A 72,089-nucleotide genomic window follows, 5' to 3' on the forward strand; every position below is an offset into this window, starting at 1 on the left:
GCTATTAAATGATCAGTGTTCAAATGCTGTGAAATCATTGAACTTGACGAGACCCTTCAAGAGTCTTTCTGCAAAAACACAAACACCTTTTAAAGAAGAAATAATCATCCACTGACTTTCAAAGCTGCGACAGAAACGACTTTCGACTTCGAGGACCTTGATAGAAATGTAGTGGAGTAAAAAGTACGATAGTCTTTCAAATGTAGTGAAGTTAAAGTCATAAGTTTCCAGAAAAAATAATACTCCAGGTAAAGTACAGATACTCAAAAAGTGTACTTAAGTACAGCACTCGAGTAAATTCGCTTAGTTAATGTCCAACTCGGCATACACCCGTACATCAATTCAATACATTCTATGTACTTATTTTTCATTTTGCACTAGTGATGTTCGATTCTTGAACGAACCATTCTTTTGAGATGGTTCATTTGAAGTAAGTGGAAAACCAGGTTCAGTAATCGAGTTCTAGGTTCAAGATGCACAGGCGAAGTAGCACGTCCATCTCAAACAGAATCAAATGAGCCGGTTCAACCAACTGTTGAAGTTTGCAGAGGATTCTGATGAGAGAGTTGCAAGCCTGAGGCACGTACTGGAAATATGCTTATTATATCTACTGTTAATAAAAAACATTTTATTAAAAACCTGCAAAAAAAAACATGTCTGTCAAGAGATGTATATACATTTTTCTATAGTTTTATGTGCATGCAAATTATATTTTAAATTTTTAAGCAAAATCAAGGAGTCTATAAGGCTTAGTCTTCACTTTAGATACACTATATTGGCAAATTTTTGGGATGCCTTCCTTTACATGCACATGATCTTTAATGCCATCCCATTCTTAATCCGTAGGGTTTAATCTCAAGTCAGCCCACCCTTTACAGCTCTAACAGCTTCAGCTCTTCTGGGAAGGCTTTCCTCAAGGTTTAGGAGTGTGTTTATGGGGATTTTTGACTGTTCTTCTAGAAGCGCATTTGTGAGGTCAGGCACTGATGTTGGAACGAGAAGGCCTGGCTCTCAGTCTCCGCTCTAATTCATCCCAAAGGTGATCTATCGGGTTGAGTTCAGGACTCTGTGCAGGCCAGTCAAGTTCCTCCACACCAAACTCGCTCATCCATGTGTTTATGGACCGACGCTTTGTGCACCGGAGCGCAGTCATGTTGGGACAGGAAGGGGCCGTCCCCGAAATGTTCCCACAAAGTTGGGAGCATGAAATTGCCCAAAATGTGTTGGTATGCTGAAGCATTAACAGTTGATTTTACTGGATCTAAGGGGCCAAGCCCAACCTCTGAAAAACAACCCCACACCATAATACCCCCACCGCAAAACTTTACACTTGGCACAATGCAGTCAGGAAAGTACCGTTCTCCTGGCAACCGCCAAACCCAGACTCATCCATAGGATTGTCAGACAGAGAAGCGTGATAGGTCACTCCAGAGAACAGCATTAGTAGATTAATTCTTGAAAAAAAACAACAGATATATATTTTTGGTCCTCGATTGCTTGTTCGACCACAGGAGTTGTGGCCAATGGATCCAGCTGATGTAGGTGTAATGGCTTCTTGTGACACAGAAGTGAAAAAGAGTGTTCTGGTAATACTGGCCAAGGATCTACATATTTCAGATTTAATTCTGAAGCAAATTCATCATGACATTGGAGATTACAGACAAAACGATATGCTGGTGTAGCAAGGTTTAAAGGCTCAGGAAAGAGGGAGGCGGGAACCGACGAATGTTCAACAAACTTTAATTCCAAAATAAACACTGAAATGTAAGTAAAGCGGCAGGTTTAAACTAAAACACCAATATAAAGTCTAGGCCGGGTCCTCTCTAGTCCTTCACTGTCATCACTCCTTTTATTCTGGTATGGTGCGCAGGTGACACTCATTAATACTCACGCCACCACGTGACTACTACACACCATGCACCCTACTTGCCACATACCACAATGCCCTTTGTAGGCCAGGGGGCACCCACAAGACCATTCCCCTCCCTCCTCCGGGATGAGGCGAGACAAAATGAGACAGAAGGATGAGGAGGGACAAAAAAAAAAAATCTTGGTCCTCCACCAGACTCTTTGATAGTGTGTTTCTCTTTCCTCCCGGGTTTCAGCATCAATCCTCCTTTCATCCTTCTGGAGCTCGTCCGTGAGACTGGTGTGAGGCGCAGGTGATGCTCATTAACACTCGATCCGTTCCCAAGGCTATTGGCCACGCCCTGCTTGCCACAATCACTGAGTATGATTTATAAGCTGTTTTCATGATGGGAACCAAAAGATGTCCCCACAAAGGTTAAGGATTTAAGGGACATTTTGTCCCCATAATGTAGGGTTTACCAGGACCACACACACACACACACACACACACACACACACACACACACACACACACACACACACACACACACACACCTATCTTTGTCTTCGTGGGAAAGAGTTTTTGTCTTTGTCTTTTTTTTTTACTGTACAAATTTTATATTATATCCCCTTACACTAACCCTACCCCTAAAACTATCTATCACATAAAACTTTCTGCATTTTTACATTTTCAAAAAACTCATTCTGTATGATTTATAAGGACCTCAATTTAGGTCCCTACGGTGACACTGTCTCCATGAGTCAGTGTGCATTCAGGCTGAAGTCAGAAATACGCACACACACACACGCACACACACACACAAACACAAACACTGGTGAAACAACCACTTATGTCTATTGTGTTACCAATATTTGAAGTTAAATTTTTTTTGTTTTTGTTTAAAAATGAGCAGGGATATGCAAATTTAGGTAATAAATAAATAAATAACTTTAAGGACTCGGTTTCATTGATAATTTAAATTTCTTTTTTTTAAAAGAATTTTTTAATTGTTCATCTTGGCCCCTATTTTTGCCAAAGAATAATTGTTTCTTCTTTTTTCTTTTTTTTGGATATAGGCTACATACAAAAAACGCAGGACAAATGGTCTGTGCTATCTTTTTCTTAAATATTAAAACCACTTTACAAGATTATATGGCTCTGAAGGAAAGAAATGTCAGATAGGCCTACATTTTGAATTAACACCACAGACGTAATAATGCATAAAAGGTTTGGAGTTACTATAGAGTCTGTGTTACCAGGAAAGACAGTAACACCACAGACAAATTTTAGCCTGAATCAAGACTTTTCTAAAAAATGGAGGCTGCCTTCATGATGATTTCAAGATCAGGGGACATTTTGGAAATAGTATATACGTATCAAAATTTTGTTTAAAAAAATTCAAATCTGCAAGTTATCAACTAATTAAAAATTACCTCACGTTAGCATCAGCTAGCTAGTTAGCATCAGCTAACAATATTTTACAAATAGGCTTTTTTTCAGCATGGTTCATTAACAATAAATAATCATATTTATCCACTGTTGTTTTAGCTTGTCTTAATTTTAAGACTCTGATTTTGGTGTCAAATGCAAATTGCTTTGTCAGAGTGACAGAGGCGCATTTTACCCCACCCTGGGCGAAAACTTCAAAGTAGCAACATTTTTGTTAAAATGTAGCCTAATAACATTAAAAACTCTTCTCACGCTTGGTTTATAATTTATGTCATTGAAACTAGGATAACTTTTAGACAGAGCACATCTTCAAATGCAATATTATAGCTATAAATGCGTAGCCTATTTGTTATTGTTTTACAAACACCATAGCGAATATATATATATATATATATATATATATATATATATATATATATATATATATATATATATATATATATATATATACATGTATGTATATATATTTAATCCGTAGGCCTATGGCTGTTGTAAATAAGCTAATTTCCTTTCTTCCAATCGTATTGTGACAATAACAATAATAAAGGATTCAAAAATATATCAACGAAAATATTCAGTGTTGAAGACCTCTTTCACTCTTGTGGGAATATGTATTTACTGGCTATATTCTGATCAAGAAGAACATATTTACTTAATTTAATTATATTATTAACCAAATTTCACATTCATAAGTCTAATTAGGCTACCAATAAAAACCCACATTTTATGATTTTGTTGACTGAAATATGTCTATTGGCAGTATCAGAGACTCTTTGAATTAAAGCTTTAAGAACTTTGAAAGCTTTATAATAGGCTACATCTATGGATGCATGTTTTTGTATTTATTTTCTGTTTTTGCAATGAATCTTTACATTTACTTCCCCCTGGCAACTATTTTATTTATTGAAAATTTGTATCTTTTTATACTGTTTCTTACACTATGTTATTGTTCTTTGAATAAACGATAAATAAATAAAAATAGACCATAAAAGGATGTCATAAGCAGAAAGTTGTTCGTGTTCAGGGCTCACGCTAGTATTTCTGCTTTTCCATGAGCGCCACCTACCGTCAGAGACTGATGTGTATTTCCTCCATTCACTACTGCAATACAGATGAAGTGTGAAGCCACGTGTTATGTGAAGTTTGTGACAGATGATATCCTTTATTTCCTCCAGTGAGGATAGCTGGATGTAGAAGGTCAAGCCTCTGAATAATAAAGCCATGAGGATATGATGCCTGAACAGAAATAGCCCACAGAAGAGAGAAACTGAGGAAATAAATTGGGCTGAATGGCTTTGCAAGGTGGCTAAACTTTGTCTCCTCACAGAATTATGTCACCGTGTCAGTGGATCATTCGTTCTCAAACAATAATCAAGTGCGATACACTGCTGGATAGCATGACGTTTCTCTGAGGTGTTATCCGAGGTTTCTGAGAAAACCGGACACCACAAACAAACAAAATAATCATAGAAAAATCATAAAGGGCCTCAAAACAGTATCCATATTTTCCCCCTTTTTTTTATTAAGAAAAACAGAAAATATGGTTCATACATTTACACCAATGAATGTGAAACTTGTCTAATATATTAATGACAATGGTATATACAGATCAAACAGAGACAGAGAAATCAGCAATTAGTAAAATTATAAAATTAATAATAATAACATTCAAATTATTTATTTATTATTGCGGAGCACATGAACAGTACATTCTAAAAAACAAATGCTGGGTTAAAATCAGCCCAAGTTGGGTTGAAAATGGACAAACCCTGCGGTTTGGGTTAGTTTTATTTAACTATATTTTTATTAGGTTTTTTTTATTCGTTTTTTATTAGTTTTATTTAACTATTGTCTTAAAATTACTGTATTGCTTGCTTAAAATGAACCCAAAATATGTTGGGAATTAACATTTATTAATATAATTAATACATTAACATTTATACAAATAAAAAAGTTTAAAGAAAAATAATTAAACATAAAACATTAAATTGCTTATTAATAAATATTCACGTTTCGATTATTATTGTTGCCTCTAGGAATGATGTGTAAGTATCTGATTTTTAATTTCCAACCTATTCGCCAGCCATATATTAATTTTTGAACATAAGTTGTGTTAAATAAAACTGACCAGCACATTGTGCAAACATTTTTAACCCAACTTGGGTTGTTTTTAACCCAGCATTTAGTACAGTGGTACAACCATAAAGAACAATACAAAATATCACATAAAAACTATAATATATATATATATATATATATATATATATATATATATATATATATATATATATATATATATATATATATAAAAGAAAGGGGCAATATATTACAAATTTTACACGAAGAGGCCAAATTTGCAACGGAAATTAATTCAATTATATTTATTTTTTTGTGTATAAATAAAAACACCAAAATACAATATTTGACAGATGTATCGAGAAGCATGGCAGAATGTTATAATAATAATAATAATAATAATAATAATAATAATAATAATAATAATAATAATAATAATAATTAAATAATAATAACAATAATAATTTAATTGAAGTAATGAGAATGATGTAATGACTACGAAAGATTGTGGTTTGGGTTTGACCTTCAGGATTGCAGCTTTTGATGTCCACGTATGTGCCTTGTGTAGTTTGCCATTCAATACTTATTTAATCGTATTTTTGGCTGGGATTAATATAATTTCCGACGACAGTAGCATATAACACACGTCGGATAATCGCATTAAACAAAAGTGTTATTTTAGCTGGAAGCCCAATGTCGCATTCTGCTCAGGCGCTCTGTGGCCAGCTATGAGGTCCTCCTGATCGCCATGTGGTGTTGGATAATTCTAGAAGAACGTCAGTGAGACTTCACCAGAAGCGTTACAGAAGCACAGGGCCTGAGAGTGACCCACCGGAGCGCGTTTACCTGACACTCACCAGCTTCACAAACACCTGTCACTCTACGTTCATTTATATTAGCTATCAAACACGTCAAAGATGTTGTCTGCGGCGAGAACAGCGGCGAAAAGTGTGTCGTGCTCTCAGAAAACCTCCAGTAGTGTGTCCGGTCTCATCAAGAAGGTGAGTGACTTCTGCACTACTACCGAGTGCCCTTAAAAGTGCTGTCAGTCAGCCTCATTTCTCCGAGTGTGTTTGATAGTCTTTATATATCGAGCCGACATGTTTGTTAGCGGGCAGTTTGCCTTGTAGTTTGCGGTGAAGTGATTTCGGTAACCGATCTGGTGACATTTGCCTGAAGTCATTGGTTATAGCAATAGGCGTCATATAAAATCTGACAAAATCACAAAACACTAGGAAAAGAAAAGCTTTATGCTAATAATTTGCCCCTAGCACTTAGCAAAACCCGAATGTCCACGTGACTAGCCTGCTTTCTACTGTGTAACCGCATTATGTAAGTGCTGTGTTTAAGATACATTATTTATATTATTATTAATAATAAATACAATCTAGACATTGTATGGTTTGTAAACAGCACTGGAGGTCATTTATTTGGTGTGTGTGGAGTTGAGTAAGCGGTAATGACCTTCATGAAGTGTCCCTGAAGCATCTCCAGCTTGCCTCCATCTAGTTAGCTGATCATAAATGATATGCAGTGGCAAGGATAAGTTAGTGAACCCCTTGCAGAAAATGTGAAAATAAGGGATTGTACAAAATAATCCATGCTGTGTTCTTTATTTAGTGCTGTCCTGAATAAGATATTTTACATAAATTATATTTACATTTAGTCCACAAGACAAAAAAAGCTGAATTAAGTTTATGAATCATTGATTGTTAATAATTTGTTGTTCCCTGGTGATCAAAGGCTGTGTGTGTGTGTGTGTGTGTGTGTGTGTTTTGTGATGGGAGTCTCTTGTTTGTCCTGATCAGTTAAACTGACCAAAGTTCTTCAGAAAAATCCTCAAACTCTTCCAGCATCTTTTTTTTTTAGCCCTCCAGCAGTGGCTGTATGATTTTCAGAGCCATCTTTTCTCACTGAGGACGATTGAGGGACTCAACCACAACTATTACAAAAGCTTTAAACATTCCCTGATGCTTCAGAAAAAAACACGACGCATTAAGAGCCGGCGTGAAAACGTACTTAATTTGTCTTCCCCAAAACTTGTAAGCATTGTCTTTTGCTTCCAAAGAGCAGGACTAAATTAAAAGTTCTTATATTTAAACAAAATAAGAAACATTTGGACATAATCCTGTTCAAAAGTTTTCATCCCTGCCCCGGCTCTTAACGCGTCGTGTTTTCTTCTGGAGCATCAGTGAATGTTTAAAGCTTTTGTAATAGTTGTGTTTGAGTCCCTCAATCGTCCTCAGTGTGAAAAGATGGATCTGAAAATCATACAGCCACTGCTGGAGAGGGTTCAACTTCAAATACGCTGAAGATGCTGGAAAACTCAAGAGTTTGAAGATTTTTCTGAAGAACATTTGTGAGTTTAACTGATCGGGACAAACAAGAGACCCATCACAAAACACACACACACACACTAGGCTTGGGCGGTATCCAAATTTTGATACCGTCAAACCTCCTCCCTATTTTACCTCGGTATACGGTATTACCGTGAATAATTAAAATATTTTGATTTAAGGCTCAGACAGTGTCAACAAACTGTTGGCTTGTGCCAAAACCGTTCAGAAACTGAATACCAAAAATGAATACTGAAACAATCACAAAATAACATGCACAACAATATTAACAACTGTTATTAGCAACAAATAACAGTTTAAAAAAAGTGCAATACAACAGTCAAACATAATTAAATTAACATAAACATCCAGAACAGGTTTAGCGCAGAGCACTCAAATGAATTAAATCAAATCACACTGCCTGGAACAACTTTAAAGAGCAGCTTATAAAAAAAAGTGTAAATAGACCCACAACAGTCAACCAGAGTTGAATTAACATTTAACATCCATATTATAAAAATGATTGCAAAGCAATAGGCCTAAATAAAAATAACTTCTTTCCAGTCTTCTGAACAATATTGTTTTTAACGAAAACCAAATAAAATAGGCTACCTGAATCAATTGATTAACGAATTAATTAATTAAATAAATAACAATAAATGAAATGGGGGAGAAAACGAAAGAAAAAAGAAACGAATGGCAAGTGGCATCAAATCTAGTCAAGATTTTTTGCTAGAAAAACCAACGTTTACTTTGTCTGGCTTTAACAGGGCACGTCGTGGACTGACAACTTTACCTGCGGGGCTGAAAACCGTTGTGCTTGTGGCACAGACGCACAGTTGGCTTTCGTGCCACCTGGGGAAAACGCCCGGTAGCATTTTTCCACCAGAGAAGTGGGTCCTCGAGTAAATGGCTCCAAACAGTGGGCTGTCATTTCAGCTCCGACTCGGTCCTGTGCCGATGCCGCGGGACCCGTGATTGCATCGGCTTGTTTTTTGTTTTTTGCCGATATTTATTTAGGCTTATTCATTCGTTCTTTTAACGAATGAATGAGTTAACTGGCCTAAATAAACGAAAGAACGAATGAATAGGCCTAAACGAATGAATGCATAAAAAATAAGCCCATTAATGTTATTCCATTTGTTAAAATTTGCATTCAGATTTTTAAGTTCCTTATGTGAGTCAAGTCTGCATATATTTGATAAAAAATACAGAAAAAAAGGTTTTCTATTTTAACATAGCCTACTTTTTAATATAATTTATTTATGTGATGCAAAGTATGTGTGTATATATATATAGTACTTTTATTTTTTTTACATTTGAGCCCCTGCCCCTGAGGAACTCTGCACGTTTTATGCTTACCGTTATGAGGCAATTGTCAGACAATTGACATTTGTTTTGTGAGTCCCATGTCCACTTGATTCTTGTGGAGTTCATGCTTATTGCTTACATTGCAAGCTGTGTGACAAAAGGCTTCGGCAATATTACAGCGTCCGAGGGTGCGCTTGGTTTTTCATTCACGCAGCAGTGAGTATATGCGCCCTTAGGTTCAAGATATTTCCATCTCTCGCGGTCATCTTTTTGTTGCACAATTTGCAAATTGCCTCGTCTGTATTTACCGCCTCTCCCTTCTCGTTCGATCAAAACCCCAAATACTTCCAAACTGCAGATGTTGTGTTCTTTTTCGAGACCGAATAACTCAGTGCACGACTCGCCGTCTTTTCCCCTCTCTCTCTCTCTCATCCACGCTGTCACGACAAAAGCGCATACACATATTTAGGCATTAAATAAATAAATCATATTTAATATGTAAATAGTTCAATTAGTTCAACTTATTAAATATTAAATATTTAATAATTCATACGTTGATCAGGAATATGTAAGTTGATATGTTTTTGTTTTTTTTGACGGTTTGACGGTATTGAAACTGATACCGTTGCTATTTTTAGATCCCGCGGTATACCATTTTACCGTATTACCGCCCAAGCCTAACACACACACACACACACACACACACACACACACACACACACACACACACACACACACACACACACACACACACACACACACACACACACACACACACACACAGGTTTAACCCAACCCCTATCCCTAAACCTACCCATCACAGAAACATGTGCAGAACAACAGATTGTAATAAAAACATGTTTTGGCCAATTTATAAGCCTTTTTAACTAGTGAGGTAGCCTGACAAGCCAGTCCCACATCAAGATGTTTGGTCTGGAAACTCACCATTGACGGCTCAATCCGAGGGGCGGATAAACGGTTGTCTGTCAAACTCCCTCTGCTCGCGATAGGATAGCGCTACACCAACCAGAGCAACGAAGGTGAAACAGAGCTCGCTGACTGATTAAACATTCGCCGTATCCGGTCGGCTAAACTCTGAACACATCTTCCCTTCTTAAGAAAGACTTCAGTGCCGTTCTTTGTTCTTTTCTCAGAGAAAAGCTTAACTCCAAGTTTTCCAGAGTCGCGGTCAAAGCTGATTCGAAAAACCGCCGCCGTTCGCCAGTTTCTGTGTTTACTAGAAGCGCGCAAACGCAACTCGGCCGTCGTCATTATGGCCCCGCCCACCGACTCTATACACGATGTGATTGGCCCGTCCAGATTCTGAGGAATACAGCTCAGAAGGGTATTGAGAGTTCCTAGACGACACTCGTGGGCAGATTAGATATTTTCATATTTTACTATACAAGCGAGGACATTTGTCCTCACAAGTATTACCAAACAAGGAACACAAGTGTTAAAAATCAATATTTCATCAACTATTCTCATTTTAATAAATTCTTTAATGTAAACACATTTTTTTGTAAAATATCTTATTCAGGTCCATATTAAATAAATGGATTTTGTATGAGATCTCTATTTTGTTAAAATTATTCAGAGATTCTGCCAGTGTTCACTAACTTTTTTCCCCACTGTATGCTGACCACATGATCAGACCTTTCAAATAATCTAGTAATTCTGTATGTCTTTGAGCAGCACTAACTCTGCACACTGTACAGCATCTCATTTAGTCGAGCCCCCCCCCCCCCCCCCCCCCCCTTCTGTTTTGTATTTTTATATAAGTAAAACTTGTTGTGTTTTTTGTTTCGTTAGGCTTGTTGGAATGGATTGGCTCAACAAACTCTCCAGACTGCAGCCAGACGCCAATATGCGTGAGTATCTTCTGAGCTGTTTTGTCATAGACGATGAAGGTCCATGAGTGAGTGTCTGATATGCCGGATGTTCTTCAGGTCTGAGGCGATCCGAGGCGCTGTCATCGGTATTGACCTGGGAACCACAAACTCCTGCGTGGCTGTAATGGAGGGAAAACAAGCAAAGGTAAGATATAACCAATGCCCCCGGTTTTACAGACAGCACTTAAGCAACTTGTACGGGCATATCTTAAAATGTAAGTGGCAATGTTTTGCCTGAAGAAGCACTCCAGTAATGCTTTATTTCTAATGCACCATAATGTTTTAATTTGACTAAGGCTTAATATAAGCCCTGTCTGTGAAACTGAGCCACGAGGTGTTAATTTAGTGTGTTAAAGATTAGACCTATTAGGTTAAATTATCACCTTTGTGCCCAGATGCTTAATGTTAACCTCAATAAAATGAATAACTTGATCACTGGCATCTGAACATGTTGAAAAGATTAATCAGATTAATTCCCTAATGCATTAACTTTGATCCTTGAGTCATGTGACAATACAAGATGAGGGATTCTCAAAATGCACAAAGCTTATAAAATACATCTGCCCCAAAAATTGCCATTGGGCAAAAAATAATAATGACATTAAGACAAGTTTTTGAATCAATATTTGAAGCGTTTCGGTGTATGCGACCCTACTGTATGAATGAATACTTTTCTGACAGCATTATGGGGTGTGGAAGAAAGATTCCAATGAAGTGGTCTTAAAAATGTCCTAAATTTATCCTTACATAAATTATGACCATAAAAGAGGCATAAATTAGAGCAGAAAGTCTTAAATTCATAATCGTGGCATTAAATGTTGCATGCTTTGCAAAAAAACGTCTTCCTCAGTACTGTCTTGTTTTCCAATTCAAATATCTAAACCTTTGAGATGCAAATTGAAAGTCTTAATTTTACAAAATGAAATGAGTTTATGCTTTAAACAACAACAAATCTTTCAATGAGTTATGAACAAATCAACTTGCCAGTTTCTGAGCCGTTTGTCAGATATACAAAAAACTGAGGAAGAGGCTCCAGCAAATTTGATGTATATCAGAATCTGTGTTTTTGTCAATGCTTTATGGCTTTAAATTTTTGCTCAAAAAAAGAAGAATAAAGCAATGGATTCAGTGATCTTCTGTGCACGAGGTGAATTGTGAGGAGTTTTGCTTGTGAATGCATTTGAGATCATGGGTTGTTTGTTCGGCTGTGGGTGTTGGAACCTGCACGTCTGGTCAAATGGCTCTGCAGATTTGGGGTTTACTACAGCATTTCACCTCAGAATTACAAATCAGGCTTATAGCTTTGTTCTTGTTTACAATTTTTTTTGTCATCGTGCTTGCGAAATCTAAAACGCTTCTGTACCTCTGACTTTTTATGTGACAGTTGTTAACGTTGAGAACGCACCTGAAGCCGCCATTTTAAGCATGAATGAATGACGGCTGTCTGTTAACATCGCACAAGGCAAATAAGGGTGTGATATCTAGTGAATTAGGCTAGTAATAAGATTTTGTTAAATGTTTGCAGAAATAGATATGGAAAATAGATTTGTGTCTTTGAGAATCGAAATTGAATCGACCACATCTAAAAAAATGATTTACCTCAAATGTATCTTGCTCACTGCAGTGTGCAACAAGTCTCAGAGTCGCTGCTGAGCGAACGCAGAGCGAAAAATTACATATTGTGACTGCAAATCTTAATTTTACCTTCATAAAACTAGCAGAAAAATTTGCGTTTTGATGAATCGTGTAAAGTGGGGCTGCACGATTATGACAAATCATAATTGTTAATTCTCTTGACATTGTAATTGCGATTATTAAATATGATTATCACAATTTACATTGAATGATGTTTTTAATAGCTTTATGTATCAGATAAAGCCATTGTGTCTCTTCAGAAGACTTGGACTTGGATTAGACACTCAATTAGTTATTTTTACAATGCTTTTATGACATTTATCGGATCTTTTTGATCCAAAGTTTGAGAGGAATGGACAGTCCCGCCTCTGGTCTGCTTGATGCCCAATACTTTATGAGGCCCACGGCACTGGAAATGGACTTATATGGAGGGACAGATAGCGCAGGTTTTATAACAAACATCTTCATTTGTGTTTAGAAGCTTAACGAAACAATATATAGGCTGTGTGCACGGCTTCTGTGTTATTTCGCGTGCATTCGACCAGTCCGCATACTTCAGTCACAGCGCAACATGCTATCTAAGCACGCAGAATAATATACTTCTTCCTTTTTTTTGTTTTTTTTTGGTAATCGCGGCTTTGAACTATAGGGCTGCACGATTAATCGAAATCGAACCGCAATCACGATTTGGTTTGTGTGCGATTATGAAAGCTCAAAGGCTGCGATTTTAAATGAAATAAGTGCCCAGTGTGTTAGCGAAGAGCGGCTCTGTGATAAACGCTGCTCCGTCTGAAAGACTGCGAGTTTGAGTCGCTTAACGTTAACGTGTGTTTGAAAAAGCAACACGAGTCAAACATCTTTACAAACTTGTGAAGCATAAACCTGTTCAACAAAAGACAACGTTTAATTACATGTTTAACCTCCTCACTTCATATCGACAGTCGAGTGTGTGTGAGATGATGTGGCTTCTCATCACAGAGTGAGGCAGACGATGCGTTATGTTATAGTATTCATACAGTGATGAAGTCTATCTCAATCAGCACTGCATTATAATATACTTTATTATTATGAAAATACACTTGACGGCTTGAAGTCAAATCATCACCATATTTTGCTGCAGTCGTGTTTATTGTCATGTTAAATCAAAGGGTTTCTTTCCGCTCAAGGGCGCCCTCTGGCCTTCAGTATGAATTAAACTTTAGGTAATAAATAATAAGAAAATAATACTCAATACATTTTAAAACTTAAAAAATTATAAATTTATAGGACAGTCAATATACAGGAGTTTTTCCCCCACAGTGGATGCACAAGAGGTTCATATTTCATATTAAAGACTTTAAGAAATTGATATCACAGATAAACAACACAGATTTTTATAATATTTTTATTTTATAATATTTTTCTTACAATAACTCCTCAGGCTTAGACCTTTCTAATATTTTTTTAGTCATAGGCTGTCTGCATATTAATAGGTAACCCAGCAGTTTTTTTTATTGTTGTAAAATAAGTTCTGTAAAATATTACAAAAATAATACTAATAATAATTAGTATTATTATATTGTTATATTTATTCTGACATACTCCATTTTTTAAATTTGTAATTATGGAAATGTTATGGGAATATTTCTTATTTGTAAGAATATTTTTAACAGTAATTATAATAATAATAATAATAATTATTATTATTAGTCCTATTAATATATAAACACAATGTTATATACACACTTTTTATTTATAAAAAAATTATAATAATCGCATTTTAAATCGCAATTTTACCCAGATTAATCGCAATTATATATTTTTCACAAATCGTGCAGCCCTACTTTGAACGATTACAAAAGCGTAGCATCCATAATCGTGATCGCGATTAGAAATTCGCTTAATTGTGCAGCCCTAAAGTAAAGCCACCATTGAGGACATGAACACATCTGAATGAATCTGCTAGGATCATGAATCAGGCAGCACTACTATTCTCTGCCTGAAATTGACGTTGTGTTAAAATACTGTTTATTGATCTAAAGCGTGTGATCGTAACAGGTCCTGGAGAATGCAGAGGGTGCGAGGACGACCCCGTCAGTGGTGGCCTTCACATCTGATGGAGAGCGGCTCGTGGGAATGCCGGCCAAACGCCAAGCTGTCACCAACCCCAACAATACTCTCTACGCTACTAAACGTCTGATTGGACGGCGCTATGATGACGCTGAAGTTCAGAAAGACTTGTAAGGCTTTTAATTTCAATTTATGTAGTGTTGTGTAGTGTCACGATATTATGACTTGCGATACCAGACTAAAATACCTCGATATCGATACCACGGTAAAAAAACGAAACAAAAAACCCCCAGGTATTATTCATTGTTTTATTTTTTTACTAAAAATTCAGTTGGCCAGCATGTTCCTGGCCTGGTTTTTGCCCATTCCCTCCTCTTATTGCCATAATAACTGCATGCCAGTGTGAAGATCCTTACAGAGATCACATTATCAATCATGTTATCATTCACTTTCACTTCTCAACAGGTTGGGATGACAATCTTATTTCATGATACGAGTAATTTAATATTTTTTAAATGTAATTTTATAATTATAATATAGATTTTAATTGTCTCTGTTTTAAAAAAAAAAGAAGCAATAAATGCAAATTACAAACAATATGACCACAACAGTGCTTTATTTTTCAGGACCTGTATATCGTGCAACACTAAGTGTTAGGGGTGTAACGATTCGTTTTAACTTCGATTCGTATCACGATTTGAGGTTGTCAATACGATTCAAGGACGATATTGGTTCATTTAGAACGATACGATCCGAAACGATTCAGTGACTTAAAATCGATTCAGTTACTTTAGCCAAAAATTTAAATCAGTGTGACTGAAATACATGCAGGTGGAGTTTTCTAGATTCCTGTTGTTTCTTTTAAGCGAAGCAGGTATCAATGATCAACAATTAATGGCAAATGTGTTCACATTTTATTTGAATAAAGTGCAACCAACAGTTTAGGTTGAATTAACAGGAAGTTCACCTTTTCTGCTCTCATTTTCAATAAAAATACAGTAAGTGCCACCAACATACTACTACTGCTACTTCTACTTGTTTTTCAACATAAAAATATTACAATATTAAAAATAAAGTTTAACTAACATCTCTTCAGGATTAACTAACCGTAGGTTTACCTGCTACGTTTGCTGTTGTTTTTCAACATAAATATAAAACATATAATATTACTATCAAAAATAAAGTGCAACCGACGTCTCTTCAGGTTGAGTGAGGAGTGGCTGAACCTGCTAACGTTACTACTACAAACAGCGAGCGACTCCTTCAGAACATCTCCGTCTTTATTAAAGCCAAAGTGTTTCCACACCGCAATGGTGGCCTGATAGTTTCTCGCTCGTTGGCTTCTGCTCTGTCATTCGCTGTCATAAATCCTGTCCGCGCTGTTTTGTTTTCTTTGCGCTACTGCTGCCACGTGACATATAGGCAGACTGAGTAATGTTTAATGCCTTTATCATAAAAAAGTGATAAGAAAAAACATCCATATACAGTCTGACGTGCTTAAATCAAATGCATTATTTCCTATTATCGACACAATCGATCAATTACCTTTTAAAACGATATTAGATCGATGTGGTTGGATCATAGGAATATAAATCGATACATCGATGTAGTAGATGAATCGTTACACCCTTACTAATCATGTGTATTAAGGATGTCAAAAGTACTGGTACTTCGGTACCAAGTCAGTACTGAAACTTTGAAAATGTGACGAATATATTCGGCACCCACTAATTGGCAGCTGCTTTCAGTCGCTACGGTTTATCTAAGTGCAGCGGTCCAGCATGTTCTGCATGTCTCTGTGTGAGTGAATGGTGCAGACGTGATTTCATTTAACACACATACACACACCTGCATCTGCATCTATCCGCGGTACCCAGCTATGCTTCAGCTTGAGCAGCGTTTACAGCCTCTGCCGTCTCACTGTACGATGAGGTAAATAAATGATCTTCATCTCTAGAGCCGCTGTAAAAGTCACTTCATGAGCATTTTACCGTTTCATTTGAGAACTATAATCATATCATACGCCATACGCAAACAAAACTCAAAGGTATTCACGGCAACAATTTAAAACAGTCATGAATCTCAAACAGTAATGATGATGATCATAACTAGGTGTGCATAGAGGGTTGCTTATTTTTTACTTGATCTTTTTATAAACAATGTTTACTTTTCAGCATCATAGCCTTCAAATGTTTATATGAATTATTTACTCATGATAATCATCATAACTGTACATACATTATATTTTTATTAAATAGTTCAAAAAATGGTAAAATAGTTCCAACAGATTTTGCTTTGGTACCGAGAACCGTAATACTTTAAAGAGATGATCACCCAAAAATGAAATTTTAGCCCATGATTTATTCTCCCTCAAGTCATTCCAGGTATATATGATGTTCTTCTTTCAGACGAATACAATCAGTTATATTAAAGTCCTGGCTAATCCAAGCTTTATAATGGCAGTGATTGTTGCTCGGTTTTTGAAGTCCATAAAAGTGCATCTATCCGTCATATAACTGCTCCACACGGCTGAGTTTGTGTATGTATATATATATATATATATATATATATATATATATATATATATATATATATATATATATATATATATATATATATATATATATATATATATATATATATATATAATATATATTAGGGGTGTAACGATACGCGTATTCGTATTGAACCGTTCGGTACGAGGCTTTCGGTTCGGTACGCATTGTGTACCGAACGGTTCTTGGACTAATTAATTAGATTTGGAAAATAAAAAAGTGTGTGAAATGTATGCGTTCAACAAGGTAGCCCAATAACCAAAACGACATAACAGCCAATGCCCCTGACACCGCCGAAGTGAAAAAAAAGAAGAAAAAAAACACCAAATATGTTTTAGGCTGCTCAGTCAGGTGCTCGCTTACTCAGTAGGCTACGTGCTGAATGCTTGTGGCAAAATGGCTATTGGGTTTAACAAACCAGAAATAGAAGATCCTCCAATAACCAACAGGTCTGGTGTTTTGGTGAACTTTGGATTCTTTGTAAGCTATGATGGTGTTGGCAAGAGTGATGGATTAAAAAAACAACGGTATGTCGCATTTGCTGATGGTACAGCAGCGGGAATAATTCATGTCATGTCAATCAACTCATTTACGCCGACAACAAGACGATAAAAAGAAGAATCAGCCACAAACTATCCCCGCAGCATTTAGACAGACATTTCCAACTTAATCAAATGGCAAAAGACATCACCGCGGCGAGTGGTCCATTTATAGCCGCGGATATGAGACCTAACGCCCGTTTCACACATAAGTTACTCCGTCTGCAGTGCGTGTGCGGTGCGTATTTTTTTCAGTACCCATGTTAATGGATGACAGCTTTCACACTGCACGCGGATGCGGTCCGTCTGTTCGTTCCAGGTGCGTTGCGTCTGCAGCAGTGCACGGATTGTTTTCGTACCGAGTCTATTTTTTGCTGCGCTGCGCTGCTGCATTAAAGTGATAGAACATTGTTTTCGCATTAAAATAAACATGTACCGACGCGAAAATCTAGTAATTTCACCACAGATGCATATCATTTAAAATATACTCTTGTTTCAAAGTCAACACATGGCTTTTTTCTCAAGTAAAGCAACAAAACGACACCTTACCTGGCATTTAGGTAAAAAAAAAAAAAAGTGCCATAATGGAGAGCACTCGTACTTTCTTGGAGGTGAAAAGCAAAGTTCTTTTTGACCTGCAGGATTTCTTTTTAAAGGGTGTAAAAACGAAAGAAAACACGAGAGTCGGCTGACGAGAGACCATTGTAAGTTTCTGATTTAAAATGTTTGTGATTTAAGGCTATAAACTATGTTTAAATGTTTTGCCACATGTGTGAGCTAAATCTAAAGTATATAAATATGAATAAATGAATTTAATAAAATGTTGTTTAAATGTAGTAGGCTACGTAACCTGACTTCTATTAAAGAGTAAACGGAGATAATTGGAATTGTGACGAGGCATGTTCAGTAAAAACTTTTGGATTTTAAATAAAAAATAATGAATAAATGCTGTGTTTGTGGTGTGCAACAGCGGATCAGTTGCGGACTGCAAACTCAGCATATGTGAAAGCACTACAGGGTGTGGGGCTCCTGCAACGCACACGCAACGCACACGCACCGCACACGCTAATGTAAAGAGCTAATGTCTTATTCCTGTAACTACATAGAAGATGGGTAAAGTATAGCTCCATCATTGTTCAATGTAAAAAAAAAAAAAAAATCATACTTTGTTAGTTTTAATAAAAAAATAATAAAAAAAGGTAATTTATCTGCCAATTTTTTCTTTTTGCTGTATCTAAAACATACCGAACCGAACCGTGACACCAGTGTATCGTATCGAACCGAACCGTGAATTGTGAATTGAAATCTAATTGAATTGTGAAATTTGACACAATACTCAGCCCCAATGTTAACTGAATGCATCTGTGCTGAAATTGATTAATCGGCCATTGATAAGCTGCTATATTATCAATTCTCAATGAATCCTTAACATGCCTATAATGTAGATTTAGTTAATTTGCAAATAAGTGATGGCCTTTTCTGTAATTGACAGGAAAAACGTCCCCTATAAGATCGTACGTGCCTCTAATGGAGATGCCTGGCTGGAAGCCCACGGGAAACTGTACTCGCCCAGCCAGGCCGGAGCCTTCATTCTCATGAAGATGAAGGAGACTGCAGGTGAGTTTATCTGCCTGAGGAACAGCAGATTAACACTGAAACCAACTACAGCTCCATCTAACCACAGTTACTCTTTTACTCTCAGAGAGCTACTTGGGCCATCCGGCGAAGAACGCCGTTATTACAGTACCAGCTTACTTCAACGACTCCCAGAGACAGGTGAACACCACGCTTTCTGCTTTCCAGATTAACTTGAAATGTTTCCACATTCAATTTCAGTCTATTTTTAAAGCACACTCACAATACATATTATTTAAAGGGGTGGTTCCGTGTTTTTTTTTCTTCTAGGCTTGGTTGTGTTTATGGGGCGCAGAATAACGTCATAATACTTCTTTTTTCTTCTTTTTTTTTAACGCCGTATTTTTCTTCTATTCTCCCTTTATTCCACACCGCTGTCTCCACTGTCCTTTGAACGGCTCGTTTGCTTCCTGCTTCTATGAAGCTCATCCCTCTGAAAAACGCAATGGTCTTAGATTGGTCAGATGGCCAAATGTAGTTTCCTGTAATTTTATTGGCTGAAGTGCCAAGCACAGGTTGCCGGATAGGCCACGCCCCTTCCCATTACGGGCAGAAGTCACATCTGCGGAGACTAGCGAGGGTTTATGATGTCACCAACCCAGGAAGAAGTTCGTTGTAGTCCAAACCGGCCGCTTTTGTAGGCAATAAACTGCCGTAACTTTAAAAGACAATTGCTTCGTCCCAGTTCGCCTACTTATACTATGTCCTAAAAGTATGTACTCTTTTTGTGAAGAAAAAGTATATACTTTTGAGTGTGTAGCCGAAAAGTATGCAAGCTTTGGGACTGCTTCGTCATCTTTAACAGACTCTGTTGCTTAGTTATGTGCATCCCATCACTGTTTGCCCTGTCAATCATCGTCAGATTCGTCACAGTTCAAATCCTCCACATTCAGTTTAATCTCCTGCCGTATCGGAGAGAAATGTAGCCGCTCGTTGATCTGCCATGTGTGTCTTTAATGCAGAGACTCTCCTCGTGTGTTTGCAGTTTAAATATAATGATGCATTTAAAAGTTATTGGCCAAACATGTCATTACAAAAGTTCACAATGCTGCTGCAGGTGAAATATAATGTGGACAACACTGAATAAATATATTTTTGACGGGTAAAATATTGATAGTTGGTCACTCAAACCCCTTTATCTAAACCTCTCTACTTAACCGTCGAACTCGCACATCCGTCATGTTTGTAGTTTTTTTAACGCTTTTTATTCGCGTTTGTAGTTCTTATCCAATCCTCGTCCAACTCGCAATGGGTTGTGGGTAATATCAGCCGTTACAGTGTGCATGGATCTGTACTTCGAATTCGGACCGGAAATAGTAAACCATCCGGGAATCTTTGGCATACTCTTTTCAACATACTAAGATTTGGGACATACTCACTTTATTTTCGAATACTATTTAGTATGGATAGTATGCGAATTGGGACGCAGGGAATATCTCTGTTTGCATTGAACTTTCAGTGCTGTAACTTTGCAGATACTGTTTATGCTCAAGCAGCGACATTACACACTAACTAAAGTGAAATCGCATGCAACCAGCCCTTTAATGTGTATTATGATGTACCAGCAGACAGATGTGTAAAATATGTGACGGGACAAAAATGCACGGTCCGTAGTGGTTTTAATTCCCAAAGGTGAAAAAATATAAATATATACAGTAGCAATGGTGAAAAGGGGGAAAAAATAATACAAAGGAAAATAATGCAAATTGTGAATGCAAGTTGGCTATGCCAATGTAAAGGCCCAAAAATACAAACGAGATTAAATCTCTCCACACTTCAGTGCTTTTTAGTGTCGTGTTTTAGAAAGCATTCTGCTATCAGCCACAAATGTAAGCGCTCGTCTTGTTGTGAACATTGATTTCTCAGATGCATTAATGTCTGAAATCTGGTGTGTTTGTTACAGGCGACCAAGGACGCAGGACAGATCGCAGGTTTGAATGTGCTGCGTGTTATTAATGAGCCGACTGCTGCTGCTTTAGCTTATGGACTGGACAAGACTCAAGACAAAGTGTAAGTATCAGATACTCGTACTACATCATTTTATCTTTATATACCAAGATAGGTAGGGATTGTTTTATAACTTATTCTTTACCTATACTTATTCCTGTCATACCAATTCAATAAAAATAAACAGAACAGTTGTACCTGAAAAATGTAAGCACTATTTAAAGGGATAATACACCCAAAAATAAAAATGACCCTGTGATTTACTCAACCTCTCTAAGCTCTTACTTCAATTCAAAACATCATTAGTTAAAAAGTATGTACTTTACCTGATATGTATCCAAAAGAATCTGAATCTCAATCAAATTGTGAATTGTGTCAATGCCCAGCCCAAGTTATTCAGTCAAGAGCATGAAAATGATTGATTTTCTTTTTTTCTCTTAGTATTTTTTTGTATGATTATCATCAACACAGCAGCAGGATAATTAGGCCGCTGTCCCTTTAAGACCGAAATCACAGATCCAATATCTGGAGGCTTTGCAACAATGCAAGACATCATTGGCCTTTAATTTTAAAAGGAAACTATATCTGTCTTCATTCCAGAATTGCTGTGTATGATCTTGGTGGCGGCACATTTGACATCTCTGTCTTGGAGATCCAGAAGGGTGTTTTTGAGGTGAAATCCACCAATGGAGACACGTTCCTCGGTGGAGAAGATTTCGATCAGCATCTTCTCAGACATATAGTGAAGGAGTTCAAGAGAGAGGTTTGTATTCAGCATCACTAAAAATGTGCATAGTGTCTGTGCTTGTGTTTATTAATGTAGTCAAGTGTAAACGTAAGCTTCTGTCAGATACTGTAGGTTTGTTTCATGTGATGCGGTTTAATTAGGCACACTCAAAGGATTCATATGGTGATCTGTTAAAGTGAGGACTTTATTTTCCTGTTATCACTGTAAACCTGCTCTAAAGCGATCTGTATTGTATAAATAAAGGACTTGATGCATTAGTAGTACCTAATGCAGGATATTAAGCCTCCAGGTACAATGTAAAGATGTCAAACTGTTGTTGAGAACTGAGTTTGTGCTGTGTATTAATGTGTTTCAGTCTGGAGTGGATCTGACTAAAGACAACATGGCGCTGCAGAGGGTGAGAGAGGCTGCAGAGAAAGCCAAGTGTGAGCTGTCTTCCTCTCTTCAGGTGAGTGTCTGATCAGACAAAGACTGCAGGATTTAACCCAATAATCATACAGAGATTTATAATTTTTTGTTATTTATTACTATTTTTATTATTATTAGTGTCCAAGCACCATTGCAGATTTGGAGTCTCTAACTCAATCTCTCTAGTGCCACCAATTGTCCAAAGTTACACGTTTATGGCAATAACTTTTGAACTGAATGGGCTTTTTCCCTCTGGAAAAATGGGTGGTTACCTCTCATTTTTGACCATACATGTGTTTGCATCCCTGTTAGAGTCTCTACTTTCTGGAGATATGCATCACTTTGGCATTTGTTTTAGACAAAATAATGTATTTACTCTAAATTACTCTGGTACCATTTCTGCCTGAATTTGGCCTACCCAAATTGAAAAGCCACACATACAGTGGTCGAAGTTCAACATTATGGTGTCATTTTACAGGAAACCCTTTAAAGTTACATAAAACACTGCTAAAAGTGACACAAATCTAAGTATAGGTTGTCTGAGCTGTAATAACCCCCCTCCACCCCCAAAAAGAGACTCTTTTTGATTTGATTTATTTTTTGGTTGTAAATTCATTTTTGGAAGTGTGTAACTCAGACCCTATATTCATTGGGTCATGTCAAGAACATAGATGCCAATTTTGCCATAGTCAGCCTTGCGTTTGTGTGTCAGGTTTTCATCAGTCAGTATGCAGTGGTTATTTCCCGTTTTAAAGGGGTACTTCAGCGCTGGGAGGATGAATCCGTATTTGAACTGGGTCATCAATGTAGTAGAAATGTGAAATTTATTTTTTGAATTTGGTGCCTTCTAGACTGAGAAAAGACAGAAAATGTATTTTTGTCCCATGGGGATGAAAGACTACTTTTCCCAGAATGTTTCGCTGACCTATGAGGCCATTCCCAACGTCACCGCCACTGGATTACTGTGACTGAGTTGGAGAAGACATTCAAATTTAAAAACTGAACGTGTCTGTTCAATATAATGAGTGAGTCGCCGCGCGAGTATCACAGCACTGAGCACTAACTGCAGGAGTGAGATAAATGAGCTGAATGAGCTCTCGTGATGAGAGCTGAGGTCATCGCGACTACACTCGCGGCATACATTCACAACGCGAGTTCAGTCTGGCGCGTTTCAGTTCATGCCTTTGCAAGCTTAACTTTCATAGAAATTAATTTGAGAAGTTAAAAGACTTACATTGCTCACCATAGCTCCGTTTAAATGAGTGCCTGTAGCTGCGAGCTGAGCTCTGAGTGTGATCTCCATCCCCCATGAGCGGGTTCAAAACATGCGGAAATGGCTCCCTCTGCTGGCTGTAGTCTTTAGCCTTTGGCCAAACATTCCTCCTATGATGCAAATATCATCAATTTATGTCATAGGAGGAATTTTTACAGAAATAAAATGCATAAATCTCTTGTCTCAAGGGTTTCTACTGATACAAAGCCATATGCTAATTGCCGAAGTAACCCTTTAACCGTGCTTTCACTGGTGAGTTCAAGTAAGTATATCTTAATGTTTCTGCACACAGACTGACATCAACCTGCCTTACCTGACGATGGACGCCTCTGGTCCGAAGCACTTGAACATGAAGCTGACACGCTCTCAGTTTGAGGGCATCGTGGCAGATCTTATCCGCAGGACTGTGGCGCCCTGTCAGAAGGCCATGCAGGATGCTGAAGTCTCCAAGAGTGACATCGGGGAAGTGCTTCTGGTCGGAGGAATGAGCCGAATGCCAAAGGTCAGAGCTGAACCCTAGAGACTAACATTTTTTTCAGGAATCCCGCTGGATGGGGGAAAAAAAAAAATCCCTATTAATCATGTGATTGGGATGGGAGCAGATTTTTTTTTTAAAATTTAGAATAAAGCTTGATCGAGCTTAGGAGTCCATATTGCGACACTATTACCGGATTATCCTCACCGGCACGTCATCCTCAATAAACCAGTCTCCGGCGCAATAACTCAGATCTTTCATGTATTCATACTCTTTTTGTAATCGACGCACCATCCTAAATAAACCCGTCTCGTGTGATACCAAGAAATTTTGAATATTCTGATCTAATATGATTTCTGACCTGTAAGAATAATAATCGTACACTGTTTGTTAATAGGCCAGAGGAGAACTGGCACCCCAACTAAGTCTGGCTTCGCCCAAGGTTTATTTTTCTCCATCATGTCCTGATGGAGTTTTTAGTTCCTTTGGTCGCCTTTGTCTTGGCTTGCTCAGTTGGGGACACTAAAATTATGATCCAAATTATTCAACTAAATATACAAATTAATTAATTAAATAATAATCTTATTTAATTCTATAAACTATAATACTGATCTGCCAACATTGTAGCTATATGATAAATTAAAATGAGCTGATAACATAACTGTTTTCTCCAGAACGACAGGACAAAACTGCAAAATTTGATTTGGGTGTACAGTTTAGCACTGTGAAGCTGCTTTGAAACAATCGTCATTTGTAAAGGCGCTATATAAAAAAGTTGATTGATTAATTGATTGATTGATATCGGGTATTATAGTCTTATCACTTGCCTGTATTTTGTTCCATGACGACTTACAAAAGCAGATAGGATCATTCATGTCAGTTACGGTTTCATACTATTAATTAAAAGGTGAATGAGAATCAGCATCAATTATTGATCACTTTTCTTCAGAGGAATTGCAGCTGATTTATTTATTTTTCCAGCTGGAACAGAACATATTTAAGCAATGATTTTAGTTGGACAGAAATCTAAGAACGACCTGTTTAGTTGGCTCAAAGTTCATTAAAACAACCATTTCAAAAAGTTAGTGATTTTCTTTATTTTTTTTATATTATAGTTAGAATATGTATACCTCAATGTTTTAACTAATTGAATAATCGTTCAAAACTCACTGATTAGTCGTCAACGGCGACGGCTCTAATAATCGTTAGATTAATTGATTATCAAAACAATCGTTTGTTGCAGCCCTACTCCTGTTTCACCCTCTACTGAAGCACTGGCTAGAGGAAAGCCTCCAGCGAAGCGTCCTAATGGCTGTCCCCTTCCGTTCTCAGGTCCAGCAGACGGTTCAGGATCTGTTTGGCCGAGCTCCCAGTAAGTCGGTTAACCCAGATGAAGCCGTGGCTATCGGCGCAGCCATCCAGGGCGGCGTTCTGGCGGGGGACGTGACGGACGTGCTCCTTTTGGACGTCACCCCGCTGTCTCTCGGTATTGAGACTCTAGGAGGAGTCTTCACCAAACTCATCAACAGAAACACAACCATCCCTACCAAGAAAAGCCAGGTATGGTCATAAACACGGTATGCCAAAAGCAACAGTATTTTGTGATTTGAAATTGTGAAGACGCTTGCAGTGCTTGTTTTTTTTTTTTTTGTGTGTGTTTTTTACGAAACTGGTGACAAACTGATACTTTTAATGATAAAAAAAGAGCCACAATATGACTGGATTTAAATAAAGCATGACTTTTTGTTTTGTTAAAGTTTTAATAAATTGTTCAGTTTAAAGTATACTTATTTATATAAATAAATAAAAAACACAGCAAATTCACTTAAATTCACAGTAAAACCTAACCCAACTATAGCAGGCCTAATTTAACACTAAATAACTAATAACAGCAGTTGTCTGTATTCTTGGTATCCTACAAACCAGCTTCAGTTCAGCATTATTTAGCACGTTCGAGTTTAAGTGGCACTGAAATGACGCACCGAAATCTGCGTTCTTATTCGGTCCGGTACATACCGGTTATGTAATATGGCACCGGGTTTCAGTACTCAACCCTAGTTATTTTGTAGTTGGAGTTCTCTTCCTGTGAGTGTGTGAGTTAGGGATGCACGATATTGGATTTTTGCCGATATCCACTATTCCGATATTTTTTAGCTCATTTTGGCCGATACCGATATGTTTATTTTTTCCCTTTGTTTGGAAACAACACCATTTTGAGCAAAAACTTTTGTTTTTTGTTCATTCTGGTTTCAGATTTTAAGGTTTCCTTTCAATAAGGATTTTTGTTGAAGATAAATTAATGTTAATAAAGTTCTTTTTATGATAAGAGTATATTAAAAGCCCGGAAAATAACAATAATAAAGCCAGTCATTTTTCACCCCAGATCCAGCTGTAACCTAAATATTGTATTTTTGGATGTAACGTTTGTGCACATGAAGTGGGGGTGGCATGACATCCATTGATGCTGTCTTTCAATTCTACAATTATTGTAGAGCGCCATTTTATTACAGAGTAATACACTGTATATAAAATTATTTAGCTTACAAGTGTCTTGTAAACATGCTTATGATTTATGACATCATTACTGATTTGTTTATTCAGAACAAGAAGTAACTTTTTGTGTATTCTACTTTTCATTATATTACTGTAACAACAGCGCCCCCACTACATGTATAAATATATAGCGGTCTAGTGGGCGCTACGACCTGGAGGAGCTTCTGCTGCTGAACGCGCTAGAGAGTGGGGAGACGCGATTGGGCTCGTTTTGGCCTAGTTTTGCTGTGAAACCCTGGCAAATCTGTTGCAGCATTTAAAAACAGTCAATATAAATCACTGGACATGGAATGTATTTGCTTGTTTTCACTTGGAAAATGACCACAGAGCTGACATGATCTTATCGTTATTTTTTCGTTATTTCGATATGTATCGATACTGGAATATCTGAAACGATACGATTCTCAGTTTTTACAGTATCGATACCAGCTGTGCTCTCCTCTCCGACCGAATGCGAGTTGACACACACCGGCATATTCTCACTCAGCCCGGTTAACCTCTGAGCACGGCGAACGCGCGTTCTGCTGGACTTGTTCCTCATGACTGTGTGTTAGTGTTAGTGTGTGATCGGTCTGATTTTCGCGCGGGATTGCACATAAATTAATTCTACTAATCCCCACAGATTTCGTGCTCACATCTGAAGCGCACACACACAGCCTACCGTAATAAAGCCGCCTCAGACATGATACAAGTGCAAACATTTGCTTCTTTTTCCAGCTTATTATTGGTCAAATACACTCAAAGAACTATCAGTGCACATCTGGAAGAGTATTAACGTAAACACAGTCGCAAACAGTTCAGGAAGAACGAGTAACAGGAACAGTGTTTAGGATCCACGCGTCTGTTAGTCTTAAAGGGACCGCAGCCATTTGTTATTCAAACTACAAAAACACAAACGATCAACTGCTCTTGACTGATCAACTTGTGTAACTTTAATAGTTTCATCTGTACGCTATTGAATTTTTTACTAAGAACATTGTCCAATGTTGTTTTAAATGTAATAACTATGAATTTTTTTTTATTCAGTTTCTTATCTGAATGTTAGACCTACCTGAAAAAATAAAGCAGTCTGTTTAATTTGTATCTTCTATTCTATTGCATTAATTTGTGTTATTGTTTGTAATCTGTTAATTTGTTCTTATTTTATTACTGTTTACTCGTCTTTTTAAATTCAATTTACCATTCGAAATCAAGCTTCCTTGTGCTGTGTGTAAGATATTGCAACACAATTACCCCGCTGTAAAAAATACATTGAGATAGCAAAAATCTGACATAATTTTAATAGTAATTGATCAATTGATCAATAATTGTTCAAATCAAAACGATGCCCAACCCTAAGGAACATGCTGGCCACATTAATTTTTAGTAAAAAATAACAATGAATAATAAGTTCTGTTGTCATATTAAGCATCTTATCTTTTTCTTTTTTTTTCTTTTTTACTGTGGTATCAATTTAGTATTGATATTTTAGTCTGGTATCGTATCGAAGTCATAATTTTGGTATCGTGACAACACTACGTTATAGCAGTCCTTACACACGAGTTATTGCAGGCACATATTAACACGTTATCATTTCGGCATAATTCTTTCATATCGGCCGATGCTGATAATATCGTGCATCCCTGTGCATTGTTCCAATGGCCAGCAGTGGAAATGAAGGTTACTCTGATTTAAATCTGCCATTTCAGGTTATATTATGAATTAATTTTTATTATTATTTATTTTTTAAAGTTATGAGTTGCTCAGCCCTTTATAATGGATGAATATTGTCATATGTTGAGGCTGGTGCTCTGTCTTCTCTCAGGTGTTCTCCACCGCTGCCGATGGACAGACTCAAGTGGAGATCAAGGTTTGTCAGGGAGAGCGAGAGATGGCTGCAGACAACAAGATTCTGGGACAGTTCACCCTGGTATGTGCTCTGGGTGGAAAATATTGAGATGCAGATTTATATTTCATATACAACTTTTAAGCCGTCATTGTATTTCTCTGTTGTGGACAGGTCGGCATCCCTCCTGCTCCTCGTGGCGTCCCACAGATTGAGGTCACCTTCGATATCGATGCTAACGGGATTGTGCACGTCTCCGCTAAAGACAAGGGCACCGGCCGTGAACAGCAGAGTAAGCCTAGACAAATCACTTCCAATGGCAGTGTTGTATGGTAACTTATTTTTGCACATAGCACTGGTGCTACTGAGGTTGAATGTTTTTGTTTAACCATATCGGCCATTTTAGTACGGGTCAGAGGTCACCACAATAATAGTAGCCTAAATATTATCACAACCACTGCTGGTGGTTGAGGAGATTACCCCTTCTATATGTAATGCGCTTTGAGTGCCTAGAAAAGTGCTATATAAATGTAATTAGGGCTGGGCGATATGGCCTAAAATAATTATCACGATATAATTTTCTATATCAGTCGATATCGATAAATATCACAATAAATTAAAGTTTAAAGGCATATTTTTGCTCCTGAGTGAAAGCTGTAGAAAACAGACAGTTAACTGTGGGTTTAAACTATCCTTTATTGTCAAAACATGACAAACACTTCCCAAACAGGTGAACAATTTATTAAAACTAAGGTAGATTTATTTATTAAAATCTTAATTGTGGTCAGCATTTTTTTTACTTTACACTGTATATCAATAATATCATTACTTAATCGTGTAAGTAGTAAAACACTAAAAACGCAAACAGGCACACAAAAAAAGTCCCCTGTGCATCTCTCTCTCACACTCTTACGCGCTACTCACACACCTCACCGACAGTGGGCTGGCCGTGAGAGGAGGGAGAGAGCTAAGTTCAGTGTTTGTGGATCTCCAGTAAGGGCTGTCTAGTCTATTTTATTCATTTTAAAGATCGGATGACATTATTTCTCTTTTGATACAGGCGATGCTGAGTCATAAAGACATCATCAAAGACACACAATTATGATAGCGATCGTGTACAAGTCTGATGTTTTAGTGATCATGGTTTGGTAACGTTAGTTTGTTGTAGGTCACCCACCGCAACTAACAAGGTAATAAGCCTGTGTGTGAATGTAGTTAATGTAGATTTACTGCTGTGCTGGGCTCAATGTTATATGGAAGAACTTAGAAGAAGCAGGATAATTAAATTCCGTGTGGTGAACGTGAACCTATGATTAGCAGTCCAGGTAGCCTTCGTCTCTGTTTTGTCGGATGGGATCCGCCAATATCTCCAAACCACTGAAGTTGAGCGAACTAACTTGTCAACGATATCTGTGTCCTCCGAGCTGGTCGTGAGCTCTGAGTTTTCTTCACTATCGCTCATTTTTCTCGCTCCACTTCACTCCGATCCTCTAAGCCTGTCAGACACTGACTGTAAACAGCAGCGCGTGCAGCACCCAGAAGCCCGGTCTGCAATACGCATGCGCAGCATTACGCATAGCGCGTAAGCATTATATAGCGAATTTATCGAACTGCTGTTATCGTTTTATCGAGGAAAATTATATAGTGATAATTATCGTTATCGTTTTATCACCCAGCCCTAAATGTAATGAATTATTATTATTATCTTTGAACCTTTTTCAAATATATGATGCAGCCTCGCATTCAGATTGACTTTCAGTACTTTTTTTAGTCCCCTTGTAGAATTTGAGTCTTAATGAAAAATGTTCATCTGGCTTATTTTATGCATGTGCTTCATTCAGTTGTCATCCAGTCGTCTGGTGGCCTCAGCAAAGACGACATCGAAAACATGATCAAGAATGCTGAGAAGTACGCAGAGGAGGACAGGAGACGGAAGGTACGTCTAATTTTCACAGTACATTATCTTTCAGTGTCTTCAAATGCTTCAGTAAATTTTTTTTAAGGGTCCTGCGCACTTTTTTTTTTTTTTTAATCCTTTGCGAACATGATCCCCGCTGCAAGCCCTGTCTGACTGTAAGATCTCAGTTGTCATTAATGTCAGACTGTATGATAGTCAAGGCAGACTCCTGCATGAGTTTGGGTAGCCGACGGGTCGACCCACAAATTTTGCAGAAACGGGTGTGGGTCGGGTCGGACAAGGGGAAACGCGGGTTTAAAACAGTCACGTGCCAACGTAAAGATGTATGCATATTTTTAGGAACACATCTACAAAAATATGTCTTGCCTGTATTTCAAGTTAATCAAATAATTTTAAAACCATATCAGGTTATTTGTGCTCGCGCCGCCACGCGCCCTCCCAGGATTCTCTCACTTAAAAAAAAAATCACACAAGGCTTCAAGGGGGTCAAACACCGGACTCAAATCCCAGCGCCGGACGCGCACATTATATAGGCCTACGCGCAAGCTCAGTTTTGAATCCACTTCTGACAGAAGAGCTGCACGATGTGTGCATCTAGCAGCACAGGGTGAAATTCGTAAATTGGAGCTCTGTGGCGCGGCAACTTCCTGAGTCGCCACAGACAGGCGCCGAATGCCGCCGCCGGTGTGCGTACACTCATTTAAAATAATGTGTTCGAATTTTAAAGACGTGGTGCTGTAATTACTTTTGTATGATGCAATAAATGTGTAGGCCTATGTAATGTTGTATGCTAAACTGATTTTATTTCGGGTGCGGGTCGGGTGTCGGTTCTATTTTAAGCGGGTCGGGTGCGGATTTTAATTAGTGCTCCGTGTCGGAAAACGGGTTGGATGCGGTTTAACGCACCGCGGGTACGGGCGGGTGCGGATGTACAAAATCGGACCCGTGCAGGACTCAAGTCAAGGCGCGCTAAAGACGGACGCGCCCAAGAAATCTTGTCCGGAGTTTTATATCATCAATGAATGACGTGTTCGGTGACGGTGAAGCTGCATTACATGCGGGACTGAAATTGAGGCTACAAAGAAATCTGTAGCTCTCGTTTTGGTCATAGTTTGTCTTGAAAAACCGAGATATTTGACGATAGTCGTAGAAGTCAGACTGTAGGATTGTGCGCCAAATCTTCTGACACTTCTGACAAATTTGATCGCAGCGCTCATTAATCGGGTGAACATGTCAAACTAACGACCAAAGACTTCAGATTTTAGTCTAGGATCAGAGGAATCTTTTAGGATTTGCTAAATTAGTCTCAGACGGCCAAATCGTGGGCAAAATCGCAGTGTGCACCCGGCTTTACTATTTGAAACCGTGTCAAGCTGTTGCAACATCTAAACTGATTGCTTTCGATTCAAAGGATCGTGTGGAAGCGGTCAACATGGCTGAGGGTATCGTTCACGACACCGAGTCAAAGATGGAGGAGTTTAAGGATCAGCTGCCGGCCGATGAGGTCTGACACTTCTGCTGCTTCATGATCAGTCTGAACTCCAGGTTTTTTCAGAGGCGTTGTATAAATCTGTGTGATCTTTTTCTGTAGTGTACCAAACTGAAGGAGGAGATTGATAAAGTACGAGAGCTTCTGTCACGGAAGGACGCGGAGACGGGAGAGAACATCAAACAAGCAGCCACAAACCTGCAGCAAGCGTCACTCAAACTCTTTGAGATGGCGTATAAGAAGGTACAATCAATCATTTTACTGATAACAAGCAGCTGAATCTCTGAGTCGCTCATATTTTGCCTTATGACTTGTGTTGATCTGACAAGCTTTTGACAGTCAGTGGACCATTTTGCAAGCCCCGTTCACACCAAGGATAGTTGTAACTAGCAATAAAGAGTCCTCTTCACTACTCCTAATGTTTCACAGATTTAGGAGCTTGTTTTAGTGACAAAATGCTTCGCGAAATACTCTTAGAGCTAAAATTTAGGAGTCCTAAAATTAAGATTGGCATGGCTAATGTTTTTAAGAGGTTCTCCTAATTCGACAAGTTAGGAGCTACTTTTAGCCTTAAAGGTGCATTATGTAGTATTTTTGCAATAAAATATCCAAAAACCACTAGGCCAGTGTTATATATTTTGTTCAGTTGAGTTCTTATAATATCCCAAATGTTTCCAACTATTTGTAAATTGTGAAAAAATTGCTTATTTTAACCAATGAACCGGGACGTCTGAGGGAGTCGCCTGTCGATTGCGTCATCTGCGTTACCCTCAGTTTTATTCAGCAGAAGCGCTTTACTCTAATCAGTGTGAACAAGAGTCACAGCAGCCACTGAGCGAACACACAGAGTAACGTTATCACATCATTTTAAACACACTCTGATGTGTCTAATATAATAAACAAAGCTGCGTTACCTCACTCATGACCGGAAAAGCGGAAATGGCGCCGGCGACTGTGTCCCGTCATAATAAAAGTCCCGTGTGCTTGAGAGGCATGTGTTGTTCATCTCATTAACAACTCGGTCCTGGTCTGCTTCAAACTACACTAACGTTAATAATCACATCCATGAACATGATTTCTGCCTGTGTCCTATTTTACACCGGCTGTGAGGTGAAGACAACATGGTAAATGGACTGCATTTATATAGCGCTTTTATCCTTTACACTTTTGCCTCACATTCACCCATTCATACACCGACGGCAATGTCAGCCATGTAAGGCGCCATCCAGCTCGTCGGGAGCAGCTGGGGTTAGGTGTCTTGCTCATGGACACTTCGACACTTGGTCAGGTGGAACCGGGGATTGAACCACCAACCTTCTGGTTTGTAGACAACCTACATGAACCACTGAGCCACTGCCGCCCCATGCTGCATGTCCCAAGATGCTGCGCTCACACTTCGCGTCATCAAACTATGCCATTGTTTTGAATAGGTGACCTCCAGTGGACAGGAAAAATTACATAGTGCAGCTTTAAGATGTTTTGTTAAATACGGCCCCTGAAGTGTATAGACCAAGGCAAGTTGGAGCTAAACTCTGCGGGACAGTGGCCCTCCAAGACCGACTTTGGACACCCCATGGTATAGACGGTTATTAATGATTAAGCTGGTAAAAACACTGGATGTTAGCTTAATGTGGTCATACTCAACTCTAGTCAGAAGGGCTGAGTTCGGCTGGCATCCAAGCTAACTGTATGTAGCAACATTCTCTGAATGTTATCAGAAGTGTTCTCCTCTTTTACACCTCAGGTGTTATTTCAGGCATGTCTGTGAAATATGTCCTCATCCCCTGAATGTGTTTGACAGATGGCGTCAGAGAGAGAAGGCAGCAGCGGCTCCAGCTCAGGAGGAGAGTCCGGAGAGAAGAAGGAGGGCCAGCAGTAAAGCCTGTGAGCCTGGAGTTCACTGTGGGACTGAAAGTCTCAGGAGCACGAGTGTGTTTCTCTGAGCTGTGTACGCAAGATCTTCTCACACATACTGTGTTTGGCAGTAAACTCTACAAAACAATATTCACATCTCCTCATACACCCTCCCTTATTGTCTAGAAGCTCCGATTCATTTGTGTCTGCTGAAAATAATCTGCATCGATCTTGAAACAAAATGTGCAATGAAGTGCTTGAGTTGCCATCTTGGATTGAATGGTCAGCCTGATGATAGATAAACATGCTCATCATAGACGTGAGCCTTCAGCCATTTAGACATGCATTCCAGTGTTTTGTGTTGTGACGTCTTTAAAGATATATCTTTGTGTTCAGAATGATATTTTTCAAGAACGGAGATAAATGAGGCTGAATGTGTGTCTGATCGGCTTTAGGATGTCTATATCAGCAATGAGTATTTATAATATCAGGGCTTCAATGTTTCGAGATACCATCGTTTTATATTTAATTAGAAGAATATCTGTTCTGTCCATCAGTTCTGCTTGGGAATTTGTATATTTCAAGCTTGTGTCCATGCTCGAGTATGAAACTATGAATGATGAAACGTAATAGAATATCTGGTGTGGAATTGATAGTTCAATCTAACGGTCATATTTCTTTTCTTGTTAAAATTTGCTGATCATACCAGCAGGTTTACATAGAGTGCACATCTACGACAATATGACTCGATGTCTTTCTGTAACTGATGTTATTCAAAAGAGACTGGAGGAATTGATGGACAGATCTGAGCTGATTTGTCGAGTACACAGTAAAAGAATAGTGGAGGTGAATTGATCTAATCCACCGTTACTTGTGTTTTGAGCTGTTTATTTAAATCAGTGTTATATGTTGCTGTTATGAAGCTGAGCTCTGAACTGAGGGTTTATATTCTTATTTTGTTGGTTGGTCTCATAACAGCACGATGTAACACACGAGCCCATATACTCTGTGCTTTTCTACACATGACTTTCTGGTTCATTAAAGAAGAAGAAGAATCTGTAACCGTAGAAGCTCTGTACAAAGGCTGATGTCTGTTGAAAATGTAAAATGTTTAAAATGATGATTTAATGGGTTTAATGAAAGTAATATTCCAATACAGTCTTTTATAATAAAAATTTGTGTTTGAACTTGTGTGTTTTCTAGGTAAGGTGTGTATTTGATGTACTTTGGTGTTGTGGAGCTCCAGGACAATAAGTAATAAAGCTAGCCTAAGTGTGTGTAGTCTGGCCATCAGAAACTAGAAAGAGCCCTGAAATTGTTTGGGTTATATTTAAAAAGTTTTCTGGCTATCAACAGACCAAGCTCAGTTTAAGATTGAACGTTGGTCTGGGGAGTCTGCTCTGTATTTTCTACTGCACAAGAGTGATCAACGGGCATAGTTCAAATGACTATGCAATTGGATAGACCTTTAGCCAATAGCGCGCCAGGTGAACTAGTCAGTCTGTGATATCAGAACCAGCATCATCATCTTGAGCAATTTTAGCTCCAGTAGCTCGTCTGTTTGATCGGACCACACGGGCCAGCCTTCATTCCACACATGCATCAATGAGCCTTGGCCGCCCATGACCCTGTCTCCGGTTCTCCACTGTTCCTTCCTTGGAGCACTTTTGATAGATACTGACCACTGCAGACCGGGAACAGCCCACAAGAGCTGCAGTTTTGGGAATGTTCTATCTCGGTCGTCTAGCCATCACAATTTCTCCCTTGTCAAAAACACTCAAATCCTGACGCTCGCCCATTTTTCCTGCTTTCAAATACATCAACATGAGGACAATGTTCATTTGCTGCCTAATACATCCCACCCACTAGCAGGTGATGTCTTTGATAATGTTATGCCTGAACAGTGTATTTTAAACACTGGCTCTTGTGTTTGTGATATTGCTTAATTTACATGTTATAAATGTACTATTATTTAGATTAAAAGTTTGAAACTGGATCTCCCAATTTTTGTTTGGTCTAAAACTAGTTTTGTGATCAAATGAAAACATACAATATGAACTTAAGCTAGGGTTAGTAAACTAATTTTAGATTAATTAATGCATTCTTCGATTCAAATGCACAAGTATTAAATGAAACATTTAAATGCCAGAGGTCCTTGACCTTGTGTTGCAAAATAAGACCGATTTAACTCCGTATATTGACTTAACACAAACATTTTATCTAAGCTTCAAGTGCACAAAATAAATCTTGAATTAGGCTACTCAGATTTTCACAATAAGGGTTCAGGAAACTATGTCGATGAGTTCTGGACTTTTATTATGACATTTGGTTTACTTTAGCTTTGGTAGATCACAGTGTGCGAGCTCAGGAGCTTTTGAACGCTAGTCGGAGAGGCGCGCGAGGATTTCTGAGGCGGTGAGAACTTCTTTAAAGTCATTTCATAAGTTTTATTATCATGTTAGGGCTTATATGAAGACTCTGTTGTGTTCTGGCGTTTAGTTGCTGTGTAAAACATATTTTATAGATGTGAGAGAAATACAGGAAATACTTGTTGTCATTGGGCGCGCGCAGGAACTCCCATGTCAAATCTTATAATGTAAGTTAGTCATACGCGTCAAAACGACAACAACCTACTTTATTATTATTATTGTTATAATTATATTATTATTGACAAGTGCTTTCGTGGCGTGATTGTTTTACATATATTGTTAAAGCATCCGTGCATAAAACAAATTAAATCATAATCAATATATCATTATAACTAATATCTTCTCTTTTTTTTTTTTTTTTTTTTTTTTAAGATTAGATTATTATCCTTATTTTAAGAACCGTAATGTACATTAAACTAATCTTCATTACAAATAAGTTAATATAATAGCGCTGGGATAGTTTTAGTTGATCGTCGTGTGAAGTGTGGATGTGTTGAGACAGTCACTGCTAATTGCTAAGCAATGTCACAGAAACAGTTTTCACCGTGTGTTTACTTCTCTAGTATTAACATATTGTTAACAACATGTACTGGTGTATTAGTTAAACAAACTTGAATATGAGTAGAAGACTTTTTAACGGACTTATTAACTTTTCGATGGCCATTCTAACGGTTAGCATTAGCCGCTTCCGCAATAACAGTCTGTCAGGTCTAGACAGATGATGCCGCTTGCCTTTACCTAAGAGTTTAAAATAAGTTAATAAAGTTAGCAGATTTCTGATTTCCTGGCCCTTGCCAAAATCCTGAAAGGAATGGAATGTGGTTTCTATTGGATACATAATTTGGAATGAGTCCTAAAGATGTATTTTGATTCAATCAAGATGCTTTAGGATCAGTTTGAAACCATGATACCAGTGGGGATCTTAGTCTTAACAGTGTTTGTTTTGATCGAGTTTAACAAGGTCTGTTTGATTTTCTCAATTTAAAATCCTTTATCATAAAGAATTGAATCAATTCTTTATGATAAAGCATGAATACATTCACAAAAAACTGAACTGAAACTGAATTACGTAGCTCTTAGAAAAATGTTCCTCTTGTTTCTGCCAGGTAATACCACTGTTACTTCATACTGTAACATAATAAGAAATGGATATGCCTACTAATAATAATCCATGTGGTGTACTGAAAAATCCTTTACCTGATTTTGAGCCTTTGCATCCAAATCGGCTGTTATTACCAAATATTGTTTTCAATCTTTTGTTGTCTTTCCAGTAGGACAGGTTTGGTATTTCTTTTTGGATCTGATGGATCATAGGTTGGACCTCGTTTTTTTATTAGGTGAAACTGTCACAACCAAAAAAATGTTTTAAAACATGTCCTTATTGAAAGAAAACAAGCTGATAAATAGAATGAATCCAGTATATCAAAATAATAAAGCATAACGAGATTTTAGAAGCATTTTTTTGTTCCTCTCTGGGTCCAAATGACTGAAAGACAACACAAGGCCAGCTGTCAGAAACTCGCTATCAGTTTGCTCAATGTTTTTATGATATTTATTGCTGATACCAAGTTTGTCCTTTTGCGGAGGGCGTGTCTGAAGCTGGTGCTGACGCGACTGTCATAGTGACAACAGCCAATCACATTACTTTTCCAGAATTTCCACAATTGGCCAGCATCTATGCTAAGGTATTTGCATAGGTGATCTGATTTGCATTGGTGCTTAAAAAGTTAAGCAACGCCTCGAGCAACGCCAGTGACATGAATACCTGAAGTCTCCAGAAGAGTGTCAGGATCTTAGAGACTAAAGTTAGGTAAAGAATACTAAAAAATGACCCCACCTTAATAAGTATCACAAGCTGAAGTGTTTGTGTTTTATAGGCTTTATAGACCGATATGTTGAGAGTGACTGTTGAAGGACCAGAAACATGTCCTCTTGTACTGCTGTTTGAAGTATTAATCTTCCATATTCCAGTTTTGGGAGTTCATTTTTAGTCCATCTCCTATCCTGAAGTCCGTTAGATGGACTATAAACTCCCAAAACTTGAATATGGAAGATGTGTTTCTTCAAAACAGTGGTACCAGAGGACGTATTGCTGGTCCTTCAACAGTGTAGACAATATAGGTAGGTCAAAATCCAGGTGATCACTTACAATCAAACCAAAAGTTATTCAGACACCAGATATAATATTTTACTAGTGTGTGTGCAGGACACTATAGTTTATTTAGTAAAGTAGCAAAATATATTATATATATATATATATATATATATATATATATATATATATATATATATATATATATATATATATATATATATATATATATATATTATATTATTCATACAGTAACAGTAACCAGTAACAATGATACAAATTTGGGACCAAAATGATTCAGACACTTTGACCTGAGCAGTTTATTTCGTTATGTGACCTTTGACACCACAGACTGAACAAAATGAAGCGTTGCTTGGTCATTGGTTGACCTAAATTATTATAATTGGGTACTTAATTTGATTGGCTGATTGGTTCTATCAAAGTTATCTGACATTATCAAGATGAACACACTCTCTGAGTTCTTGTCATATTTTATTACCATTTTCTAAACTATGATAATGTGAGAAAATTAATAAATTTGGGTTTGACTGTATATCAACTCATCCAGCCCTAAAACTTGTTTAGTTTTTGTCAGTGTTTATTTAAAAACGTCCTCTTATGCAGAATATAAGAGAGTAAATATTTAATTAATGAGTTGTCAATACAATATATAAGGCATGATTTTACCCCAAAATTCCTGTAGCCCAAGACTGGTTTCCCACTGAAGCTAAGCAGGGCTGAGCCTGGTCAGTACCTGGATGGGAGACCAACTGGGAAAACCAGGTAGCTGCTGGTAGAGGTGTTAGTGAGGCCAGCAGGGGGCGCTCACCCTGTGCTCTGTGTGGGTCCTAACGCCACAGTATAGTGATGGGGACACTATACTGTCAAAGAGCACCGTCTTTCGGATGAGACGTTAAACCGAGGTCCTGACTCTCTGTGGTCATTAAAAATCCCAGGATGTCCTTCGATAAAGAGTAGGGGTGTAACCCCGTCATCCTGGCCAAATTTTCCCATTGGCCTCCTAATCCTCCCCCTCTCCTGATTGGCTTAATCTCTCTGTCTCCTCTCCACCAATCAGCTGGTGTGTGGTGAGCGTTCTGGCGCAATATGGCTGCTGTCGCATCTTCCAGGTGATGCTTCACATTGGTGGTGGTTTGAGGAGATTCCTGCCTTCTGTATGTAAAGCGTTTTGAGTGCCTAGTAGGGCTGTCAAATAAATATTTGACTTTTGAATATTTGTCGAATTTACAAAAAAACTGTGCATTTGAATTCTTAGTAGAGGCCAGATACTGACGTGTTTTTCTATCCATTACAGCGGTATGGCTGTGTTGTTACGCCCGTTTCACACACACTCCGTCTGCAGTGCGTATGCGGTGTGTGTTGCGGTGCGTATGCAATGCAGGAGCCACACACGCTGTTGAGCTTTCACATATGCCGCGTTCGCAGTGCGTAACTGATCCCCGGCTGTGCTTTATTCCAATAACGTTATATTTATAGCCTTTAGGTTTATATGTTATGTTGCTCACGCAACGCAAGTGGCAAAACATTTAAACATGTTAGTCAATGTTAAAATCACAAACATTACAATAGACAAAAAATCTTGTCTTTTATTTAGTAAATCTCTTTTAAAAATGTTTTACAAGAAATCCTGCAGGTCATAAAGAACTTTGTTTTTCCACCTCCAAGGAAGGACGAGTGTAGCCTGGCTCTGCCCTCCTACGTACTTCCGCTCAATTTTCATTTTCCTTCAGTACTAACTCTGGGACTGCTGTGTAGTCTTAGGTTTTCTCCGTACAAATTTTTACCGGTCCAATCAGTGAACAGAGGGAGTGGCTGAGAACGATGACGTTGATGTCGAGCACTAGTAGTTTGAGATGTAGTTCAGTAATGGCGGCGGAGAAAGATGCAAACTAAACCATTCATTGCATTGTGACACCGCTGCCGAATATCCAGAAGTTAAAGCCGGAGCAATAACAGTCTTTGCTGGGGTTTGTTGGTGGCCATGATGTTGTGGCCCTCCAACGGTAAATTCGGGAAAGGTTTGATTTTCCAGATCGCTTCGTTAGTGATGAAGGAGTCGGCTGAAGCTATTTGGACGGTAACTGTTTCTCGTGGGGTCAGAAAGTTTTGCCATCATTTAAGTTACAGTGACTGGTCAGTTATTTTAATGCCGTCCGTCTCTCACCACCCGCGGAAAAATCACCGGCCGAGTTACCGACTGCTTTTAACAAACGCAAGGTCGTGTGGATGTAATAGCTGTCCGAATCCACATCTCTGAGTTTTCAACAATATATCACTTCAAAGTTCACTGTTTGTAATCATTTTGACCACTGCAGAACACCATACTGTTGCTTTGCTGTTATTAGGATGCATTTATAGACTTGTATTTCCTTAAAATGCTGGCATTTAGAAGAGCAATATATTTCATCACTGCTCAAACAAATTAAAATAAAAGCACTTAACCATTTGAATCGGTCCGTTATTTATAGCAGCATTTATTATCATACCAAGCATATGACATTTTATTTACAGCATACAATGATGTTACGGACCACGCGAGCGCCGCGTTCCCGGTCACAGAAATCTCCTCTCCACCGTGGCGTGATTAAATCACAATCCGAATGCACAAGTTTTAGATTTTATCCTATAGTTTTATTACTGAGGTGGCATGCACATGTGCACTTTTATTTTGTCGGGTTTCCATGAGTGAAACAGGCGAAGGGCGCATGACATACGTCACGACCAAACGTTAGCGATTGGTTATAGCAGATCCAGAGTGGCTCAGGGCAGATCCAATAGTTTTAAACCTCAACAGGGTGCCTGCCTTCGCGGAAATAAACCCTTGTCAATGGAGAGTGACCAGACTATGTACAAATGAAATGTATGAGAGTCTGGTAAAACCAGGCTAGGACGAGTGCTCTCCATTATGTCTCCTTATTTAGCTAAATGCCAGGTATGGTGTCGTTTTCCTTGCTTTACCCGTGGCAAAAAAGCCATGTGGTGACTTTAAAACAGAGAAGAATTATAAATTATATTCAAGTTATATGCATCTGTGGTGAAATTACTAGATTTTCTGTAATACACGCTTATTTAAATGCTCTGTCACTTTAATTTAGCGCGTCCAGCACAGCAAAAATATACACACCGCTCCTGGAACAGATAGCCGGACCGCATGCAGTATGAAAGCTGTAATCCATTAACATGGGTATGGAAAAAAACACAAACGGAGTATGTGTGAAACAGTGTTATTTTGAAAAAAGGCAGGGAAAAAAGACTGGTGAGGAGCAACCTGTTCGAAGGCGTATACAGTCAGAGCAGTGCAGAAGGTGGCAATCTGGGCTTTGGAGTATGAGATGGATATAAATGAAAGAGATGTTCTACTCGCAGACGAAAATCTTCTCATTTGCGAAAATCATGCGGTAACTTTATATATAAATCCACATATTGCGCAGCTGAGCAAAGACATACTTGACCACACTTCAGCTAAAAACAGCCCAGCACTCGCTGCGGGTCAAGTTGATCGTTTGGTATTTTTAACGAACAATATGCAGATGTTTAGTGAGTGGAAAAATGGATTGTTTCTGAATGCCAGTTTGCTGTTTTGTGTTCACATTATGTTGTCTGTTTGAAGCTTGTTTTCTCAGTTTACTGATGCACTTGCAGTTTTATGCACTTTTGTTACCTAATTTTCCTTACATGCTCATTAATGAAATTATATTTAAAATAAAAATTCTGTCATCTTTTACTCATCCTCAAATTGTTTCAAACCTGTATGAATTTCTTTCTTCAGCTGAACACAAGGGAAGATATTTTGAAGAATGTCAGTAACCAGACAGTTAACTGGAGCCATTGACTTCCATAGTATTTATTTTCCTACTATGGAAGTCAATGGCTCCAGTTTGGTTACTGACATTCTTCAGAATATCTTCCCTTATGTTCAGCTGAAGAAAGAAATTCATACAGGTTTGAAACAACTTGAGGGTGAGTAAAGGATGACAGGATATTCATTTTAAAGTGAACTATCCCTTTAATGCACTTTAAAAAGTGAATGCTTGCTTTGGTTTACATTTGGTTGTTGCGCCCTTTTGTGGGCATAGGAGACAACACAGTAGCTTTTCCCTCTAACATTATAAATTGCTTTTAGCATACGAATATAATTCAATTTTTGATATTTAAGAAAGAATTTTGAATTTAGCTCTTCGGCCATTTTGACAGCCCTAGTGCCTAGAAAAGTGCTGTATAAAATATTACTATAGATGTTTTTTTTATTATTATTATTTGAACGCTTTTCACTAGATCTTGCATCAGTGTCGTTAATTCTGCAGTGAATTCAAGCGCTTTCTCACTGGATCTCCCAGTGCTGTGTGTAGTAATGGTGTGGCGCGATCGAGATCGGCCTGCGAGTAAACCTGTTCTGATAAATGGTCCACACTGTGCAGCTCAGTGCAGTTTGGTTCCACTTTCGTTTGCAGTTTCAGTTTTATTTACAGTGGCAGCTCAAAGTACAGCAGCATTTAAGTACACTGTAAAAAAAAAGAAAAGAAAGTAAGTTACCTGGTTGCGTTAATTTTGAGTTTGTTCAAATTAAAAATTTGAGTTGATACAATGAAGTAAAATATTATTGTATCTGAATCACATAAACAATGTGATAAATCATGAAAATAGCTAAATTTGGCTGCGTCATCACAAATAAAATGCACACAATTACCCAATATGCTTACAAAATCCTTTAATAATATTTCAATAAAGGTTGTCAATTCTCAAAAATGTTTGTTGTAGTAACTAATTTTTTTTATTTCAATGAACTCAAAATTTTAAGGCAACCAGGTAACTTATTTTTTTACAGTGTATGAAATTGAATGAATAAATGTAAAATGAAAACGCAACAATGTCTTCAATATAAAATATCCATTGATTCTTTTTAAATCTACTGTATTCATTCATTTATTCATTTATTTATTTATTTAGTCAAGTGAGTGATTTTCTCTTTGTCTTTTGTTGTTTATTCACTTTAAAGGGATAGATCACTCAAAAATTGTCATCAATTACTCAAGTTGCTTTAAAACTGAATAAAGTTATTTCTTCTGTTGGACATAACGTATATTTTGAAGAATGTTGCTGGTTAAATGGCTAATTAAATATTAATATGGAAGTCAATGCTACCATCAACTGTCTGTGTTCAACAGAAGAAATGAATACTGGTGTGGAACAACATTAGAGTGAGTAAATAATTACATAATTTTAGAGGTGAACTGTCCCTTTAAAGGGTTAGTTCACCCAAAAATGAAACTGATGTCATTAACTCCTCGCCCTAATGTCGTTCCACACCCGTAAGACCTCCATTCATCTTCACACACAGTTTAAGATATTTTATATTTAGTCCGAGAGCGTATGCAAGTGTATGCACACTATACTGTCCATGTCCAGAAAGGGAATAAAAACATCATCAGAGTAGGGGTGTAAGAAAATATCGATACACGTGAATATCGCGATATTATGTTTGGCGATACTGTATCGATTCTCAAAAACGCTGTATCGATATTTATATATTTATTTATTTACATCCAAGATTCGTGGCTTTGTGTTCGGTTTGAACCACAGACTGTATAACACCCAACCACTAGATGGCAGTGTTATCTCAGAACGCATAACTGACGCGGAGCCGGAGAAGCGCAAGGTAAAAGTGCGCATCACTAGTATTTACATTAGCAAACCCAGCTCTCAAGACGATAGAATTATTCCGCTCTTGCAGTATACAGAGCTGAAGTGTGGACTCATGTTGGCTTCAACTAAAAAGAAGCCACTAAGGAAATCGACAAGAATCATGCTGAGAAGCATTTCGATAGAATGTCCTGCACGCTTTCCTCTCAGTAACAAAATAAACACACACCAAAACTGACAGCGGTGGCAGGAGAACGAAAGATAATTCCGATGTGGATATGGATGCACCAGCTCTGCAGTTCAGTAACGTTACTTGAAATAGCACTTTATACAATACACGCTATATAGAAAACAGCTTTACAGATCACACAGAACGCGTATTTCAGGTTCGAATGTGCTTTAATGTTTCTAGGCAACCCCCGAATCACCTGTACTGTCAGTCAAATCAATGTAACGGTCAACACAACGGAAGGCCCGCCGCTTCATTCATTCGTTTGGACAACAGAACATAAGCGCGATGATGTTGCACGCTTTTCTGCTCAGAGTTGACTTTTTTTCAACTTCACGCGCTCGGAACGCTCCTTCAAAAACGCGAGGCGCCCAGGGCGCATAAGCAGCGCGCATAACGCTCTCTGCCAACCGAAATCCATTCAAAAAAGGCTTCTCGCTGCAAAAACACGTTCTGTGTGATCGGGTCTACTGTGTTAAATATAAAACAAACAGTCATTCAGTCATGGAATGGACTGCACTTCCTGTTGTTAAATAGCCACTGCTATACTGTGAACCTTTAAAACATATACACATAAAGAATCCTGCAGTCACTTTACATTTCCCTCAACTTAGATTGCACATTGCATATGATTAGTGATATAAATGATACTGTATTAATTAAATAAAATACTTTGTCTTGTGTTTTAGGCTTATGGTTGTGTTCTTTATTCTTTTAAATGATAAAAAACAAAAACACACAAAAAAGAAATATCGCAATATATTGCCTCTCTTACAATATCGCAATATATTGCAATATATTGTATCGTAACCCCTGTATCGTGATACGTATTGTATTGCCAGAGTCTTGGCAATACACAGCCCTACATCACAGTAGTCCATATGTGACATCAGTGGGTTAATTAGAGTCTCTTGAAGCATCGAAAATATATTTGGGTCCAAAAATAACAAAAACTACGACTTTATTCAGCATTGAATTCTCTTCCGTGTTCCTCAAATACAGATTCAAACGGTTGTGAATCAGTGAATCGATCAATGATTCGGATCGCCAATGTCACGTGATCACGTGACATTGGCAAAGTAAAGTGTGCACAGACTGCATATGCTCTGGGACTAAAATATCTTAAACTGTGTCTGAAGATGAACTTAAGACTTAGTCCAGTAATCACGTTTGACAGGCTTTTAGTGCGTGTCTAACCATGCATAAGCACGCAAATGAAATGTTCAACCAGCAAGGCTTTAAAACGCATGCAAATAATGAACTTTTGTGATTGTGAATAACTATAGTGTTGTGAGTATAACTCTTTGACACCAGCATTTCAAGCGTGGCTAAACACCCACTAACTTTAGTGATTGGATAATTTGCTCATATCAGCGAGTAGACTCCCAGGCACGCTCAAACAGAGCCGAAATAAACTGAGAGAAATATTTAAAACGGAGATAAATAGAAATAATTAATTAAATGCAAAACGCGTATTGTGTATTGAACCGTGTTGGACGTTTAAATATTATATTTGAGAATTGTGGCATCCCTACTAACTATTTTGCTAGAAGTGTTGCCACAGTTACTTTGAAAAAGTAATCTGATTACTGTACTCCTTTAAAAAGTAACTTAGTTACTTTACAGATTACTTGATTTTAAAAGTAACTAAGTTAGATTACAAGTTACTTTATTAGTTACATTCAGCAGTTGCCGACAACACCCCTGCCGCCTCAAAATAGAAATGACAACCGTTTTTGGCAACACACTTTATTGCATTTATGCCCGAGCCTGATGGCCCCGACTTTTTTACGGCCCTTTTTTTAGGCTTCTCCTTCGTTTTATATTTATTTTAATAATTAAAATGAACAACGAGATGTGCTGGTGGAAACAACATGAGACCATGATAGCTTGCACCACTGCCAAGATATGGCTCGCGCAGGGTTAAAGAGTCCGTCTCTTCAGTGCAGCTGCTAGAGTTATGGCCTTTTTACAACTGGTTCCTTCATTCGTTTTCTTTGACCAGGTATCTATCTGATTGCGAAATGACCAGGAGTAGGCCCAAAGGCCTTCCGAGAGTCTTTCGAGACGTATTTAATTCCGATCACTCAAACAAACCAATTCAGAAGGTGCATGAAAGCATTTCAAACTAAACCGGACAAATGTAAATGTATCTGGTTGTTTAAACCACATGTGTAAATTTTACTCCTGGCAAATAATTAAAAAATAAACATATGAGAGCGTGTTATGTTGTAGTCAGATAGATATGACGGTGCTACTGCAACATCGCTGCAAATGAGTAAAGCAAGCCAACGCATATGGCCGTAAATGAAACTTTAAAATAAGTCACACAAAACACAATCATCTTCAGTATAAATTAATGAGACTAATGACCTTACCAGTGCTTAGGTCGCTCTCTCTCATATTGCGATCTTTGAATTTGAAATGAGCTGCTAAATAAAATGCTGGAATCTTTTACTTTGATGTGAACTCCGTTAAATGAGCATATACCGCGGGAATTGAAGATCGGATTTATATTAATTTTGCTGAAGTGCAAGGTTGGCTATAAGACAACCTACATGTTCTTTTTTTATTTATTTAGATTGTTTAGCCCGTTTCGTTTTTTTTTTGAGCGCCGTTACGAGCAGTAGGCTAATCTATCAGCCTGCCTCAGCTCGTCAAAAATGCCTTTGTGGTGGTATAATAACTAGCCTACTTTGTTTTTAATGTCAAAGTAGTTATATTTCGTTTCGTTTCTTTATTAAGTTAATTTAGAAAAATGTTTAGAGCAATTTTTTGTTTGTTAAATTAAAGTTTTAATTTTTTTATGTGACGACCCAGTGAGTTAACCGCATGTTTAATAGCCTAGTCTCTCAATCCAACTCTTGAATTGTCTTGCCTATATAAAGTTTAATTTAACAAACAAAAAATTGCTCTGAACATTTTTCTAAATTAGGTTAATAAAGAAACGAAACGAAAAATAACTACTTTGACATTAAAAACAAAAATGAACTATTTTAATGGCTGCAACAATGTAAAAAAAAACAAAAAAAAAACAAAAAACACGGGCTCCAGCCAGACTCGGGCTGAGAATTTTGATAAGCTGTCGGTTTTTACTAAGGAAAATGACTAAAATAGTAACTCACAGTGACTTGGATAAGTAACTTTAATCTGATTACTGGTTTGGAAATAGTAACGCGTTAGATTACTCGTTACTGGAAAAAAGTAGTCAGATTAGAGTAACGCGTTACTATGTATGGCATCACTGTTTGCTAGACACCTTTACATTTAGTTCAGTGCAGAACATATCAGGGCTTTTGTTGTGCTCCTCTGTCTTAAAGCCTCATCCTTGTCTCGATTGCAGGTGCAGCTGCCCGTGTGGACGCAGAATGCAGACCATTAAGTGTGTTGTGGTGGGTGACGGGGCGGTGGGCAAGACGTGCCTCCTCATTTCTTACACCACAAATGCCTTTCCGGAGGAGTACATCCCCACTGTGTTCGACAACTACAGCGCCCAGATGAGCGTGGACGGCCGCACGGTCAGCCTCAACCTTTGGGACACGGCGGGGCAGGAGGAGTACGACCGACTGCGCACGCTCTCCTACCCGCAAACCAACGTCTTCATTATTTGCTTCTCCATCGGAAGCCCTTCGTCGTTCGCCAACGTCCGGCACAAGTGGCACCCGGAGGTGTCTCACCACTGCCCCAGCGTGCCTATTCTTCTGGTGGGCACCAAAAGGGATCTGCGTACGGATTCGGAAACGGTTAAGAAGCTGAAGGAGCAAGGGCTCGCTCCCACTACCAACCAGCAGGGCGGCGCTCTGGCCAAGCAAATTGGTGCAGTCAAATACATGGAGTGCTCCGCGCTCCTCCAGGAGGGCGTTCGGGAGGTCTTCGTGGAGGCCGTCCGTGCGGTGCTCTACCCCGTTACCAAAAAGAATACCAAGAAGTGTGTGCTCTTATAGTCTTCCAGACGCCCGCGGATATGAACTCATAAACAAGCTGTGCAGGGGGCGATCCTAGTGTTTGTATTCATCTCTTCTCATCTTGGCCTCTTTTCTTGCACTTTAAAAGGATAGTTCATCGAACAAAGAAAATTCTGTCATTTACTCACCCTCAAGTTGCTCCAAACCTGTGTGAGTTTCTTCTGCTGAACACAAAAGAAGATATTTTGAAGAATGTTTGTAACCAAGCAGAGAGAGCACAACCAAAGTATTTTTCCCCTACTATGGTTGTTTTATATGCTTTGTTAGAAACATTCTTCCAAATATTGTCCTTTGTGTTCAGCACAAGAAAGAAACTCATACAGGTTTGAAGATATTTTGAAGAATGTTTGTAACCAAGTAATAGTATTTTTCCCCCTAATATGTTAGTGAATGGTTGTTTTATCTGCTTGGTTACAAACATTCTTCAAAATATCTTCAAACCTGTATGAGTTTCTTTCATGTGCTGAACACAAAGGACGATATTTGGAAGAATGTTTCTAACAAAGTATATAGAGCAGGGGTCCCCAAACTCGGTCCTGGAAGGCCACTGTCCTGCAAAGTTTAGCTCCAACCCCAATCAAACACACCTGAATCAGCTAATCAATGTCTTAATAGGCCAGGGGTGTCCATCCTGATTCTGGAGGGCCACTCTCCTGCAAAGTTTAGCTTCAACTCCAGTTCAACACACCTAATCAAGGTCTTACTAAGGATACTAGAAACTTCTAGGCTGGTGTGTTGAGGCAAGTTGGAGCTAAACTCTGCAGGACATTGGCCCTCCAGGACTGAGTTTGGACACCCCTGGTATAGGCCATAGTAAGTCAGTGATTAGCTGTGTTTGATTGGAGCTAAACTCTGCAGGACAGTGGCCCTCCAGGATCCCCTGATATAGAGCAACCATTCACTACCATAGTATTTTTTCCCTACTATGGTAGTGAATGGTTGTTCTCTTTGCTTGGTCTTCCAAATATATGTTTTAGTGTTCAGCAGAAGAAAGAAACTCAAACAGGTTTGGAACGACTTGAGGGCGAGTAAATAATGGCAGAATTTTCATTTTTTCGGGTGGATTATCCCTTTAAGAGCTTTCTTTTGAATCCGCTGACATGTTCACATCTCATTTCTCTTGCTTGCCCATTGTTCTGATGATTAATACCAGTTTATTATTGCCTGGTCCACTCGATGAAAGACGCGTTAGCAGATAGATTGACGGTTGTCCGTCAGGAGTGTGTGGAGCGGGATCGCCGCTTTACTTGACCTGCAATTAAATGTGCAATATAATGAGGTCGACACATCAGACCTTGGCGCTTATAGTCCCTTTGCGGGAGGCCAAATCTTTGACGTGCCTTGGAAATTATCGTTTTTTTTGTTTTATTTGTACCTGTTCAGTCATGAAACAAGCAATATTTGGACAGGTTGGGGGAGAGTAAGGATTTGGGATGTGCTGAATTAGGATAGTTTACTTCAAAGTCAAAAGAAACAATTATTATACTTTGCATAAAGAAATTAGGAGATTTTTATTAGATATTTAGGCACTAAAAAGTCCTGTAATGCAAGAATGAATATCTTCCTGGCCGGACACAATGGCTGATGTCTTTTTTTTTCTTCTTTATTTTAAAGATGGTACAACAAATGCTGTACATTTCCAGTTATATTTTACAAATGCAAAGCATCTTAGTGGTCCAAAACTTTTTTGACTTGTGTTTTTTGGGGTTAAATATGACCCTGAAATTTCTCAGTGGTGTTTTTGAGATGATCCTGAGAAGTGTGCCTTGTGTGCTTGTTTTAAAGGGCTTCATCCCGCTGCTAAACGAGTGTTATATTAGTGCTGTTGTCAAGATGGCAGCACTTGTTTTCTTCAAAAGAGATTCAGTCAGGTTCCTCTGCATGCCTTTACTGTAATTCGGCCTTATCTGCCGCCTCGATCTGCCTTATCTCGCAGTCTAACGCTCCACTAGAGTCATCCGTCGCTCGTTTTTAGTCGTATTGGTGACAGAAGCAGTGTTTTGTCTTTCAAACCCAAAGACCGCAGGGTCCAGAGCTCAAACCCTGCGCCAAAACGAGGGTCATAAAGAAGCACTCAAAACTGAATGACGAATACATATGATTATTAATGTTTGTTTGGGTTAGGTGTTTTATTGTTATGATCATTCAAGCCAAATGTTGTGTCATGTTACCAAACAACAGCCACTGTATTTCAATATCCTCATCTCACACACATAAAGCTTTCAGGTTTGCAGTGTTTAGTGACCTCTCAACGCAGGCATTATGGAGTTGTAATGTGTGATATTTTACTCCTGTGCAATGCATGTGCTTTAATAACTGGAAGCCGTGGTTAAGCATTCGGCAAAACTGACATTGAATTACAGACCTGTGACTCGCTTTAAAAACCTAGACAGCCAGCTGATTTTTAAAGTGCCTTGCGTTTGTACAATTTAGCTTTTTCTTTTTTGTCTGTCAAACATGGCCAAAGAGTGCCTTAGGATACAAAGATTTCTCGTGGAATAACTGGACTCGTGCATGTTAACACCACTGTCATTAAATCCAGGAGAGCATCTCATCTAATCATTCCTCGTTTTGATTTTTAATCAAGTGCTGCCGAACTCGACGTGGGTTGTTTTAAGGGAAGTGTAACCCTTGAGATCACTATTAGGTGTGACTGACGAGCGACTGTGACCGTGAACTGCTTCCGGTTTCCTCCTCTCAGTCGCAAGCAGGCAGAAGTCTGTGTGTCTATGGTATGTGGTACTACATTTATACACTGGGAACTCAATTTTGTCAAAATTGCATTTTTGTAACCAAAATTAATTTGTGTAAATGAACTAACCGTGAAATTATTTTAAATTATGCTAAATAAATTTTTACGTACAATTGACTTGCCTTTTTCTTTGATTTGAGTGGTGTGAGTCAGGTGTATTTTGGGTCCGGGGTTTTCAAAATGGGGTCCGGGGTCCTCAGAAAATATCAGATGTCAAAGTCAAATGTATTTCTATAGCACATTTACAGATGGCTGAGCCACACCAAAGTGCTAAGTGCAATAAGCAAAGGAAGGCAAAGAAGAAATAATAATATGTAAAAAATGAAATGGGCAACAAGGCAATAACTGCAGGAGTTAAAATAATGTAAAAGACCATTGGAATAGTAGCCAGGGGTCACTATATACTGGCACTTAAGAGACGCTAATCAAAGGCTAGAGAGAAGAGGTAAGTTTTCAAAAGAGACTTAAAAATGTACAGTTTTACGTACAATTGACTTGCCTTTTTCTTTGACTTGAGCGGTGTGAGTCAGGTGTATTTCGGTACACCTGATAATACAAACAAAGCAAAAATAGATAAAGTCTACCAAACTGTTCAATTTCTAAATGTTTCTCACCTTTCTTGCCGTACTTTCCGTGATTGTATATGTTTGCTTTGTATCTTTCTAGTGAGTTATTCTTACTATTGTCACCTTTATCTTGCTCACTTGCTCGTTCTTAACGCAGTATGTTAAGAACCCCAGAGCGTATCTAAATAATTTTTGATTATTAAGTATATCCGATCTAAGTTTGGAAACGATATGTTGTATTTATAATGTCACACTTACTACGCTGTAAAAAAAAGTTGGTTTTTGTTGGTTTAACTTAAAAAAGTAAGTAACCTGGTTGCCTTAAAATTTTGAGTTTATTGAAATAGAAAATTTGAATTGATACAATGAAGGAAATTTGTTTAATAATAGAAACTCAAAATATTATTGTATCTGAACCACAACATTTTTTATAAATCATGAAAATGGCTCTATTTGGCATGTTTCACTGCGTCATCAGAAATAAAACACACTATTACTCAATATGCTTACAAAAACTTTTAATATTTTAATAAAGGTTGTCAAATCTCAAAACATTTTCATTGTATTAACTCAAAATGTTAAGGCAACCAGGTAAAAAAAATTCTAAACAATTTTTTACAGTGTATGAATCTAACAGTTCAAATGTTTTTTCATTCATGAAAATAGATGGATTTTAGGAGGGGGTCCCTCATAAAAGGTTCATCATATTTGGGGGTCCTTGGCATCATAAAGTTTGAACATGAAGCCACACGCTTTGGACTTCTGGAGCAGGTTACTGCTGACATGCCAAGATGCAGCACATGTTCTTACTCAAGATGGTTTCCTCTGCCGCTGCTGTGCTCAGACCACATCAAAGAGCCGGCAGATATCAACACATGCTGCAAGCAACTCAAATGCACACTTCACTTCACAAGAACATGGGGCAGGTCGGAGACAGACGCATTGCTTTGTGGTTGCTTGCAACCTAAATGCTTCTTTCCACTGTTGTGTTATTCTTCTTCTTTTGTTTTTATTTAAATGTAAAACATTTGTGTACTCATACAATGGAGTTTTTAAATGCTGCACTTGTTTTAAGTATTTAATGGCATGCTTTCCACTAGATGGCACTAAAGCCTTGTAACTCTTTCAGAATGAAATACCGGCTCACTACTGAAAACAGTGCATTATAGACTTAATTCATACCATTGTCTCTTTAATAAACAAAGAAGGTCTCCATAAGCGTAAACTCTTGAGCCAGTGGAGACTAGGCAACTATGAGAAGCATTACTGGACATGGACCATGTTATCTAATCTTTATATTCGTATTTTCTTTCTTGTATTTAATTATAAAGCACATTTAAAAACATTATGTTAATGTGGGTCGACCAAAGTGCTGTACATAAAACAAAGTAAATACTTAATGTACAAAGCTATTAAATATATATAAAACTACATCTGTTGAAGTAAATTTAGCATAGATTTAAAAACATGGCTACAGAGAGCTTGTTGGACCAGCTATTTTTATTTTATACTGAACTATTTTCAGTAAGAATAATTATTTTTTTTCTGTCTGTGTTCACAGACAGGGCTTAGCTTATAGAGTTAGGTTTTAGATAATTTATGAAATTTAAGTAGCTTTTATAAACGTGCATTAGAAAACCTCAAACATGCATTTTAGTCTGGGACTAGACTCAAAGTGTCAATCTTTTTCTGTTTAACTTTAGCGCATAAATTCTGGATTAATACTTCAAATGTTGCAAAAATGTATTTGGCACTTTTTGGCGAGCAAAGGGGTTTTAACGTAAATAAATGTGCCACCAAATAAAAGAATTAGCCTGCACACAGTGACCATATTGTTAAATTGTGCATGCAATGATTTTTATTTTATTGGTATATGGTAAGAATAAGACACATTAACTTTCAAACATTAGAACTAATTTTCTAATTTTTCTAATATTTTTCAATATTCTTGATACACATGTTACTGTAAATGAATGCCCAACTGTGTCACGTGTGTGTGTGTGTGTGTGTGTGTGTGTGTGTGTGTGTGTGTGTGTGTGTGTGTGTGTGTGTGTGTGTGTGTGTGTGTGTGTGTGTGTGTGTGTGTGTGTGTGTGTGTGTGTCCCTTTAATATTATTTAGAAACGGGCGCGACGCTTCACAGTTCTGACTCGTCGCGCAATGCTCAGCAGCATTGCAAGAGATGGCGCAGACATAACGATACCAAAAGAGTAAAGAAAAACATGCAAAAGAGGAGAGAGCGAGAATTGGAAGACAGCAAGACACCCAGTCTTTAAAAAAGGTGATTTATGTTCCCTGTTTTGTATGATTCTGAAGCTAGCCCGTACGAACCTACTATAGTCATAGTAGCTACTGAACAAAATAGAAATTATTAATTCAAAATAAGGTGTGTAGACTGTTGAATGTTTTACTCTGTAAATCACACACACACACACACACACACACACACGTTTGTTTCTGTGAAATGTGGGGACATTCCATAGGCGTAATGGTTTTTATACTGTACAAACCGACACACACACACACACACACACACACATTTGTTTTTGTGAAATGTGGGGACATTCCATAGGCGTAGCCTAATGGTTTTATAGCTACTATAGGCCTACAAACCGACACACACACACACACACACACACACACACACACACATCAAAAATGCCCCTTTTGAAGCTTTTATGTTTAGACTATTAAAAAACAACTCCTAACCCTCCAACCATCCTGCTTTGGCTTGAGCCTTGGGGACTGGAGCACAAAATAATGGACCCTGTTCACAGATTGTGATGAGGAAATTTAACGGTCATCAATAGTGTAGGTCCTGCAACCTTTTTTTAAATTATTTGTATGTATTTTAATTTTGTATAAATGTTTTGTACATTTTATGTACATTTATAGCACTAATAGTTTGAATTTTATTACTTTAGCATTAAAAAAAATTACCACTGCTGTGAGGGTGTTTGTAATACAGCGTCTATGGGAGTGGTGGTAAAAATAACATATTTCTCTCTTTTCACTGCCGTTATAAATCTCACTCAATTTTTCCCCTCTTTTTGGCAGTTGTGAAATCACTATTGGTGTGTTTTTCATTTGCTATTTGAGCAAATGGGGACACAGAAAATAATGTATTAATAAAAATAATAATTCATTACATTTATATAGCGCTTAGACACCCAAAGCGCTTTACATATAGAAGGGGGGAATCTCCTCAGCCACCACCAATATTCTCTCATTTACGGCTATAAAAGTGAACCCAACTATGACGACTTCCACTCTGAGAAAACCGTAAATGTGAAAAGGGTCTATTAGCCAGGGGAACCAGAAACCCTAGTGGCGCCCATGCCAAGAGCCGGCCCCGGTAGTGAGTCCTGAAAATGTACGCATGTGAGATCCGTTATAGAAAGCATTTGTCATTCCCTTAAAGGGTTAGTTCACCCAAAAATGAAAATGTGATGTTTATCTGCTTACCCCCTTCCGCTCAGAGTCTCAGAGCCGAAGTCGTCATAGTTGGGTTAACTTTTATAGCAGTGAATGAGAGAATGCATTAAATATTTTCATATATATATATATTTCTCATTAGTGCCTGCGCGGATCGGCCCAATGAGGCATCTACATAATATATATCTATGATCACGCCAGTTTTGGCCTTACTATACAGAAGTCAGAAGTAATAGCGGATGGGAACACTAGATGAGATTCGTCTGATATGAGGTAAAAAAAACAAACATAAATACTGTTGTGTTTTTCACAGAAACTGATCGGTTCGTGTCTTAAGACATCAATGTGTCGTCACGAGCAGCAGGTTTTTGTGCATGTTGTCTTAGCATGTGTTTTTTTTACTCTCATAGAGTTGTTACCCATTCACATGCATTATGACTGGCAGACTGCAACGGTAGGAGTTAAAAATCTTCATTTGTGTTCTAGTGAAGAAACAAACAAATCTACAAGTTGGATGTACATGGGTTAAGCAGATAAACATCTAATTTTCATTTTTGGGTGAACTATCACCTTTAAATAGCCGAACTGTTTGTGTACGTAACACTCAAATACAGGACTGACTACCGTATTCTGCTGCTATGTGATCGTGTCCTTATAACTGACTCTAGGGGTGTGTCCCAATTTGTGAACTTCAGCATTACTATTAAAAGGCCGGTTTAAACAGTGTGATAACATATTGAAAATTCCTAAAAGAAAAAGTAGCCTACCTTTTACATCACCGGATGATGCACTTAATTAATTAAAAAAAACAAAGTGTGGAACGGACACTTCATGATATGCACTCAAACTGTCCCGGCTTTAATGATCCCACAAGATTTCACCTTAAAGTAGTTTCCTCATTAATATTTTGCAGTTGTCGGTTGTTTTCACATTGCAGTCCAGATTGAAGGGTTGAGTCTCATCAGTGAATTTGTTTGGCCTGTGAAGCTCTAGTTGTGACTCAGACCAGGCAGACAGCTGTCCCGAGAAATCTGAATAAATCAGAATAAATCAGATTTCTCTTCCTTTCTGTAGCACTGTGACTACACTGCAAGTGTGTGACGCTACAAACTAGACCATGTAATGAAAAAATGAAACCAAAAACGTAACTAAGATGTTTAAACGTGAATGTTCCCACTAGAGTCAGTCAACACTGCGACCGCAAATTACAGCAATCCAGTTATAAGTGTGTACAATTAAATGGGAATCGGTGCAGTGTAGCAGTTTAACAGTATTATTGTCACATGAGCTGTAGAGCTGTAAAACAATAGTTTTGTTTTATTTCGCTTTCGGTTTCACTCTGTCTGCTTAGTTTCCTTTGTAATTTTGTTCCCGCCATTGGATTGTCACCATGAATATCCATTAATGATCACACCTGTTAGTCTTTTGAGATCATTATAATGTGTATTTAACTTCCTCGTCCCATTGTCTGTTGGTTTTGTGTTTTACACATTGTGTTTCTTTGCTCTTGGACTACCAGAGTCACACTGATTAATAAGCAATGTTTCTATTTTAATTATGTTACATATGATAACAGATTACCTGACAACTAAAAGATAAAGGATTTGGCAGAGGAACAGCTCCAGGCCTTATACTGAGGAGGATGGCCACTGGTGGATTTTGTGGATGATTCCCTTGAACTGAGGTTTGTTGGGACAAGTACACTTTAAAGATACACTTTCAGATTTCCTTGATATGTCCCCTTTAAATATAATATCAGACTTTTAGTGTTGTAACCTTGCAGATCTTTTGCTCAAACATCAACATTACACACTAACCAAAGTTGGAAAAGTGAAAAAGTATAATCAGACGCATTTAAACTCTGATTAATCTAATACTATTTTCTGCAACCCAGGCTCATTGGAAATACGTGACTGCCTACATTTTTGCAACACCCGAATTATGTACCTCCAGGTACGTTTACCTGCACTTTTTGGGTGAAACGTCCACCGGAGGCGCTAACTGGTAATGTTTTTCTCCATTCCCAGACTGATCTCATAAAATGGCGTATGTATGGCACACCATTTCGTATGCCATTTTGGCGTGCTATAAAGACGCATAATCGCTTTTTAGCGTGTTTATCAACGCCGTTTCATTATATCCCCCTACACTGCCCCTACCCCTAAACCTACCCATCACACACACACACACACACACACTGCTCCTAAACCTACCCATCACAAGAAACATTCTGCATTTTTACATTTTCAAAAAAACAATTTAGTATGTTTATAAATCCATTTACCTTGTGGACACACACACATATTCAGAAACATATTTATTTTACTTTATTTATAAAAGGACCATGTACAATTTAACATAAATGTTTCCATTTCATGTATTGCACCAGATTTAGCTCAAAGCTAATTTTCACCCACAGTCCTTTGGCAGGTCAACATAAACAATAAAATAACATAGCCAATACATATATACACAAATACACAATACAAAAAGACAAACATTGTCAATACAAACAATTAAACGGCAACCATGTCAATGTTTACAAAGCTGATTACATTCTAAAAAAGATTTCAACTGCATTTTAAAGATTCCAATAGATTTACACCCTTTTATACCTTCTGGCAAAACATTCCAGTTAGTCGTAGCTTTCACAGCAAAAGACGATTGTCCAAAAGTAGAACGACGAAAAGGAACAGCACAATTTCTCATAGATGATCTAGTAGATCTTTCAGAAATATTAGGACGGAAACCAACAAAATCACTGAGTACCGAAGGAGCCAAACCATTTACAATTTTATAAACCATACACACATTTTTAAAAAGCACATCATTTTCAAAACTCAATTATTTATATTTCTTCAAAATGCTACAATTACATTTTGAACGCGTTACTCAATCGCTTCCCTAAACCTACCCATTTGAGTATTATAAAAATCAGGATACAACAGGCAGATACGACTGCAGACATAATTTATTCAGAAAGTACAAATACTCCAAGTGTCCCGAGGCCAAAGGATTGATTTGTGTGAAGAAAATCCCCAAAAGCGATCAGAAAGTCGACTCCATCCGCCAAAGATTAATAATACATTTCAAATATTGTCGCCGGAAGAAACGTCACGTCAGCTTTGACAGCATTGGCTGTCGTGTGTCTCGTGACCAATTGCGTCATTACGTCAGCTTTGATTGTAAAATGCCATTGGCTGTCGTGTGTCTCGTGACCGATCGCGTCATTCAACTTGTGTGTATCATTTGAATCAGAAATATGAATGAACGAGTGTGCGTGTGTGTGCGTGCTCTGTTTCCAAAGGAGCGCGATCATCATTTCAGCAACTAAAACATTAAGATCAACTCTGTTCTTCACATGAAGATCTCATCTGACTTCAGAAGACTTGGAATGCAACATGAGTTAATACTTTTATTCAGTTTTTTGGTCAGTTTTTGCAATTAATACATGTGACTGTACATTTATTTGCCTGTTACGTGTTTTATATTGTTGAGAGTGTGTAGGTTTAGGGTAGGAGTGGAGTTAGTTGCTCCAAAATATAAAATTAGGCTATAAATATTCATTCTGATGAATATTCATTCAGCGTGTATGTTTACTCGAAGTCATATTACCACTTAGCGCCCCCGGTGGACGTTTCATCCAAAAGTGCAGGTAAACGTACCACCTGGAGGTATATAATTCGGGTGTTGCAAAAATGTAGGCAGAGTCACGTATTTCCAATGAGCCTGGGTTGATTTTCTCAGTATATTTGATTATTTTCATGTTTTCCCTTTTATTTAAGGTTATGTTTAGTTTTCTGTCTAATCAGTGAACTTGATGCTCATTTTATTGCATATTTATTTCACAGAAATGCAAAGGGAGAATTCACACTTTTATCAGGTAATCTTTATTTTATTGCTTGAATGTCCTCTTCCCTTTCTTCATTGTGTCTGTATGGAAAATAAACGTAAAAAGTGAATTTACATTGTAAAAACGGCTTTATCTTTTATCAGAGAAAATTAAGAGTCGACCCACCCGCTGATGTTCATCTATTTATTTAACCAAGGCAAAAAAAAGTTTCCTTGGTGCCGTGACCCTTTCGGATCACACAATCATCACTCGTGCGATCGCTGGGGTTGTTTAACGGAGACATCACCGGACAAACTGTTGCATCTCAAAGAAACGGTAAATAATTTATCTATGACCTTTTTCTTCCAGAGCACTTTTGTGCTAACTATAACCAGCTCATATTTTTTAAAAACGCAAAACTAGTTATACGACTTAAATATGGGAGGATGCTTGATAAGTAAATAAGCACTATGATATTTAGATGCACATAAACACAGGGCAAAAATAGTTAATTCATAAAATAAATAAATGAAAGGTATTTGTTTAATGTAGTTAATAGCTCATTATAGGACTTATTCATCAGGGTAGGGTTGCACCAGTCGTTCGTAAGTTTTTTCTTAAATTTGAACGTAAAGTCCACACTAGAGGCTTAGTAACTACTAGCTAGTTTGTAACTAACTCTGTACCTTTTTCGGTTGCACCATTTGACCTTAAGGCAGAACGTAGCTAGTAGGTCGTAAGCTCTCCGTATAGTAATGCGTAGGCGCATTATATGACGTTTACCCTCAATGATCCAATAGCAGCCTTCAAATACGAGAGCTGAAATTGTGTTGAAATGTTTTGAATTTCAGTTTATCCTTCCTTATTATAACTTATTTTGCCTCATGTAGGCTAACCAATAGTTAAAATGTTTCCATTAAATACGATAATTAATTTAAATTTAATTTAAATAAACTTAAGTGATTGTATAACATTCAGAAGCATTCAGTATATGAAACACCATTAATAAGGACATACCAATAAATAAATACTGAAACAAAACAAAAAACATAAGAAATTACTTTTATTGATTTTACTGATTTTATTTGACATCATGACGTGCACAACACTAAGAGATGGGACAGATGTAATATGAGCTTTATTATGCAGTTCAGTCTGTCTGCTATTATCTGTTACTCCTGATCGGAGGCTTCCGTAAATATTTAGTTTATACGTAGATTTACGCTTCAACTAAGTTCAATGGTGCAACGCAAAAATATTTAGTAGTGCATAAGTTGTAACTTGGTGTCCATTTACGTCAAAACTAGGCTAAGTTGTAACTTACGCACTGCTGGTGCAACCGGCCACAGGGTTGCACAGTTTGGTAATGTGAGAACTGATGTGTGCTGGAGTCTTATCGTATGGTATAAATCAAGCGTATAGCATCAGTTCTGGCAGGTCACGTTAGTCAAGCTCGCATCAGCTGACAGAACACTGTCAGCTGATTTTATATATATATATATATACTTCTGTCATGCTGCACTCCACTTTATTCCTATGGGTGACGTCAAGTGACTTTAACACGCCCGCAAAGCATTCTGGGAAGGCGGCGCTGCATTTGAAAAAATGCTGTGCGTCACAAAATCTGACCGATTCCTGATCTCATGAAATGCCGTTTGTATAATACGGCAATTCGAATGCCATTTTGGCGTGCTATCAAGATGCATAATCACTTTTTAGCGTGTTTATCAACGCCGTTTGGCCTCCATTGACTTACATTACCATGTGATTGCGTGTTAATTTAAACACACACACGTTGTGTTTTTGTGAATTGTGGGGATTTTCAATAGACGTAATGGATTTTATACTGTACTAACTGTACATTCTATACACTACACACTGCCCCTAAATCTACCCAACACACACACACTGCCCCTGCCCCTAAACCTACCCATCACACACACACTGCCCCTGCCCCTAAACCTACCCATCACAAGAAACATTCTGCATTTTTACATTTACAAAAAAACATAATTTAGTACGTTTATAAATCTATTTACATTCCATTTTTGTGGACACACACACACACACACACATAATGGTTCGTTTCAGTGTAGACATTAACGCGGAATCACACGGCGTAGACATACACACGAATAGCTCAAACCGTACAGATAACCAGATGCCAATTCCCATCTTTATGCTAATGAAGCCGTTGAACGCGAGCCAACTATCCAATAGAAGTAGAGCATATGGAGACTGGGGGAAGTCTTTCGCGGGTCCTCTGATTAATTTTTATTTTATTTTTTCTCCGCTGGCTCAAAAGCACGGCCATAGCGGTAAACTTTAGGAATGCCCATCAACGTACAAATGAGGGAAACATCGCAACATCGCGCTTCAGTCGTGTCGCAAAAGTGGATCTGTACGGTAAGGGGGATTATTGCTGTAAACTTTATGCTAATAGTCAATTAATCATTTTTGACAGTGACGACAGTGGTCCTGACAGAAAGTCCATTAACATCCAAACAATGTCTGAAGCTGAGTTTGTGTTCAAACAAATAATAATTTGCAATAAATTCACTCCAAATGATAATATTTTACAGTCACCAGAATCTGGAAGACTCATAGGAAATCCAATATCCATGAGTTAACATCCAACACCTCTTTCAACTCAACAGCACTTTCAAAATATCTCTTTGCAGCTTCTTTGTTAGCGTGTGTGCTTTGCAACTGTGTGTGTTGTAGAGCTCCGTTCACTTACCCTAATGTTATCATCATCTCTTTCAAATCAGGCTTGTCCTTTTTTCAGCTGGCTGTGAGAACCATTTGCATCAATTGTGATTCCCAGTCTCTTCCGTTTTTAATCACGTTATTGCATCATTTAACAATTTATTTAATGACAAATGGCTGATAAAGGATGCTTAACAACATCACAACTGATTGTAATCCACATCTGGAATCTCCAAAACATCCAGTTCTTTCCTGTTGGATATTTGGTAAAGCTTGTCTATAAAAGGCCCTGTATCCAGAGGGATCAAAGCTCAGCCCAGGCATTGAAGAAATGATTTCATGCTGAACTCTCTCAGAAAAAAAGGTACAGTTCTGTCACTGGGGCGGTACGCTAAGGTACAAAAGTGAAAAGGCACATCTTTGTACTTTACTAACCCCTAAATGATACGTATTAATAACTTACAAGGTACATATCAGTACTTTAAGAGTGTGTATTAGTACCTTAAAGGTACATATTAGTGCCCCAGTGACAGCAATGTACCTTTTTTGTCTGACAGTGTGTGAATGTGTTTCTATTGGTTGTTACCTGGATGACTGGACAGGATGCTAAAGAAAGTGTTAAACTCATTTGCAAATTCACTGCTCTCTTAGCTAGGAACATTACAGCGCAATATAGACCGACTGTTAACTTGCTGGGCCAGCAGATAGCTTAAACGTATTAGGCCTCCTGCAAATTAAGTGCACAGAGAGCAGCTGGAGAAGTCAATTCACATTTCAGTCCACAGTTGAACAGTTCTTACTCTGCTAAAGCAAGCACACTGCCAGGTTTACAAATTTGAACTGTACAGATGCTTTTTATGGTCAATCAGATGTGTAGATCTGACTACTTTGATGGAAGAGCTTTTTCCAAACTAGTATGTGGATGAGATTGCTTGGCTATACCATTGCATGTGATTTTGTTGAACAGACTTGTGTTAAAATGTTAGGGAAATAAGGTGTTGCCTTTGTATTGCCCTTTTCTTTTGCTATGGCTGTAGTTGAAAAACTGTAGAAGACCGTTTACATTGCACATCTTGTGACTGTACATATTAATTTGCTGCTTTATGACGTGTGGTCCGACACATTTTGAAACTTGCATATGAAATCGAGGCACGTGACTTATGTCCTTGTTAACGTGCACGCCTCCAATTTAATTTTATATTTAAAATAACTTAATTTTATATTTAAATGTATTATTTTAACTATCTCACTTATCTTCAACAATACTTTGTACCTTTCTCTTCAAATGACCATGTTAGGCACTCTGTCCAGACTTATTTTTTTGCTTTTCGGGCACACAAAACTATTGGTAAAAGATCGTTTATGTTTAAAGCCCCAATAGACTGGAATAATTTACCTCCTGATATTAGATCTATTACACCTTTTAGGTTGTTTAAACAATCTTTATTATTCTATTTTAAGGTTGATTGTACGTTATCATATCATTGATACTGTCACTATTGTTCACTGGTTTTGTTAATTTTACTTTTTTTATTTTTATTTGTACTTCATTTATAATGCTAATCTTTGTTCAGTTTATTTAGATTTGTATTTATCATTTATTTATTTTTATTTTTTGCGTGGTGTGTGTGTGTGTGTATGTATGTAATTAGTTTTGTCTTGTTGTTAATTGTATTTGTAATTGTTTTGTAACTGTCTTGATTGTACGTTAGGACCTCCTCGAAAACGAGATGGTACATCTCAAGGGGTTACTAAAGTCACCAATGAAACAGCAGAGATGATCCATTTCTGAGGTTTTTGGATGTGCAGAGTATGAGATGGTCATGAATTACCGCAAGGCCTCCTGCATACCAACTGGTTAACATGCTGTGCTGGTGTTGGCCCCTGATGCTCTAGTTCAGTCGCTGATTTGGCTTTGGAACAAAGGTTAATAAGGCTGTTTCTAAGGCAAACCCTAAATCTCTGACAGATTCAAAGGAATATTGTAGTAGTTAAAATTCATGGGGCTCTTCTTCTTTGGTGATGCACGTAACCACATGTCCTTAAGTGTAAAATAAGACACTTAAAAGCAAACACAAAATCTAAAATGCAGAGGATTACAGCAAGACTGTCACTGGCAGTGTCCAAATTGCAGTAGGTACTTCTCTTGAATAGATGACTGTTAAAAAGTGTATAGTACGAATGAAGTCCAGATGTACGACATTCACCGTGTTGGTAGGTCATGCTGTTTAATGATACTATGACTTTGGACATACTACTTATGTGTTTTTAGCTACTATATAGTAGAGAAGTAGGCATATTTGTATGCAGCCTATGATTGCCTGCCTGTATCATTTGCAAGCCTTTTGTTCTTGTTCTGACTGAGAGCAGCTGTTCTTCATTATGGTGATAAGCACTGCTGTTTTTTTTTTTCTTGCCTCAGCTGAGCACAGTTGGGGTCTGGAAGGGAGCAATTAGTTTGCCTGCACAAGCGTACCGTCCCCTGTGTGTCACCAGCATGGGAGCTGAGTGTAATGAACGCCAATGAAAACCAGCGCCCAGTGTGCGCTCAGCAGGACTATAGGCAGGAAGAAGCCTATTTTCTGTGCAGTCGACCTCTTAGGCCACCTTTACACATAGTCGAGAATTTAGAGAAACAAATATTCTTCCCCCTCCATTTTCAAAAATAACATTGTGCACACAACATCGTTTTCAAAAAAGTTGTCGTTTACATCAACCCGCATAAATACGCTGCCGAGCGCCATCATAACTACGCCAAACCTTTGGGCGGCAGTGTGCAAGCCAATCAGAATCCTCAAAATCGACAACAACGAATAGCACGAGCGATTTCCTGTTCCTTTTAAAACAACGTTCCTTCGTTGTTTGTATTTATTGCTCCTCGATAAAGTACAGCAGTTGTGTTTGCAAATGCAAACAGGCCAACAAACTCTAAACATAGGACGCTCACAAGCATTTTCTGGCGCATAATGTGACGTTTGAGAACCTAAAACACAACACTTAACCAGCGTTTTCAGAAATACCCACTTTGGCCAGAGTTTTTTAGAAATACCGTAATTGTTTTCTGGGATAAAACGCCATTTTCGTGTACATGACAGGCCAAAATGCAGGGAAATATCCAATAGTTTTCCCATTGTGTAAACAGGGCCTTAGTCCAGAACACCAAACTATTAGGGGCCTAGAAAGTAATGGGACGACTTAGTGAGGAAGATGAGGCTAGGATATGATTGCCTGAAGGTTTACTCGGGAGGTTTGCCTTTTCATTGGGATGAGCTCAATGAGTCAACAGGGTGGTGTTATTTAGTGGACGTGCTTTCCGACCATGTTTCTTCTATGCAATTTAGGCTACATTCACACCGTCAGCACAAATCTGATTCTTTTGTGTATCCGATTGGAATCTGATCTTAAATTATTGACACCGTTTTCTATTGCAAATGTTCAGATCCAATTTGTGTGTCCATGCCCCTCGTTTTCCAGGATATCTGCATTGGTTTCTACTAGGGATGCCTTAATATAATATTGAACCGTTCAGTACGGCATTCACGGTTCAATACACTCTTGTGAATTGCTTTTTTTTTTTTTTTTTTTTGCATTTAATTAATTATTTCTATTTCTCTCCGTTTTAAATATTTCTCTGTTTATTTCGGCTCTGTTTGAGTGTGCCTGTGAGTCTATGCGCTTATATAAGCAAATATCCAATCATATGCAACAATAGTTAGTCAGCGGTTCAATACATACCTCGGTTTTTAACCACGTTATTCGGTTCGGTTTTTTAGTATTCTATTCTTAGGCGACAGGAACAGAAAAGGGTTAAGACTGCTTTTATTGCAATACTCTTTATTTATTTCGCTTAAAAGACTTAAAAACCCTTACTTAAACTTAAAACTTTACTTAAACCCTTGTACACATTCCCAGTGTATTGTAATATATAAAATAAATATACTGTAGCTATATAAAGATTTAAAGTGGCAGCTCAGAGATGTACAGTAGCATTTAAGTATGAATTTGAATGAATAAATGTAGGCTAAAATTAAAACTACATATACTTCAATAAACAACATTTATTAAAGGTCCCATTCTTTGCGATTCCATCTTTCAAACTTTAGTTAGTGTGTAATGTTGCTGTTAGAGCATAAATAATACCTGTAAAATTATAAAGCTCAAAGTTCAATGCCAAGTGAGATATTTTATTTAACAGAAGTTCCCTTTCAAAGCCTACAGCGAGCGGCCGGTTTGGTCTACACCGCTGCACTTCCTGCTTTAATGACGCAACTAGAACCGAACGCCCACAAGAACACGCAAATTCGGGGGCGTTGTCCTTTTGCTCTCGCAGGTCGAGAATAGGAAGCGTTGTTTTTGTAGAGTGTGTTTGTCGCCATGCCATTGAAACGCTGTTATTTTCATCCCGGAGTCAAATCACCTTTGTTTGCAATTTAAAACTATGTGCAGCACATTTTGCCGAGGACTGCTTCCTCAATCTCAATCAGTTTAATGCCGGATTCACAGAAAGATTATTCTTAAAAGATGACGCAGTTCCCTCTTTGTCTGGAGAAGGCGATATTTATGGTGCACAACCGGTAAGTGTATTTTATTATTTAAGTCGGTCCGTTTAACAGTTTATGTAACTCATGACACAAAGTGCAACGCTGTTTAGCTTTGTTAACTAACGTTAGATGGTAATTGAAACTAATCCGAAAAATTTAGCATATAAAAGTGTAGTAATTCATTCAGACACCATCGATTGTTGGTGTTTGTAATGATCAGTTTAAACTACTGAATAGACAGCTTACCGTTCTGAAACATCCAGCAAAAGTCTTTCCTGAGCAGGTTGTAATCGATCCTCTTCGATATTCTCCGGGTCTGATTCCGGCTCAAATTGATAAGGCAATATAGACATTTTTGGAATAACATTGAGCGCATTATGGTAAGAGGCGGGACCTTTCCGGGCAAAGTGTGCTAAGCTGCTGTCCAATCACAGCGCGGGAAGCGCTGGCCCAATCAGAACTCGTTACGTGTTTCTGAAGGAGGGATTTCATAGAACAAGGAAATCATCTGGCCGTTTTTAGGACAGAGGAAACAGCGCTGTACAGATAAGTCAATTGTGTGAAAAATACTGTGTTTTTTTTTACATGCAAAACATGAACTCATGTTATATTGCACACTGTAAACATAATCAAAGCTTCGAAAACACTCAAAGAATAGGACCTTTAAAAGCTACTGTAAGGTGTTTTTTTATTTTTTATTTTTTTATTAAAATCATTTTAGAGGTGAACTGTCCCTTTAAGGACAGCGTGTTCACTAGGCTGGGCTGGTGTCAATTGAAGACCTTCCTCGCATCTCATAGACACGCAATTTTACTTTCACTTTAGACACATAACCGACTATTATATGTTAACCGTGTGTGTATTTGACAGTATTAGCGCCGTAAGACTGTCCAGTAATCACGTGTGTTTAGTGCGCGCGCTCGATGCTTTACGAATGTTTAACCGGCAAGGCTTTAAAACGTGCCTAAACACCCCTTAACTTTAGTGCATATGATTGGATATTTGCTCATATCAGCGCATAGACACACAGGCACACTCAAACAGAGCCCAAATAAACTGAGAGAAATATTTCAAACGGAGAGCAATGGAAATAATGAATTAAATGCAAAACTGAAAAAAACTCAATTCATCAGTGCATATTGAACCGTGAATGCCGTACTGACCGGTTCAATATTATATTGAGTATTGTGGCATCCCTAATATGCACTAAAGTTAGGGATGTTTAGCTGCGTTTTAAAGCCTTGCAGGTTAAACATTTAATTAGCGTTTTACATGCGCTGAGAGGACGCACTAAAAGCCTGTCAAACTCACGTGATTACTGGACTAAGTCTTACTGCGCTAATACTGTCAAATACACACACGGTTAACATATAAACACAGTCAGTTATGGCTAAAGTAAAATCGCGTGGCTGTATGAGATGCGAGCAGGTCTTAGCAGCAGCCTAGTGATTGTAAACACTTGTTTTTAAAGGGACAGTTCACCTGCAAAATTATGTTAATAAAACAACAAAGACAAAAAAAAAAACTGCTCTTAAATAGTTATAATACAGTAACTTTTAAACAATGTATATTGTATGTTGACGACTATGTAGTTTTGCGGGTGGCAGTGGCTCAGTGGTTCATGTAGGTTGTCTAGAAACCGAAAGGTTGGTGGTTCGATCCCCGGCTCCACCTGACCAAGTGTCGAGGTGTCCATGAGCAAGACACCGAACCCTAGCTGCTCCCGACGAGCTGGATGGCGCCTTACATGGCTGACATCGCCGTCGGTGAATGTGAGGTAAAGCGCTTTGGATGGCCATAGGGTCTGTTAAAAGCTCTATATAAATGCAGTCCAGTCCATAGTTTTAATTTTAGCCTTTATTTATTCATTCAATTTCATACTTAAAGGTGCACTATGTAGTATTTTTGCAGTAACATATCCAAAAACCACTAGGCCAGTGTTATATATTTTGTTCAGTTGAGTACTTACAATATCCCAAATGTTTCCAACTATTTGTAAATTGTGAGAAAATTGCTATTTTAACCAATGAACCATGACGTGTCAGCATAGTGTCTGAGGGAGTCGCCTATCAATCGCGTCACATCTGTGCTTCCCTCGGTTTTATTCTGCAGAAGCGCTTTACTCTTAGACGTGTGAACAAGAGTCACAGCAGCGCCGAGCAAACGCACGGAGTAACATCATAACCTCATTTTAAACACACTTAAATGTATCTAATATGATAAACAGAGCTGCTTTACCTTATAATCATGAGCGGAAGAGCGAATCAGTGCGGGTGCACGGCGAATGTGTCCCGTCATAATAAAAGTCCCGGTACTCGCGAGCAGTGTGTGTGTGTAACAATCGCTCCAGCGGTCGTGCTCAGCTCCTCAACACTCGGTCCTGCTCTGCTTTACACTACAGTAACGTTAATAACCGCATCCATGAACATGATTTCTGCCCGTGTCCTATTTTCCACCGGCTGTGAGGTGAAGACCACACGTCCCAAGATACTGCGCTCCCACTTGGCGTCATCAAACTACGCCTTTGCTTTGAATAGGCGCCCTCCAGTGGACGGAAAGTTGCATAGTGCACCTTTTAAATGCTGCTGTATACAGCTCTGAGCTGCCACTGTAAAACTTTAAATATATTAATTTTATTTAATACAATTCACAAGCAAGTTTAAGTAAAGTTTTTCAAGTCTTTTGTAAAATAAAGAAAGAATATTACAATAACTTTCTCCTTAACCTCTTTCTCTTCCAGTCGCCTAAGAATAGAATAGCAAAAAAACGAACCAAACCGTATCAGTTAAAACCCGAGGTATGTATTGAACCATGGACTAACTGTATTGTTGCATTCCTAGTTTCTGCGTATAGCCTGTATTGGATTAGTTTAACAAGGGTAGATGATGGAGTAATGTAATTTTACCACAGGACATCTGTTATATTAAGGGCCAATTTGCACGGGATAAGAAATCTCAGGAAAACTAGCAGAAGTGGGAGGGGTAACTCGATTTGAGTGACTTTATATTCTGCGCTGTCATCTCCACTGGTGTCAAAACATGTCTCCGTTATATTATTATTTTCTGCTCGCCTGGCACTCTGCACCAACACAACCTTGTTTCTGCAACGACTTTCAACATATTTCCTAAAACAGCGTCTGACATTTTACGTGGTGTTAGAAAGTCACACGGATTTCCAGAAACACTTTTTTTTTTTTTTGTAAGGCTGCTCCAGGATTTCAGGATCAGGATTTTGAGGCAATCGTCGATCACAGGAAGCATGTCTCTGCCGTTATGATCACTTATTCTGATCTATTTAAAGCCTTCTTTTTATCACTATTTGTAGGGATGCTGCAAATGGGATTATAGATATTAATTTAGGGCCTACATTTTTATATTTGAAAATGGGGGTATCCCCCCCTTTGGTTGACTTTTTTTCCTTCTTTTTTTTTCTTTTTTTTTTGAGAGGGGGAGGAGGCCTTTTTTTAAAAAAAAATATAGAATTAACTAACCTAAATGTTTGATCATGCAGTGCATTTTTGATTTTATAAATGGGGCAATTGTTGCACAAAAGCTTACACACACACAGCTCCAGCCTGATTTCAAACTGAATGTAATTTATGAAAGACAAAAGTAAACATTCAATAATAAAATAAGAACAAATAAACAATTTACAAGCAGTAGCACAAATTAATAAAATAAGACAACGATTCAAATAAAATAAACTGTGCTGTAATGTTTCTTTTCAGGTAGGTTTAACAGTAGTGTTGAGGCTAGCCTACTAAAGATTTTATTCTTCCCTGAGTAAATTAAATCCAGATTAACCGTGTACAATTAAGGTTACAAAAGTTTGTCATTCAAGAGCAGTGTGTCAAATAATGTTTCTTAATAATGAATTATGAATTGTACCTCACCATCAGTATGTCAGACCGTAGCTCTCATGGCAGCCGCATGTCTTGTGTCGCCAGCATTTATAGAGAGACTCAATCAAATTTACAAAAAAGATTATCAGCCAAAAGCGATTTGCCAATCGATCATTCGGAGTAGACATGTGCCGATTTTCGATAATGCCATTTATCACGATAATGAATATGCACAATATTGTTATCGTGGGCACTTTAAAATATCGTAAATAATAATTTATTAACAATTTATAATTTTTTTATAATGCACTCAAGAATACTTTGCCCATAAACCGTATAAATGCTCAACACCGCTGTATTCTGCGTAGAAAGGGACACGCGCTCAGATATAAACAAGCCCAACGTGCGTTTGCACATGACTGAACCGGTGAAGGAGACACGCTGCTGAAGTGCTGCTCAGTGACAGCAGAGGGCGCTGATGAACTGCAGAATGCTGCAGTTACCCCGGAAACCAGCAAACAAACAAAAAACGCGTGTAGTTTTTAAAACAGCCATTCGTTTTTGTAATCTCAATGTTGTTCATCACAGCACCAAAGACTTAATAGGCTATTTATTTTCAAACTTAAACATTTTTATGTTTTAATCTGGACTACAACATGCCCTAATAATTAGAACTGTTCTGATTATTTGTTATTGTTCAGTAAAACTTTGAGACATAAGACTTCATTAGTTAACATGTTAATTCATTATTACCAATTATTGACAATGAAAAATACTTTTAAAGAATTAATCATTCTATGTTAATTTCTTAGTTACTGTTTAATAACATTAAAATCAAAATCAAAATAACTTTTTTAATGGACCTAAGATAAAACTAACAATGATCGGTATTTCTTAACTAACATTAACAAAAACATTATACTTTCTGTACCAAATGTAGCTATTGCTCAATCTTAGTGAATGCATTAAATAATGAGACCTTATTGTAATGTGTAAGCCCACCTGTTGTTCTTTATAGCCTAATTCTTTTGCAATTTAATCTGTTTGAAAATTGTACTTTTACAGCTCTGAAAAATATCAAGAGACCACATAACATTGATTTCTCTAGAGGGGTCTCTTAATTTTTTTCCGGAGCTGTATATATTTTTGGTGCATTATTGTATTTAAACATTCAGTTATTTTTGTTCTTACAAAAATAGTTCTTAAAGCTGTTATGCTATGGCAACACTTTTTTTAGCAACTTATTTCAATATCGTGATAATATCGTATATCGTGATAAAACTTCATCAATTAATCGCAACATGAAAAATTGATATCGGCACATGCCTAATTCGGAGCAACCCTAGCGATTTTTCAATTGAGTTTCAAACCACATTTAAATGTAGCTCTAAACGGATGTGTAAAGGGGAATTTTTTGTTTTGTTTTGTTTTGCCATTCACACAAAAATTGGATATGGACTAACAGTGACAGCCACTTACAAGCAGCCATCTTTTTCAGGACAAATAAAATCCTAAAACATTTTTTTTAAATTTCACAAAGGGGTTTTACTGATGTATTTTATGTTGTAGAATATCTTGAGCTTGTTTACCACTAAACTTGTGAACTTTAAACTAGACTGGAAGTGCTAAAATGCTAGCTTGTTTCCAGGTTTTTGCCTACAATATGTCATCCCTCCATCAACACGATCACAACTGGTCACATGTGTAAATGCCATTTGGAAAGCTGGTAAACTTGTGATTCCCATTGATTCTGACCCCATGCCTACTGCCTTGTTTCCTACCAAAGTCCATGTTCATCCTCCTAATCTTATTACTGATATCCTGAAGCCATCACTAAGCTTGTCATCATGTTGAGAGTGCAAATTCCACCGCTCGATTGTAAACCTAGTGAGACGGCTAAATTCTCCTCTATCCTGTCTGCGCACTTAAAGGGATAGTTCACTAAAATCCGAATTTTCTGCCATAATTTCCTCACTCTCATTCCCCAAACCTGTATGACTTTCTTGACAACAGTCTTGTCAAGTGTCGTCTTTTTGTGTTCGACAGATTATATGAGGACGAGTATTAAATGATGACTGAATATTCCTTTTTCGGTGAACCGTCGCTTTAAATGTCACTTTGATTCACTCCGACCATTGCACTGAATAATAATCCAAATGGCAAAACAGATTACAGAACCTCCTACTACAGAGCTTAAAGTTAATTCCTCCATTAAGCCCTTT

General features: G+C 37.9%; 2 protein-coding genes across 2 annotated transcripts; both read left to right on the plus strand.

Moving 5' to 3' along the window:
* The first annotated feature begins 6,127 nt into the window (after positions 1–6,127).
* On the plus strand, positions 6,128–35,003 carry hspa9 (heat shock protein 9). Its single transcript, XM_067456870.1, has 17 exons — positions 6,128–6,375; positions 10,834–10,892; positions 10,971–11,058; positions 14,586–14,767; positions 19,184–19,308; positions 19,394–19,467; positions 21,230–21,336; positions 21,874–22,036; positions 22,377–22,469; positions 23,995–24,204; positions 25,510–25,737; positions 28,535–28,639; positions 28,730–28,847; positions 30,397–30,491; positions 31,885–31,977; positions 32,065–32,205; positions 33,764–35,003. Exons 1-17 carry the CDS (start codon positions 6,292–6,294, stop codon positions 33,839–33,841), a joined length of 2,043 nt encoding a protein of 680 aa, XP_067312971.1. The 5' UTR covers positions 6,128–6,291; the 3' UTR covers positions 33,842–35,003.
* Positions 35,004–36,155: 1,152 nt separating this feature from the next.
* On the plus strand, positions 36,156–51,061 carry rhogd (ras homolog gene family, member Gd). Its single transcript, XM_067456871.1, has 2 exons — positions 36,156–36,231; positions 47,571–51,061. The coding sequence occupies exon 2, from the start codon at positions 47,596–47,598 to the stop codon at positions 48,169–48,171; it is 576 nt and encodes a 191-aa protein (XP_067312972.1). The 5' UTR covers positions 36,156–36,231; positions 47,571–47,595; the 3' UTR covers positions 48,172–51,061.
* The last annotated feature ends 21,028 nt before the right edge of the window (positions 51,062–72,089 follow it).

Source organism: Pseudorasbora parva, chromosome 11 (genome assembly GCF_024679245.1).
Source record: "Pseudorasbora parva isolate DD20220531a chromosome 11, ASM2467924v1, whole genome shotgun sequence".
In the NCBI taxonomy this organism is placed as follows: domain Eukaryota; kingdom Metazoa; phylum Chordata; class Actinopteri; order Cypriniformes; family Gobionidae; genus Pseudorasbora; species Pseudorasbora parva.

Bases quoted from the DNA above. Each gene is read 5' to 3' on its own strand.
- rhogd (XM_067456871.1), top strand. From the start codon at position 47,596: ATGCAGACCATTAAGTGTGTTGTGGTGGGTGACGGGGCGGTGGGCAAG.
- hspa9 (XM_067456870.1), top strand. From the start codon at position 6,292: ATGTTGTCTGCGGCGAGAACAGCGGCGAAAAGTGTGTCGTGCTCTCAG. The intron at 19,468-21,229 runs GTGAACACCACG...TGTTTGTTACAG, and splicing joins TCAACGACTCCCAGAGACAG to GCGACCAAGGACGCAGGACA. The intron at 22,470-23,994 runs GTGAGTGTCTGA...TTCTGCACACAG, and splicing joins AGCTGTCTTCCTCTCTTCAG to ACTGACATCAACCTGCCTTA.